General features: G+C 42.5%; 1 protein-coding gene across 1 annotated transcript; it reads left to right on the plus strand.

Annotated features, from left to right (window-relative positions):
• Nucleotides 1–8,191: 8,191 nt before the first annotated feature.
• On the plus strand, nt 8,192–37,048 carry ZBTB10 (zinc finger and BTB domain containing 10). Its single transcript, XM_074145447.1, has 5 exons — nt 8,192–9,136; nt 15,748–16,645; nt 30,777–30,950; nt 33,053–33,228; nt 34,936–37,048. Exons 1-5 carry the CDS (start codon nt 8,192–8,194, stop codon nt 35,239–35,241), a joined length of 2,499 nt encoding a protein of 832 aa, XP_074001548.1. The 3' UTR covers nt 35,242–37,048.
• Nucleotides 37,049–72,089: the final 35,041 nt, after the last annotated feature.

Genomic DNA, 72,089 nt, shown 5'->3' on the forward strand with positions numbered 1-72,089 from the left:
CTGCAGGATCGTGCCCAGCATTGGCAACAGCAGAAACTCCTATAATGAGGACATCACTAATAATGTTCGAGTGCGCTAACCCTGTTCCTTACTGACAAGGCATTAGCATCTTTGCCGACAGATTTCACTCAATTTAAGGAATTTTGGTTTTGTCCTGGTTTGAGGATTCATGCTTTCTATGAACTTTGGTAATTTAAGACAAAAAGAGTACTATCGTCCCACTGGCAGACTTGGAAATAAGAAAAATGGCACTGATCAAAGTCACGGGAAAGTTCAGTTGTTTAAATATCGACAAGGGGTGCTTCATTCCCTTCCTGATTAAAGCATATCTTTCACAGCTCGTTCACTCCCTGATAAAGCACATCTGTCCTAAAGACTGAAAAATACAGGACTGCTATGGAGAACCACCAAAAAACATGAAATAACAAGAACATACTATTTTTTCAGTCAGGTAAAAGTTGAAATCCAGCAGCTTTCAGAGGTGACGTCCGCTCAGAGAAGACATCTAACCCAAAGACAGACAAAAGGATCAGAAAGATGCAATTAAGACTACCAGATCTTGGATAGAAACAGGCTAAATTACTTTAAAAGAGGGCTGGAACAAAGAGGAAATGCCTCGCATTTGCTAAGGCTAAACCGGCCATATCTGTAGCTGTAGGAATACAGAAAAAAATCCCTCCATCACCCAAGCACTTAGCCCCAAGGAGTGAGCAGATTTCCACCTCCTGCAGCATGCTCCAGATCAGCTTTTCCAGTCCTACTTCAGAAAAAAAATATCTCTTTAGCAAAACCCTATGTTCTTTCTTCATGGAAGCACATGAAAACATACTTATCTAGAGGTAAACACGTGCTCAAGTGCTTTGCTGGACAAAAAAAAAAAAAAAAAAATTTTCATTTAGGCTGCAGGTGATTTACTAAACCGAACAGCAGTGCTGTCCATGTGGAGAATAAAAAAGGAAAAAAAGGAACAACAAGAAACAACTACATGAAGCTAGAAAATTAAGACTGGACTAATCAGAATGTTCCAAAATAAGGAATATAGTTAGTAGCCATAATAGCAACAACAGCAGTGGATAAAGCACAATCTCTTGGTAAGCATGTCTAGAAGCCTGCTGTGGTTGAACCCCAAGCCAGCAACTAGGACCACACAGCCTCTCACTCACCTCCTCTTTCCTCCCCAGGAAGGGCAGGGAGAAGCGGGAGAAAAGGAAGGGAAAGGGAAAAAACCCTTGTGGGTTGAGATGAAGACAGTTTAATAGAACAGTAACGTAAAAGGAAAATAACAATAATAAAAAAATAATAGTAATGGTAAAGGATTATAGAAGACACGAGTCACTCTCACCGCCCAGTGAACTGCTTGCCCAGCCCGACCCAAGGAGAGATCAGATTCCTCCCACCACCCCGGCCAACCCCCAGTTACATACTGAGCGTGATGTCTATGGTACAGAATATTTCACTGGCCATTCCATTGTTCTGTCTATGCTCCTTCTCAGCTTCTGTAGGAAGCTGAAAAAAGTCCTTGACTAGTATAAATGTCACTTAGCAACAACTAAAACAATGCATCATTGACATTCTTTTCATACCAAATCCAAAAACACAGCAGCCTCTAGAAAGAAAATTAACTCTATCTCAGCTGAAACCAGGACAAAGCCCCAACCTGAAAATACAAGAAAATACAAGCTAAAGAGATCAGGAAAATAATGAAAAGAAGAGAGAAAGCATAAGATAGTCTCTTTAATGAATCTGCCACAGCTCACCGACAACAGCAGGGGCATCTGTGAAAGGAGGGAAGCCACTATCTGTCCCAAGGACCTTTCAGGCAAGGTGATGGTGCAGCCAGAGGAGAAGGCTCTACAACAGGAAGGACACACCTGGAAAAAGGGTACAAAGACATCTGTTCACAGCCAGGCAGAAAAAACTCTTCTCAAACGTCTGCGTGCAGTTCGACCCCTCTAGGTTTAAGAGTAATGGGAGTCACGCGCATGGTGACCATGAGAAGATGTGCAAACTGAGAGTGAAGGCTCCGCGATGTGAACTTCCTCCAGAAGTGTGAAATCAGTGTGACACAGCCCCGAAATGGACCGTCCCTCGGATGAGGGACAGCAGTGCCACCCCGCATCCAGGGCTCCCCGTGCATCTGGCACACTTTAAAGGAATAGCTCAGGTTCTGGATAAGAAAAGTACGGATTTAATTCTGCTAGTCATTGCTATTCACCTGTTAGACCTTTTCACACTGCTTTGCCAAGTGAGAAGGCTTTAACACATCTGGATGCTTTCAAATTGTTTTGTATTGCCAGAGCCCTATAGAAGTACTTAGTATAAAAGAGAATTAAGCCAGGAATAGGTAACAAAAAAGGCATGGACATGTCTGGAAGAGCTGTAATACCCACAGCGCATGCAGGACGAAGTCACACGCTAGCACTCAGCTCGCAGCCAGGTGTGCCGGTTGGTGACATTATCGTTCTTCCAGCTGTTTCTTACCACTCCTCTGCTGAGAGCTTCTACCCCTGCAGCTCTGTTGGCAGAAGGAATTAAGTGAGCGCTCCTTCGTGTACTTCCAACAAGTCAGATGGATTAGTCAACAAAGAAGGTTTAAACCAACCTGCTTGCTTTGCCTGAAGCGAATGAAAGCGCTCTTAAACAAAACCTTTCACCAGCAGAGTTACGGCAGCATCAAAGGGGTAGCGTGTAGGTGCAAACTGGCAAAACCTTCAAATGGCACAGTTAGATCTGGAACACACTGTCTGCCCATAGGTTTACAAGTACGCACAAGCTATAGCATCTTACACATAGCATCACGCAACACCTGTCCATGCGTATATTTTATTCTGCAGCAAATACAAAGTTAATACAATCCCACTGAAAATTCCTCCGCTGTGGGCTAGGTTAAGGCACGTTATCTCATACTTGCTGTGTGCTAAGTGCGTGCAAGGAAACAGTTATCAGATGATAGATGGTAAGTTTTAACTCATAATACCTTCCTAGCCTGTGACTGTGCAAAATTAAGTAACTGACCTGAAAAAGTTTGTGATTTACCTTTCCAAATATCACTTACAAGGTAGTCCAAGAAGAACAACTGCACTAACTCAATTTGAAATCAGTTTACTACAGGAACAGCTACTGGCTATAGTACAAACATTCTGCTGCCACTTTACAAATGTGTGGGTTTCTACTATTGGGAATTACACTTTCAAAAGACTTCTCTAATTGTAATCTGGAAGCAAGGATTGCGATATGAACAGATGTGCCTGCGCCAGGCTGGACAGCAATGAAATCCCAGCGCACAAGCCTTCCCAAGGCATTCAGTGCTCCCCAGGCAGCTGAACCTGTGCCACCAAAATCTATTTCGGTATGCCTACTTCAGCAGCACCTCAGCATGTAGCATAACCATAACCTCAGACCAGGGATGGCATCGAGGTTCCTGAGTACTTCTTTGCGAGCTTCGATCATTGTATTCTCTTCCTAGTACTTGTTCTGCAGAACAGCACAGCTCATACTACGAAGTAACAGCTTATACTACTTATTTTCTGCTATGATCTATTTTACCACTTTTCACATATCAGGACAAATGCGCGCTTGTTCTTGCCCCGGTAATAATAGGGCTCCAATTCTGACACAGTCACTTTGCTGTGTGATCCCCACAGCAGATCAGCCTGTTCTGCAGACTAATGCTTTCGCTTGAGAGACAAAGGAGCCTCCTCTCCTACCAGTGCACTTCTAGCTTCCAAAATCCCCCAACATGCAGGAGTATTTGAACTGAAACTTTCATATGCCCAGGAATATAGATTTCCAATAACACAAAAACCATGTTATTGAAACTTGAACTCTCTTTCAAAAAAATCTTGAATCTTCCTTACTGTATGAACATCCGTTGCAGAGATGACAACAACCCATCAGTTTCAGAAGCTATCTTGGAAGAGTGAGCTTCATCACAAAAGTGTTTCTTAGGTCCCAGCAGGAATTTCAGGACACAAATCTTTCCAGATATAATGTGCTATTACTACCAGTAATGTTTTGCTGAAAATGCTATGATTGGTATACAGTGGAATTGCACGATGTCTCTCATGGCACGGTCTGTTTCTCACTCATTTCTGTAAGAGTTAGATCAGACTTTAAATACTCTCCTCAGCTGCAACAAAATGAGACACTGGATGTACGTAACAACCTCTTTACGTCTATGGATAACACACTGTCCCTAATCAACAGGGTACCCTACATCAGGCATCGTATGAGAATTTCATCCTCAGAATCTTGCACAAGGGATTTTATCATCTAAAAGCAAAAGATCCTATTCTTTGTGTAGGAGCTTGAGATTTGTTAATTGAAACCCTAATTCAGCAGAATATACAAGCACACATTTAAATGTTGGGTTTTAAGTAATATTAAATAGGGAATTGATTAGTGATGATATTCACCCACAAAGGAGTTTTATAAACCATTCTCCCCAGACGTAGATACAGCTGGAGCGGTAAGCAGGATTTTATGTGATGTTCACCCCCTTTCACAGCATTATGCCCATTTAATTATTTTTAAATATTGGACTTTCAGATCCTGGAAAACAAAAGTGACAACCAATGTCTTCCTAGGGTATGTTCCCTGCACATAGTACTTACCAGTGACTGGAAACCACATAGTTTAGATTTGGATTATTCTAGACTTAGAGCAAAAAGCCACAGGGCAGCAGTGTATATATCATGATGCATCAATTATTAATTCTGCTCTCTCACTTTTCTTTTGCAGAAAGCCAAATCAGTTTATGATCCTTTGCCAACGAACAGTGGGAGATTTTTATGTCTTTCTATAGCACAGGAGAAAGCAGCAGAAAGAACCAAAGGACTACCAGAGAAGTAAGGAAGTTGCATGTTGTATCATCAGTGAAGAAATCAGTGAAGATTTCTCTCCTATAGTGTCCCATCAAAGAGTGGAAAATGAAAGAGATTCTAGGTGACTGTCCAAATACATGAACTTTGGCAGTAAACACTACTGACTCTCAAGAGACTATGGGTGAAAAAGGTATGTTAAAGAATTACCATGATGTGCACCAGTGATTTTTTCCAACTATGAACCTCACTAGCATGTGGGTTTGCCAGGGGGAACGGAAAACCAGTTGGTGAGGAAACAGCAAATTAATGTTTCTACAAAATAAATGTATTTTTGCTACAGCATCTCAAGATGCTTTTTGAAATATTTATTCCCATCATGAATGTAATATAAAACCTCATTTACAACAAAGCAATCTGAAAACAAGAATTTCTGCAATGAAGATTAAGTGGTTTGAAAACTTTCGCAAATTACTCAGTGACATAAAAAGTGTTCTGCGAAAGTTAAGATTACCTGTGGAGACCTGTGCCTATTTACTGAGTGCCTATGAAGACACTCAGTAAAACGGAATTATCAAACAGACCAGTACAACCTCAATTCTGGTATGACAGAGCCACTACAGACTAATTAAATCAGCCACAATGATTCTGTTTAGTTCCCCTTGCCGAGTGCACTGCACAGTGGTGGAATCCCTTGTAGCAAGCTGGCAGAGCAAAAGCGTGATGGATTTGGGAGGAGCTATCACCAAAGGTCTTCTCAGCAAACAGTCCAGGAGAGGCTGAGATGTTGTCTCTGAGCTTAACTTTGAGGCTGGCCCGGCTTTGAACTGAGTGAACTCCTGAGGCTTCCTCCAAATCTAAATTATTTTATGGTTCTATATTGATTCGTTGGCACTCTAGATTACCTGCTGTAATCAAATGACACTTCTTTGTACTCCAAAACAGGGACGCTATAGCTCATTACCCTACCAACCCTCCTACGTATCTTATCCCAGCTCATTCCTGGGTGTCCACTGGGTAGGTTTTGAACATACCAGTCCTGGGAGCAGGCTACATTCCCCGAGATCACAAGCAGTCTGCTTCGTAAATGTGAGTGCCAGACAGGATTCTTAAGGTAAACTTCCTGCATACGCTCACTGCAATCTGCACTAGTTTAAACATTTAGTAAGAAATAATCTACAACACCAAATATTTAAAAACAATACAACTTTCAAACAGGTAAGAAATTCTAATGTAGGTAAGTGATGAGGCACTAGTCAACTGATGAATGCTGACCAGCAGGGATCAAGTGCCGCAGTAATCCAAAAATACTGATCCAGCACAAAGCCTAAAACTTCATGAAATACGGGTTGGTTTTGCATTTTATGGAGGCTGTTATCAGGGGAACACTTTGTTTTGATGGACCCATATCTGAACCGCTATCTCCACCCTGTGCCCCAGAGAGGCACAGCAAATTTCAAGATTCATTATCTCCCATTACTTCTCTGTCCCCTTGCCTGAATTTAGACCATCTTTGCTCCTCTCCTGGAGACCTGATACTGCGTTTTACAGTTTCTCTGTTTCTCCATGACCAACTCTCCCTCCCAGAAATTTAGAAAGATTTTCTTAATCTTGCCAGAAGCCGAAGTTCATTTTTCTGCCAAAGGTGTCCTTTTCCCAAGTAACTCTGGGGAAGGAGGAAAGCATTCTTGCTTACGGCATTATTAACAGCATTTATAATATCCTTGCAAACTCTTCTGAGAAGTTTAAGTCAAAGTCAACTCTCCCAGACCCCTTCAAATTTCCGGGCCAATTCACAGAGGAGTATCTTTTTTTATTACAGAATAAATGACATTACACGACTGCAACACCACCATACGTCTTCATCTGGAAGACTCCACAGCTCTCCCTCTCTGACATCTTTTATTACCTGCTGTACTGCGGCTGGGTGGGATGGAATTGATTTTTTTCTTAGCAGGCTGTATGGGGCTGAGGTTTAGATCTGTGATCCCTGAAGGGCGCTTGCACAGCACCGAGGCTGTCTGTGTTTCTTACTCTGCCCTCCCAGAGACTAGATTGGGGGTGCCAAAGAGGCTGGGGAGCTGACACAACCGGGCAGATGATCAACAGAAGAGATATTCATGGAATCACAGAATGGTTTGGGTTGGAAGGGACCTTAAAGATCATCGAGTTCCAACCCCCCTGCCATGGGCAGGGACACCTCCACCAGACCAGGTTGCTCAAAGCCCCATCCAGCCTGGCCTTGAACACCTCCAGGGATGGGGCATCCACAGCTTCTCTGGGCAACCTGTTCCAGGCTCTCACCACCCTCAGAGTGAAAAATTTCTTCCTGAGATCTCATCTAAATCTCCCCTCTTTCAGTGTGAAGCCATTACCCCTCGTCCTATCGCTACGTGCCCTTGGAAAAAGTCCCTCTCCAACTTTCTTCTGCGCCCCCGGAGGTGGGGATTAGGGAAGTTAACCATCTTTTTTTTTCCTCAGGAACCGGCGAGGCATCGCTGTACCCGTGGCAGCTGGAGATGCCCGAGCGCCGCCTGTCCCCTTTTCCTTCTTCTCCCCTCCCTCCCCCCCCGTTATTTTCACTTATTCAACCATTATGTACCTTGACCTGCGAGGTCCTCTTGCTTTCCCGCTTCTCTCTCTCCTCCCGCGCCCCGGGGGGGACAACTCACCCAGCGCCGCCGTGGCGGGAGGGCGTCCGTCACCCCCGCGCTGCCCCCACGCCTCGAGACCTTGGCCCCGCGGAGGGACCCGCCCCGCGCCCGCGCCGGGCACGTGCGGCGCCGCGCAGGCGCTGCGCGCGGCTATGCGACTTAACGGTACCGCCGCGCCTGGGCCCCTCACGGGCTGGCTCGGCCGCGCCGCTGGCCCCGCTCGCCCCTCGAGACCCGTGGCCCCCCCGCTCTCGCTCGCCGGAGGGGAAGAGGAGGGGGAGCGGGGTGCGGGGGGTGGGGGGGGTTGGCGGCGTGGAGGTGCCGCCCTCTCCCCCCCCCCCCCTCCCTCCGCCGCCCCCTCCCTGCCCCCCCCCCCCCGCCGCCTGCCCGCCCCCCGTTCGCGCTCCCCCTCCCCTGCGGTGGCTCTCCCGGTGCATTGTGGGAGCCGTCCGTTGTTCATTTGCCATTCGACCTGATCTGGGGCCTGTCGGGACGGAAGCGCCGCCGAGCCGGATCCATTGTGGGGGAGCCCCTGCGGCGGTGATCTAGGCCGGAGCCCCGGGGGGGGGGGGCGGGGGGGGGGGAAGAAAAGCGGCCGGACTTAATTTCTCTCGGCCGCTGTCCCCCGCCCTTCCCGCACGGCAGCCGGGCGCCTCCTTCCTTCCCGCGGGCAGAGCGGCGGGGACTTAGGGGCGTGAGGCGGGGGGCGCGCCCGCCATGTTCGCGGAGATGAACCGGCGGACGCTGGCGTTCCGGGGCGGCGGCCTGATCGCCGCGGCTGCGGCGGCGGCCGGCGGTGGGACTGGCGGCGCGGCCGAGGCCTGGGAGCGGCAGGACCCCGAGGCGCTGAACGGGCGCGGGGCGAACGAGGAAGTGGAGCTGGAGGGGCTGGAGGCCGAGGAGCTGGAGGCCGCCGCCGCCGAGGAGAAGGAGTTGCTGCTGCCGCAGGACGCGGTCTCGCCCCCCGCCGCCGGCCCCATGTTCGCCGAGAGAAACCGCCGGACACTGGCATTTCGGGGCGGCGGGGGGCTCCTGGCCGCCCCCTCCGCCGCTAACAATGGCTGCGAGGCCTCGGCTTGGCCGCGGAAGCACTTCAATGGGCGGGGGGCGGACGAGGAGATGGAGCTGGAGGGCGCGGAGGGCCTGGAGCCGGAGGGCCTGCTGGAGGGGAAGGAGCTGGTCCAGGACGGGGGCTCCCTGAGTGACAGCAGCGACGACGAGGAGGACGGCGAAGGGGGCAGCCTGGGCGACGGCAGCGGCGCCGAGGGCGGCAGCTGCAGTAGCAGCAGGCGGTCGGGGGGCGATGGAGGGGACGAGGCGGAGGGCAGCAGCGTGGGCGCGGGGGAGGGGGAGAGCATCAAGCATTTCCCGCTAGCCAGGCCCAAGTCGCTGCTGCAGAAGCTGCACATCTCCTTCCAGGGCTCCTGGCTCAAGGAGTTCCCATGGCTCTACTACTGCCAGGAGACCGGCCTTATGTCCTGCGCCTGGTGCACCGCCGCCGCGGCCGCCGCCGCCCCCCCCGAGCTCATCATGGCCGGCGGGGCCCTCCCCGGGGGGCACGACGAGCTCTGCAAGGGCACCCGCAACTACAAGCGGGCCCTGCTTCTGCGGCATCACCTCTCCGCCGAGCATCGCCTCAACGAGCCCGTCAGCGCCGAGCAGGTAGGGACCGGGACTGGTGGCGGGGAGGGAACAGCGGGGCGGGGGGGAGGCCGGCCGCCCCTTTCGCATCGGGGTGGTGGTTGTGCCCACGTGTGTGAGCTTCTTTAAATGGCTTCCCATGTGTGTTGCCCCCCGGCGGGCTGGGCGCGGGCCGTGCTGCTCTCGCACGCCGTCTCCGGAGCGGGAGAAGGGTCCCCCCGTTCCCCTTTGGGGTGACTTCCCCGCTGGATCTGGGCAGGCACAGCCCTGGCAGCGCTGCCGGGATGCAGCCCGGCAGGGTTTGCATCGGCTATGGCCGTACCTGCTTAACGTTACCCGTTCGGAGGTAGCCAGTGCCGTTTTCATTAGTTTATCTGTTTATCTGGCGAAGATAAGCCGGCAGTGTGGGAAGGAGTTGCGTACGAATACCAGTGTTGCAGCACTGATTTAAAAACACTTGTTACAACTTCCTCCTGCGGTACCGGGGAGGGGAGGGTAGTGTCCGGCTGACGACGGCGTGTGAAACTGATACTTGCCAGCGTGAAATTAGAATTACTCTGCTCTTGTTGATGGTATGGCCGCTGTGCATTAAAAGCACAACTGTGTAGTCAAGACCTCGCTTAAACCTTTTTCCCCGATTGCGTTGCTTTATATTGAGTTACTGAGCAAGAAATCTGCAATTGCTTGGTGTGTGCTTGAGATAAACGTGTGGTTTCCTGAAAGCCATGTTAATATGCCAGCTCTCCTCTGATGCTTTAGGACTAGTGAAACTCTTCAAGTTCCCCACTGAACTTAAAATCGTGGTGTTTCTTGGCTGCTCTTAGAAATAAGGCAGGGCTAACTCCTAGAACATATGTGGATGAAAAGCTCCTAAAGAGTACACGTGTTGAATCACCAGCCTTCTGCAGCCTGTCCTCCTAAGGATATCTGTGCTGCAAAAGTTCAGTCCCCTAGCTGGCGTTAAACTTGCCAGTGGGCACAAGCTGAGGTGCTTCAGGTTAGGCTAGTAGTTGAACTGTTAGGCTGAGCGTGAGCTGTTAGCCAGCATTAATCCCCCATCACTCTGTTTTTCCTTATTTAGAGCTCACTTTTAATTAAAACACCCACAGTTGTTGTATAGATGTATCTGGAGTCTGAATTGTAGTGCTGTAGTTAAATTGAGCTTATTACTTGAGCGCTTTAAGGAGCTCAGGGTACCTTGGACAAGAGCTGCCATTCTAATGTTTAGGTAGGATATCAGGATGACAGATAAAACGTTCGGTGTACGTAGGTTTTCTTAGAGCTAGTTGGAAAAGGTATGCAAGTTTTACTTGAAACGACTGCAGGACTGCAAGGAAAGCCTTAATGGTGCATAAATATCAGTTATCTAAAATACTTTTTGATTTACAAATACAGCATTCACCTTCAAGGTGAGGAATACTGCCTTTTCAGTAAGTGTATTTTTAAGGCAGGTGTTGTTACAGACGTTTCATGGCAGTAGATCGTCTTATTGGTTTCCTCCGATCTGGGATTTGTTATTCACTCTCCAGTATTATAGTTAAACTTGCTTTAAACAGCTTGTTTCTAATTTTGAAACTTTCATTCTTAATTTCTTTTAGCTCTTTATATCTTTGAAAATATTCTTTTTGTTTAATGCTACTGCAGTATATTCCTTATCATCTTGTTGCCTCATTTCTAATATTTTGAGTTGTGAAAGATTATCCTGTAAAGGTATGTCCTGTCATTTCGTAGCCTCCGGTGTCACTAGATGTTGCTAATTCATGCCGCGCTTGGAAGTTTCTCTTCCATTAAGCTATGCATAAATAAAATCCATTCCAAGCAGTTTTTCCTACTAAACTTACTAGTTTTTTCGTTCTGTCTTCCTATCCTCAGTCTGTCGTAAGACTATTAAATACTGGGAGGGGGGCAAGGGAGGAAAGCGGGAACAGAACATTGGCTTTTGTGTCACGGTAGCCTAAAAGTTAACGTAAGTATTTAACCTTTCATTGTAGTGGGAATCTTTATAAAAATGAGCCTCTGCTTTTACACCACTAGCAGTTTAAGAAAAAAAAAATATTTGTAGTAACTGTAATAACAAAGGAAACAGTAGGATAGATGATGTGCGTCAGTGGGTCTTCTGTACTGTATTAAAGATAAGGTTTGGACAAAGTAAGCTTCTATAAGGTAGCTGTTCAGAGATTGGTGTTTTCAAGTGGAGAACAGTGCTGGGTGCATCCCTGCGCAATTACATTTCAGTTAAAAACTTTTCACAAGGGAAGGAAATGCAGTTTTTCAAGAGTCAGTGTAATTTTCTTTGTGGTGCACTTTTGGGTTACAGTTGCTTTATTGAAAATCTGATTAAGAATCTCTGTTTTCTTTCTGCTTTTATGTTTAATTTCCATGTCCTTTCACACTTCTAATAGCATTTGAATTTCTCTTGATACGTATGTTTAAATTAATACCAAAACAATAGCCCCATTTTTCCCTTAATTTCATGATAGCAGATACTTCTTACAAAAGTAAGTAATTTGTACCCTAACCATATTTCCGACATACATAATGAAGCAGCAAAGCCATTTAGATTTAATGAAACTTGGTAGAGATCTTTCAGCCTTTATCTTACAGACAACACATATGTATTCTTGACTTGACATGCTTCAACTGCAGGGCATGTTTAACAGCTGCTAATAAACATATGGCATAGTGCCACTGTGCAAGTGTGAAAAGGAAACTGTAGGTGTTAAGACAGTAAAGCAGTGGAAATTTCTATAGGTCTGTTGGATATTACACTCATGAAGATGTGAGTGATGATTTCAGTTTATTTTTGGGATACGTTTAATTTGGAATGCCAGAATAAATCACAAGTGGTTGCAGCTGCTGTAATTCAAGGGTATTGAGCTGTCAGTCGGTGCTTTTTTCTAAGACAAAAATCTTTACTTTTTTTTTTTTTACCCTATTCTAGTTTTTAAAATAATCTGTCTTCATATTAAAGCTTAACTAAAGATATAATCATCTTGAAACTACCTTTGTTTTTTAGATAAATGGACTATTGTGTTGCAAAAATCTTAAGAAATAGATGCTTACTGGGAAATCACTGCAAAAGATTTTAATTCTGTGATGAATTTACTTCCATTGGATGCAGATTTATGGCTGCTGGGAGTTCCATCGAAGTAGCTTCTTAAAACGTTTTCTCTCTGGACATAATTTGAAGCTGAGCTTTGGCAATGCTGCCAGAAAAGCTTTCTCCAGCCTAACAGGCATGTTGGCTTAAAGCAGAAGCTCTCTAAAATGAGGAAGGCCTTTGATGTGTTATTTTTTCCATGTGAACTGTAATTGTTTGCTTTATGTGAGCAGTGATGAATAAAAGTTGTGCTTCAGATCTAAGAGCTACGTTATAGTGTTCTAAGGTAACTTCTTGAATTACTCTTAGCAGAGCAAAAAAGTTGAGGAGGAAGTCAGGCCTTCAGGGTAAGGAGTGTCATTTAATGTATTTTTATGTAGTGTTTTTGTCAGACCTTGAAACTACTTGATTGGATGTTAGGCACTTAATGGGCCAGTTTTAAATTGCTGAGTTTTGTGTAAGTAATGCTATGGCCTGTAAAATGGCAGCAGAGCATCACGTGTGCAGCTGATAGGACCATATTTTGAGATATTTTTCCTGTGTAGCTGCATGTGCTTAAGAAGTTCCTGATAGCTCGCTTCTGTTAGAGGATCCATTTTTCAGGATTAGAATTAATTTGAGGCCATGGGGAACTGCTGTAGAGAAAGGTGTGGTAGTGATTAGATTACAAAATTAACTGCTTTTCATATATGTACAGCTGAGATGGAATCTATGGTTAGATTGGTTTTGGTTCTTTTTGGTTTCTTTTTTTCTTTTTCCTTCTTCCTACCCTGCCCCCCCGTTCTTGCTCCCAGGAGACAGAGTATGCTGATGGCACAGGAGGAGAAAGAAAAACGAGTTTCTAGTAGCGGTTTTTGATCATCTGTTTCTGCTCCCGTTAGCTTTTAGGCAAACTTAATTAGTGAATTATACATATGGATAGTCATTTATCTTTGGGTGTATTCAGATGAGTCTAAGTACTTGAAACTGAGCACAATATTAGTTTCCTTGAGCAGTCTGCTCTGTTAGGCAGCTTCTTAATCTCACCTACAGAGACAAGCTTGTCAGACATACAAGGCTGTAGATTCCACAAATAAAACTGAAATAGTCCTGATTTTTATTCTAGATTTTATATCAATTTTTATTAAAGGATAAGGTGGTTTGGTGTTGAGCTGACTTAAGTGATGGGAATATTTGGTCTGTATTTTGAAGTAGTGTTAGTTTGTGGTTCTCATCAGAAAAACAGTACCCTTATGATGATGTGCCATGAGCACGATGTAAGTAATAGAAGCTTCCAACTTAACTGTATAGAATACATCCCATTGATCTGTACTGTATTTTCCTCTACAAAGGGGAGGTGTTTAGAACTCTCCAAGGACTATTAGATTTTTTTCATTTTTATCATAGTAAATGTTAATTCTGCTGTCACACTTGGTATATGTAGGCTTGATAACTGTTCAGATGTCAGGGTTCTTGTTTCATTTGAGGTGTCGCGTTAGGGTTAGCGGCTTCCATGCCAGCAGTTAAACGGTTTTTGCCAATATTAGAGTTTTAAGAATCTGCGTGCACCCATTTCTGTAAAGCTGTAATACTGATCTCTTTCCCCCAACACACACCCCTGTAGCTTGGACATTAGTTGCATAATGTCTCTTATTTTTGCTCAGCCTTCTGGTTTTCTTATAACGAAGACTGAAGTCTTATGTTTCTATAGCACATTTGTGATGTATTCCTTTTTACAGTGCTGGCTTCTGATTTTTCTTAGGAAAACAAAAAAACTAAATTGTAAATCTTCTAGTTCCTTTTTTTTTCTTTATCAGCTTGACTGGATACATACGCATGCTCAGTTAAAATGTACTCTATCTCCATTCTTTAATCAGACATTTGTAAAAAAGATAAGAACTTGTGCAGATTATTTTTAAATGGTGTTTAACATGTTCTCAGAGAATGAAACTGTTAGCTATCATAGCATCTGCCTAACGATTACTGTGTGAGATGCAAGTCACTGATGATTGACTTTGACTAGAGTGACAACACTTTAGGGTATGATAATTTTCATCTTAATCTGATCCAAAGTCAGTGTAATTGGTGTCTTGAAACTGCACAGTGCTCCGTTGCTGGAGTCACAGGAAGCTTGTCCAGATCCGAAATCTGCTGAGAACTTAAAGAATGATAAACTTAGCTGTCACACGTTTGGGACGTACTTTCTGTTTCAGAGCTCTGATCTGAGGGAGTACTTGGGGATGTCAGAGAGTATGCAGAAAAAATTAAGCCAAGATTGAACAAAGATCCGTTGCTTGTTTTCACATAAAAGCCCAATTGTTTTTATTTCTACCTCTTCTTTTCACTGAAATGTTTTTCTGAGAAGGGTAGAGATTTAGAAGCAACTTGAATGTGATTTCAAACTGAAATTTCTCTGCAGGAGATGCTGAAATGTTACAGTTTCTATTTTGATAATGCTGAACATTACTTCTTATAGATGTAAATACCATTTTAGAGGATGTACTTACAGCCTCAATTGTCATCCTTGTGATCCACACTGGGATTATAACTTGAAATGAGTACTGATTTAATGCACTAATTCCTGTGTGGTGGAAAGTAATGTTTGGTTTTTTTAATATAGCTGGTTTCTGTTCTAGTTTCAAATTAAGGGTAGTACTTTCCTGCAACATATATTTTAGCCCCAGTATAGACTATGGGCATTAACATTACTTTGTTAATGCTGATTTTGATGTGCAATGTTGAGGCAGTTGAACTTTAACAATACCTCTAGCCCTCAAATCTGTGAGTTGTTTTAGAAAATGATAAAATAATGATATAACTTGCAAAATCTAATCTGTTATCCTAAACCATATTGGAGCCAGCCAGTTTTGAATTGTCCTTATTTGCCAGGGAAGAACAGAGGGTCTTAGAGATCCGATGTAAAACAGACTGTCATCATTGCTGCTCTTGGTGGCAGCACGTGCCAATCAATTTAAGTATGCTCTCAAATATGCCAGTCTGTGTTGTCTGCTTTCTCCTAGCTGCTGCTATGTAGCAGCTCTGAATCATCATTGTCTAAACATCAGCTATTAGTTTTCTAAATGCTCTAAAATCCAGTTCACATCTCTTGTGATTTACCAGCCTCTTACTGTCTGTCTTAATCTTCAGTAACAACCGATTCCTTGGTGCTGGATTGTCTGGACTACTTTTAGCAGAATTTTCAAGCCACATCTGAGATCATGTCTTAAAAAGGTTTTAGAGAGACAAATAAGTCCATGTTGTCTGCATGTACCAGTTAAAGGTGTTGCTACTGGAAGGTTTCAGCGAAGCTTGATTCAATAAAATCATAGTTAAGTAATGTAATGAAAGCCTGAGTTTTGTTCTCCTGCAGTATTCTGTTCCCTTGTCATGTAATACGGCTATTTAATCCTAAGCCTGCCACAATTAGAAAATAAAGAATAAATGCCTAATTTGTAGAATTGTGTAAGAACTATATCTACTATATATATTGGAGGACTAAAGAGAGCATTCATTAAGAGCTAATTATGGTTGTGGGTTTTTTTTTTAATTGCAGGAGTCAGAGTTACCATCAGAACTGAATAATGAAGGATACTGTGATTTTAACAGCAGGCCAAATGAGAACTCTTACTGCTATCAGCTCCTGCAAGAGCTCAACGAGCAGAGGAAGAAAGGCATTCTTTGTGATGTTAATATTGTGGTGAGCGGGAGGGTCTTCAGAGCTCACAAGAACATCCTGGTTGCAGGCAGCCGCTTCTTTAAGACTCTGTATTGCTTTACAAACAAAGAAAGCCGTAACCAAACCACTGTTACCTATTTAGACGTTGTTGCTGTTCAAGGTTTTTCTGTCATCTTGGACTTCTTATATTCTGGTAACCTCGTACTTACGAGCCAAAATGCCATTGAAGTGATGTCGGTGGCCAGCTACCTTCAGATGACGGAGGTTGTCCAGTCCTGCCGCAACTTCATTAAAGATGCCTTAAACATAAGTATAAAATCAGAAGCTCCAGAGACCGTTGTCGTGGATTACAACAGAAGATCTGTTAGTAGGGATGGTTTGTCTCCAAGGGATCAGAAAGTTGCCAGCTTCTGGGCAACGCGAAACCTTACCAACTTGGCAAGTAGCATAAAAACTGAGAACGATGGTTACTCTATTGATGAGAGCCAAATGGAAAGCTACCAAATGAATGACTGCAGTTGGGTCCAGGACAGCTCACCTGAAATGGCTGAAAATGAATCTCAAGGTGAGGGAAAAGTTTTTGTATGGAATGACATGGGCGCACAGGGACAATCAGTTCAAGAACCTGGAAAAGCAAGAAGGAAAAACCAAACTGCAAAGAGATTTATTTATAATATACCACCTAATACTGAGGAGAACTCAGAGGATTGCTCAGTGTTGCAACCGTCAGTCCCATATCCAGAAGAAGATTTGTCATTTATTAAAGAAGAAGCAGGTAAATATTGCTTAATGTCAATCAAGTCATTTGGAAACTAAATTATTGAGTAATGTACACCACAATGTAACTTCTGTACAGGTATGCTGGTTGGGATCTTTTAGTAAAAAGTCAACACTCCAGCCAGGTTACTAAATCAGTAATCTGGTTCTCCACCTTGGGGCACAGCAGCGTATCTTCGGCTAGAGAAAGGAATGGCAGTGCTGTGCCATGCAGTTTGTAACATGCTGTTTGCCTTTGATGCTTTTGTTGGTGATCCTTACCAGCTGGTAGAAACTAAAATTCTTACATTTACATTTAATCTGTAGCCGCTATAATAGGCACAAAATCAAGGATTGATAACTGGCGACTAATGATGTTAGCTGATACACAGGAGAGAAAGGGCCTTTAGCATTTCCTTCCCTACGCTAGCAAAAAATTTTTTGCTAATCTCTTTCACCTGAGTGTCACCCAGAAACAGAAGTCAACTTTCTGCTGATGTTTATTGTAGGGGTATCTGGGAAACTACAAAATGGAGTAATCCTGGCTAGTACAATAGGAACTCTTAAAGCAGAAAGAGATGCCACAGTGACACATAGTAGAGGGAATATCTTTTTTTATCTATTTTTAACTATTTTTTAACTATTCTTTAAACAAATTCTGAGAGTGACTGAATTAATAGGATTTTTTTCCTTAAGGATCTATGGTTAATGTAAATAATAGAATAAGATAAATATGTTTGCTAAACAAATACAGTCACACAACGAATTGTAAGCAGACTGTTCCCAGTGTAATTGGGATTTGGGGCAACGTAATTAAGTTCAGGCTTTTATTTTTTAGGTTATTTTCATTATCCTGTATGAATCGTTGGAGTATATATTTGAAGTACTGCCATTTACTTGTATCACTTTTAGATGAATTAGCAGTTTTGAAAACTTATTCCAATTTAGAAGTCAAATTAAAGGTGGATTTGAGACATAGCTTGAACAAAGTTCTTTAGATGTGTCTGTTTCTAAAGCATTTTAAAATGTGTGCCCCCTTCAAACATCAAGGGAGTGTGGATATTCTCTGCTTCCCCGGTTCAAGGGGTAGAACTAAGAGGGAAATAAAATAAGAATTAAAAAATCAGCACTCACACCCACGGGTGTAGAATATTTCTGGATATTTTTGAATTCCAGTGACAAAACAGAAATTTGAAAGCAACCTGAGTTTCGGGAGGGTCTAGGAACCTATATTTCTTTTGGTGGAAGGAAGGATGGCTTTAGTGTCTTCCTCTACCCCCAGACTTGTTTGAAAACAAGGCTGGAAGGAATCATTTCAGTAGTGGCAGCAACAAGCCATCTCTCCTGGGACCCTGAAACTCTTCCACCCACAGTGTTGTGGATGCCAGCCCGTGTGTGCGCAGAGGCCACAGGTGGAGAGCAGTGTGGTACAGGGCGTGTGGTGACTGCGTTGTGCTGAACCCTGCCAGCCTGTGTGCGTGAGCACCACAGTGACATGAGACAGTATCGGGCGATGCAGGCTGGAGCTACGGATGTGTACATCTGGCACATGAGCAGGGGCGGCCGGTATGAGACACATCCGTATGGTTAGCAAGTATTGCGGCACAAGAGGAGCAGCTCTGGAGAAGCAGCTGTGCTGAGGAGCTAACATTCCGTAAGTGCTTCAGGGGGTTCGCTTGTCTCTAGTCTTCATCCCTTAACTCAGTGGATAGGTCCGCTTCAGCTTTGCAGTTCAGCTTGGGAACATGCACTTGTAAAGTGAATTTCCTGGACTTCTCTTACTGTCTAAGCTTTCTTAGACTGCATAGCGTTTCCTCTGGCTGAAATGAAAATAGAAGCTGTGCTGCTTGGGTCCACAGGCCTTGGGTCCACAGCACCAGGTTAGATCTAGCCTTAAGCAAAGCACCTTTGGGATGTGTGTAGTGGGGATGTTGAGTCCTCAGCACCCACACAACAGATCTACCTGTGCTACGCTACTTGCTAATACATAGTTGCAGTGGCATGAAAAAGAGCAACAGAGTCTGGAGCAGGAACTGAGGATGGGTATATATACTAATTGCACAAACATAAATTTCTGACAGAATTTAGCATTTGATTTCTATGGGGTAGATATTCAACCTTTTTTACTGTTGAAAGTACCACAGAGAATATATCTACTCAGTAATGACCCCGGCAACAGAAATAAATACTTGTTTGCTTTCTGCAGAATTTGAATATGTCCTGTGGAGTTTGGAGATTTCTTAAAGAAATAATGGAGCATATGGGCAGTGCAGTAATGATTAAACAAGTTTAATCTTTGTTCACTCTTTTTGGACAGAAGCACCAATCTTTCCAGTAACACGTTGTGCTAGAGAATTAAATTATAAAATACATCTATGCAACATCTTGATATAAAGAGCTGTTTTGGAGGCTAGGGGCGTGATGGCTTCGTGCTATGGTGGCTGGCCAAAACTGTTGAAAGTTCTGTGTTTGCAGAGGGGAGTTTATTTTATTGAACTATAAAATAGTGTCAGCTAATGATCTCCTTTGTACTTTCAGAGCACAACATAAGTGGTCCCAGGTAAATAATTACTTTTTCTGTCAGTGTTAGAACTATTTTGGAAGCCATATCTAATATTTTTATAATAAGACCTTTACTTTTTTGAAGTTCTTATTTGCATGCACATTGTTTGAAACGAGATATTGGAAATAGGGCTTGGCATAGCTTACTTTCACCCATAGTCTGTGCTCCAGCATTCAGTGTTCTTTCTCCTCCTGGCTAGCTTTTCCTTTGCTCTGCAGGTAGATTCCACTCTTAAACACTCTTCTTTTAATTATTCCCTCTAAGCCCAAGAAAAGGTGCAAGGGGGAGGAGTGGAGAATTGGAAGAATGACAAGAATGAGTTGAAGAGTAACTTGCGAGTTATACGGTAACTTTTTAGTTGTGGATTAAATTTCTTGTGGAGATGAAAATCTACCAAAAATAATAGGCACTGGGAGTTAAAAAGGCATGAGAAAATGTTTTCTGGCATAGATATAACACAGTGCTGTGAAAAGAAAAAGAAAATAATAAAATCTTATGATGAAAGCTAAGGAGTGTGCTGTCCCTTTAGTTGCTAAAAAGGAAAGAAAGTTTCTGCTATTATGCTTTGTCATGTGCTGATGAGGATAACCAACACCAGCTGTAGTTACGAGATGTCCAGTTACATGCTAAGTGAGTTGCTGTGTCCTTGGTCATGGTTTTTGGTTATTTGGTGTTTTTGTGAGGGCAACAAAATACCATAGATACCATGGAAGGGAAGCCTATTTAAGAACAGTCCTCTCACTACAAAAATTTATCCCAAAAGCCACTATCTTGAGTTCTATAGTAAATGGACTTTCCAGTTGGGTACCGCTAGGTAAGTATTAGATAATCAATAACAAAAGCTTTCTGAACTGTCTGCTACGTCTCTTGTCCCACTAAAGCAAACATGTTAAACTGCTCCTTGCCAAATACGAGTTTTCCTACAGGTATCCATAAGGATATGTCAGCTTCTCCTTCCTCTCACTCTGCTTTTCCAGTGAGTTTATATTTAACACCTTCCCTGTTTAAAAAAAAAAAAAAAAGTAGCACTTTGGTGAGCTTCAAAAAACTCCATGAAGTTGAGATGGATTTTTATATTGCGTGTCCCGTCTTACTTCATTTACTTACTCTTACTGAAGCTTTCAAGCCTTCTCCAGTTGTAGCTAACTTCAGATAGCTGTGTTTCTTCACGTGGACTGTTACTGCCTATCTTACTGTTTTCCCTTCTGGTTGATAATCTGCTAAAAAATGTCTTTAGTGCTTATAGCTGGGGTGCATCCTACAGTTAGCCATTTACCATGGTGAAAATAACAGTGCAGTCAGGTCAGCATGTCTTAGTTTTCCCAGTTCATAAAAGCTCAATAATTCTAATTCATCATATTCTTAATGTCTGTTCATAAGGGTTTTGGTTTTTTTATAAATGTTTATCACTGCTTGAAATTGTTTTCCGTTTGGGTCTGTTTGAGTACAACTTTCCTATTCTCAGGCTTCAGAACACAACTGTGAAATATTACAGAATCACATGGGGTTGGAAGGGACCTCTGGAGATCATCTAGTCCAACCCCCCTGCCAAAGCAGGTCCACCCAGAGCAGGTTGCACAGGAACGTGTCCAGGCGGGTTTGGAATGTCTCCAGAGAAGGAGACCCCACCACCTTCCTGGGCAGCCTCTTCCAGGGCTCTGCCACCCTCAAAGAAGTTCCTCCTCGTGTTTAGATGGAACTTCTTAAAGCATATTGCTTATGCTTTCCAGAGCTGACCATGTTGATTCTTAAGGAGACTTGTATGTAATATCCCAGTAGCTTTATGAAGTTACTACCAGGTTATTTGTTACCATGATTTTCCTGCTAGATAATGCTGTCTCATATATTGGGGCTGTGGGAAAGGATAACAAGGGCAGGATGAACACAGTCCTTTTTGTGGAACAAGACGGTTCCTGTATGATTTTGTAGGGTGTTCTTAAAGGAGTTTAATTCAGTTTACTTCTCAGAAGGATACAAGCGGCAGCTAAACCTGCCTACAAAAAATGTAGTGCTGATCAGTTTTCCTTATAACGTGAGGGAGCAGCACGTCACAACTTGATCAGGACTTTAGAATAAAGAAAGGTAACTTTGTATTTGAAGAAATCAAAACTGATGGACTTACCTGGACGTGTGTACGTTTCTTGTAGGGATAAACCCCACTTGACTATCTGAATTACAAATAAAATAATAAAAAAAAAGTAGTATAAGAAAATTAAACATTTTTTTCTACTTTTCCATGGTCTATGACTCTCAGTCAGATCTTCCTCAGATCTCTAGCTGGTGAAAAGCTTCTTGAAAGATTTAAATTGCTTTAAATTTGATGTAAATGAACCTTTGACCCCTTTTCTGCCCCATTCCCTATATAACTCATTATTGAAGGCCCCATAGGTTTTTTGAAGTCATCTGAAGAGATTACAGCATCGAAGAGTCAACCTTTGCCCTGTTCATTAAATTTATGTCTCCCAGGGATGATCCCAAAGACAAGTAGGTCCCCGCATTGTCATGGTATGGTCAACCACTGACCTTGCAACTTTAAGCACTGTTGTGTGTATTACTGTTGTGGGTTGTTTAGGGTGGGGGTTTTTGTTTGTTTTGTTGGTATGTTTTGTGTGTGTGTTTTTTGTGGGTTTGGTTAGTTTTTGGTGCTTTTTTTTTTTTTTTTAACGAAAAAGCAAGCAAGGTGGTTGGGGAAGAAGGTTATGTGGTGTCTACAGACCTGCAACTAGCTTTCTTCCTGCATCTCAAAGATGTAGCTTAGTAAGTAAAATCTAATTAATTTTATCACATGCTGAGCAGTGAAAGTGTTTTTACTCCAGATATTTCAGATCTTTTTGGATTTTGGGTGATTTTTCAGACCAGTGTGGAGCTTTTTTTAACTATCATGAAGATTAGAACACAACTTCCTTTAAAAAGCTTTTGTTCCAGATAGTAATTACCCTAGAAAGTAAAGTCTTGTTTTTATCCACAGCCTCCTTACTTCCTACACGCTTGTCTTCACATGCCTGTCCATTCCCAAATAATATTTATGAAGCTAAAAGACTGCTAAAGGACTTTAAAAAAAAAATAATAAAAAATATCCTTTATGCCTTCACTGAAATATGGTACAAGAAAAACAATGTTAGGTTTCTTATTTAACCTGTAGGTTTTCTGTGTTGGTAGCCCTATTCAGTTCAGCTACGTTGCCGTAACTCCCTATGAGATCACTCACGCCAGAGTCACTTTGTCATGTAATAGTTTATGGAAGTATAAATTGATCAGTTGCTGTTCAGTTACTCTGGACTTAACAAGTCTTAGTGTGTTGTGTGGTTTGGCTTTTTTTGTTTGTTTCGTGTTTCGTGTTTTGTTTTGTGTTTTTTGTTTTTTTGTTTTTTTTTTTTTAAATTTGAGGGAAGGGATAGGTCATTCTCAGTGTTGGCAGCTAAGTAGAATAGGTTTTAAGTGGCATGTAGTTCACCTAAAAGATGGTTCCTTCAGCTTCTCTTTTTCAGATTCACTATCCTTGCTGAGCTGTTTTGCCTCTGTGTACATTCTGGAATTCCTGTGTGCAGAACTTGGAGTTGTTTTTTGGGAGGAAAGAGAAGAGCAGGCAGCATTTCTTACTTATGCTAGTTTCTGGCAGGTATCAGTAAATATATCCAACCAGAAATATGTTCATAGTGTAGAAAGTTTATACTACATGTGGAATACTATAGCATAGCAAGCTTACACTGTATGTTTACCCTAAAGCTCCTTGTAGTCCTTGCATTAGACATGCGTTGGGTAGGAGTACAGCTTTAGGAAACAATTTCACTTTAACCACTAGCCTTCACTGGTGCAGCTTTGTTAGTTATAAGCTTCATCCTGTCATACCGGTAACAGTGGAGAGGGGAGCTAGCAAGATCACAATTGCCATTTTTACTGTAAAAATGCAGTCACAGTTGCAGAACTTCAGTCACTTCTGGTATTCACAGGGCTCCTGGGTTGTTGAGGGGACGTTTTTAAAAACAGGATCTTTAAAGCTGGAAAAAACCTCCTTTGTTAAGCAGGAGTTGTCTTTCGTGGCCTGGTCGTGCATGAATAGTATGAGCTGCGTAAAAGTTCCAGTCTTTCGCACATTTGCTTGCTTGTGATTTGAGTTGATCCCTTTTCTTTAGGGTGTAATATTGCATGTTAGTTTGTAAGGAGAGCATGACACCATGCGTAGTTCGTCACCTACTCCCAGATTTTACTATGTAGCACTCCCAAGGAAGTATCTGAGGTTTTGGTTGGGGGGGGGAGATTGGGTTTGTTTTGGTGTTTTGGTTTTGGTTTTTTTTTTTTTTTTTGGAAGGGTGCTTTTTTTTTTTTTTGCTTTTCTGTTTTGGTATTTTTACAGATTTGCACCTCTGTCTTGTACTTTGCTTTTCTTCAAAGCCTAGTGTAAAGACAAAATCCCTTGGTATTCTTGGACACAGGTAGGCTTTGGCAAAGTAAGTCTGGAACAAATAATACCGAGATGCCACTTCAACACAAGGGATTTGGTCAATTATGGTACTACTTCTAAGACTGCTTGCAATTAGAGAAGCTAACATTAAGATCTCCTTAGCATTTTCTTTCAACTGTTCTGCCATAAAAAGTTGTTTGGACCAAAACAGTCTCTACACAGCATTGTTATTTGTGCTTACGTCTTTACATAAGAATAAATGCAAATTAAGACCCATATCAGTTCTTGGTGTGTTTGTCTCGACTATAACCACCTCAGTGGTCTTTGATCGTGATACTTCTATTTCCTGTTCCTCAAGCTGACATTTAATTCTTCCTTTAAGAAAATATGTTTACAAGCTACAATGTGTAGCTGATAAAATGGTAGCAATAGCAGTTCTCTAAAGCTGATGCAGAAAGAAACTAATGATTTCACTGTGTAGAGATCCCTCGTATTAGGGCTAAGATGGGAATAAACTTAATTTTCCTTCATTTTTTTTTTTTTTCTTTCTTTCCCCTTGGGTGCTCTTTTACCCCTTCATTAGGGAGAAGCTGTCAGTTTTGAGGACAAATCCAACTTACTTTCTTGGATTTCTTTTACAGTCACTTTTTCAAACAGCAAGAAAACAGGGGCAGAACATAATGTCAAGAGATTTAATTCAGTTACCAGAGTACCTAGAATTGTTGGTGTTTTTTTACTGTATTGAAGGATCTTAATCCTGAATGCCAGTTTGTCTCTAGGAGTTTCATGCAGCCTTTCAGGTGTCTATCTCCTTGAAAGTCTTACTTTTATTTTTATTAACACTTTAAATATAAGACTTAATGGAAAGGGGATGTGAAGTGTTTATATCAGGAAGTCTTTGAGTTTTCTTGAATACTTTACTTGAGAAAGCTCTTGAGGTACGTCCCTAACTTGAATCATTTGCAGTATTCATGATCTGGCCCTTGAGCTCACAACATTGTCTGGAAGTTTATGGATAAAGGTATTGTTTTAACAGTGAAGTCAAGAGGGTCTATTTTCCTGAAAATAGCTTACTGTTTAACTCGGTGATCAGGATAGTAAGGGCAGAAGATGCTCTCAGCAAGTTTTCAGATGACATCAAACCGGTGGGAATGGTTGATATGCTAGAGGGCAAGGCTGCACTGTTCTTCAGATGGACCTCAACAATCGATAGGAATTGGCCAACAGAAACCCTCGAGGTGTTGTCAGTACAAGCAGAGCACTGAGTGGCTGTTCAGTAACTCTGGACCAGAGGGTCCTTGTGGACAGCAAGTTGAACGTAAGTCAGTAGTGCATCCTGGAAGCAGTGAAGGGTAGCTTCATGGTGGTGGTGTTAGCAAGAACATAACCAGTAGGCTGAGGGAAGTAATAATACTACCCCTGTGCTCAGTACTGGCAAGATCGCATTTCAGATCCTGTGCCCAGTTTAGGGCAGCCCAGTACAAGAAGGATGCTGGCAAGCTGAAGGGAGTCCAGTGAAGGGGCGCTAAGGTGGTTAGTGGGACGGAGAACATGTTGTTCAAGGAGAGGCTGAGAAACTGCATTTATTGAGTATGGAGAAGGCTGAGGGAACTACCTGCCATCTTCTACCACCTGAAGGGATTATAGAGAAAATGGACCTAGATGCTTTTCAGAGGTGCACAGTGAAATGGCAAGAGTCAGTTTGTCACAAGTTGCAGCTAAGGAAATTCCAGTTGTGTATGAAGAAAACTGCTGACCATAAGAGCGTCTGTGTTGGAACAGATTGCTTAGAGAGTTTATGAAATCTCCCATCTTTATAGATATTTAAAACTTGGCAAGGTCCAAAGCAACATACAGTCCGGCTTTGAAGTTAGCCCTGCTGTGAGCAGGAGATTGAACTAGGTGACCTTCAGAGGTCCCTTCAGAACTAAGTTTTTATTTGAGTCTGCGATAGTCCTTGAGAACAGTAAGTCCTCCACAAATAAATGGTCTGGACGAGGAATGCTTGTACTATCTTGTGTTTCACTTATGTAGCCTTTGTGGGGAGAGGTGAGCAAAATAGCTTTCTAATGTCCATGGCACCTGTTTCTCAGGGAGGAGTTTTTCAGGGAATGTATGATAAGCGAGCTGAAAAAGCAAGCGGCTAATATATTTGGCATCAGTCAGTGGTTATCTGGCAGGGTTAGTTGGTGATAGATCTGCCTCCATAGTCAAGGCACTAAACCTTTTTTTTTTTTTTTTTTTTTTTTTTTTTTTTTTCCCCATGAATGAGAAATTGTAAAAAATAAGAGCAGTTGTGAGTAGTACATAGAGCATGAGTAAGATTGCATTGGCATAATGTCTTAAGTTTGTCTGAGGCTTCTGTTGCAAGAGGCAGTTGAGATGTAACGTGCTTTGACCCCTTTTCAGAAGCAAGGTTAAAGATGTGAGTAATACTCTGGGAACAAATGGAGTACAATGTATTTTCTTTCCCGGTATGTCAGTCTTGGCAGTACTGTTTTTTCTGTCGTGTTACCTAATGCAAGCAACAAATCCAGCTCTCTATTAGCAATCCAGATTGTATCAGTAGATTACGACTGCTCTCTTTACAATCCTTGAAAGCTATGGCCTAATCGCTTATCCTGTCTGCTTTCTGTCTTTTTTAATTGATCTGAATGAGCAGCCAATGTTAGAAAACTTGGTGAAAAAATAGTAGTATTCCTTTTTCTCTTCTTTTGGCACTGTTTTTAGTGCTAATATGCATAAAGAAAATGGAAGTTAAGTTCATTACAGACAACTGTATCTAACGCAAGGTTTTGTATCTTCTCCTTCAGTGCACCTTATGTCCATATCCCTTTCTATAATGACCTGTTCAATTGCTTCTGTCGTTGGTCTTCTCATTAATCTCCTTGATCATCCCCTCCTCAGTCATGTCTCCTTTTCTTACCAAGAAGTCAGCATATTTCTGGCTACAGAAAAAACCCAAAACTTGGCAAACCAAGGATGTTTCCTCTCATATGTGTTCTCTCTTTCTGGTGATGCTCCCCTACCTCTTGCCTTCAAAACCGAAAATCAGTGTGTCTGACTCCTCGTGCTCCTTTTTTCTGAGAACACAGTAGAACATAAAATCCTTCCATAAAGCTTTTGTTAGTTGTGTAAAGCTTCCACGACCACTTTTGTTGTATTTTGGACTATGTTCTCAAATTGATATCTCGATAATTTTAGTGCTGGTAGCTAATCAGCTTATTGGGATTCAGTTGCGTTGCTGATAGAAACCTCTTCTTGTGAGGGTAGAAGAATAGGTAGATGTTGGAGGCTAATTGACGTTTGAATTGGTAACTTACATCTCTTTTAAGAATCAATTAAACTCTAAAAAGGCATCCTTAGATCAAAAGAAAGTTGTGATCAGATGAGCTGGTCTGGAGATAGAGAACATTATTGCTTCTAGTTACCTTCTCTCTTTTTTTATTAACAAAGATCTTTCTTGTTGCTGTCTGTATTTCCCCCTTTGCACCCCACCCCCAGTCTACCAATACGACTGCATATGTAGTTGCTTTCAGTCTCCTATCAAAATCATGTGGGTTTAAGTTGACAGGAACAGGTTAGATGATGACTTTATCTGCAGTTTTGCAAGGAGGCAGTCGCCTGGATGGGGAGGAAGAATGGGAGATGTTTTTACAAGCCACTGGATCCGTAACATCTTACAATTTGGTCGGCTACAGTCAGAAGCTTATCTGACTATAGGCTTTGTGTCCACCTGGGAAAACTAGTAGAAGCTAGGTATTGCACTTCCCAGTTCCCAGTCTATATGTAATTCATGTCTTTCCCCTGTGGATGAGCTGTTAGACATTAAAAGTGACTTTTTTGTTGCTTTGTTTTGAACTCGTTATACATACGCTTAGTCTAGAAAGCAGGTTTTCTAGGTCAACGAATTATTCTAAGAATAAGCATTAGGTTTAATTATGATCTACTTAGTCCTGTGTGCAGAGACTGAAGTGTCTGCAGCAACATCTTATCTCTTGCGGTATCTATGCCAGTGTTCTTTCATGTTATAGCAGGTCTTCTCTGTAAATTGGAGGTAGAAAGATGTAGTAGCTATTATCTACACGAAAGTCCAACTCTTAAGTCTGTTTGGGTCTATGCTGGGTCTTATGCTCAGATCTAGATCTACATAGGGATTTGAGCTGCTGACTTCCCTCAAACTTCAATACCAGCTGTGAGCATCAACATTCCTAATGAAATTCATGTTCTCTTAAATCCAGAGGAACTGTCAAAGTGACAGTGTTATAAGTCTGCTGAGCTTGGTACAGCTCTTACTTAGGGTCTGTCTCTGATGTGTGCTGATTTTGAAGGGAGCTATGCAGTATTGCCTATGCACAGCATATACATCCTATCTGTGAGCAGTAAAGGCTGGGTCTGTAGATCTCACAGCTGTTCCTCCCATAAGGGGGAGAAAAATGTGTTTAAAATATTATGATCACTGATCTTCTGCTGGTCAACTAGAAACAGGACAGTTCTGTTAGAGGGGAAAAACCTGTAAAGAAAAGGTCTAATATTTTAAATGGATTATAAAAGTTGTTGTGTGTGGGTTTTTTTTTTTTTTTTTCTCTGAAGCCTGCTTTAGTTTGGAGGCTTTTAGGCTTGAGGCCAAGTAATTTTTGCTCTTGCCCAGGATTGTACAACACTGCTTCCTCACTAATCCTTTCTTGTGTATTACAGAAGGAAGTTTTACTGCTCACCTCAAAGGAATGTGTCGTTGGAATGCCTATAGGGTATCTGTGTTCTATTCCTTGAGCAGTTGTGCGATGCCATTGCTGGAGTCCGTAGTCCCAAATTAGTGTAAGGACTTCTTGCCTCTTTTGGACATAACAACAGCTATTAGAGTCAGTAATTAAAAAAAAATAAAATGTACATCTTCCTCACTACTTTGTTCATTAAAGGAGAGGGAGATTTATTCTTTCTGTCTGTCTTTACCAAAGTAGCTAGGTGGATGAGCTAAAATACTGGGATTTCTCTTCCTTTGTCCACACAAGCTCTGCTTTTTAAAGGCTCCAATGGAATACCTAGTTTGGCAGTTGCGATCCAGCTTTGCTTATAATTTGCCATTGCCTAACAGATAGGATAGAATTATAAGCTATAATATATAGAATTAATATATTATAAATTAATATATTGATTTCTTTCCTTTTGAACTGTAGTCTTATGTTCCAGATGAAACCACTGCTGTCAACTGTAATACTGCCTGAGCAGTAAATGAAACTACTGTATATGTCTAATGCTGTGAGGTTTTGTGATCTTTACTTTTTTTCCAGTAAAACAGAAAGTTAGGAGTGTTTCAGCATGCAGCTTATCACTCGCTGCATGAAATTCTAGCTTACACTAAGAGAATTTCCTTTCCCAGAAAAGTCCTTAGAATGAGCAGTGTAGAGACAAAGGGAAAAGCCTCTGGACTGTTCAAATGTATAGTCTCAGACTTGAAAGTAAAAAAATGCATCTATTTGCTACCAAGCCCTTCTCAAGACTTTTCTCAACAGTGAGATTGGGAATCCAGTGTGAGGACCTGAGCACCATCCAGACAAATAGAAGGAAATCAGCCAGTTTCCACTGCGGTTTGTTTACTTAACAACTGTGTGCCTGTGAGGAGAGTAATGGATTTATGAGTTCATGTTTTCCAGCAAACTCCTGTCTTGGGGATTGGGGGGAAGATTGATTTGCACTCTTGCCAGAAGAGTCTTTGCCCTACAAATACAATGTTGTCAAATGCCTAGTGCAGCTTCTTTGTATACTATTTATAGTTCTTTGTGCTGTGACCTGGTGATTCCACATTCACTAATGCCGCTCTTACTTGTTACAGAAGTATAGAATTAAGCAAGCAAGGGTTTGTATGTTTTTTGTTTGTTTTTTTTTTTTTTTAGGCACCGTTCACTTCTGAACGATTTTGTTATTTTAAAGAAGGGGGAAAAAAGCTTCAAAGACATGCAAACTGCTCAAAGAGCTTCTCTAAAGACCAAATGTAAATATGTAAACTAGTCTTTTAAGCTGGTATATTCCAAGTAATTATGGTCTCTTGAATTGATTGTAGAGTAATGGAGATGATTATTCAAATAAGAATTTAGACATAGCTGTAGGGTACTTTATATAAATAAAGGTATTTAAAGCACTTTATATACCAGTGAGATATTTCAAGGCAATAAAGAAAATCTCACATCCAGTCGAAAATGTTTACTTTTGTACCACCTAGACTGCTTGTGGTAGACCAGATACAGTTACTTGTGAAGTAACTGCACAAAGCAGTTGTAAAGAGAATCTGGTGGAAAACTTCTTAGCCCTGTCATGATGAAGCATGGCCAGCAGGTCATGGGAGGTGATTCTACCCCTCTACTCTGTGCTCGTGAGACCCCACCTGGAGCACTGTGTCCAGCTCTGGAGTCCTCAACACAGGAAGGACATGGACCTGTTGGAACGGGTCCAGCAGAGGGCCACAAAGATGATCAGAGGGATGGAGCACCTCCCCTACGAAGACAGGCTGAGAGAGCTGGGGTTGATCAGCCTGGAGAAGAGAAGGCTCCGGGGAGACCTCATAGCAGCCTTCCAATATCTGAAGGGAGCCTACAGGAGAGCCGGAGAGGGACTCTTTGTCAGGGAGTGTAGTGACAGGACAAGGGGTAATGGTTTTAAATTGGAAGAGGGGAGATTTAGATTAGATATTAGGAGGAAATTCTTTCCTGTGAGGGTGGTGAGGCACTGGAACAGGTTGCCCAGAGAAGCTGTGGCTGCCCCATCCCTGGAGGTGTTCAAGGCCAGGCTGGATGGGGCTTTGAGCAACCTGCTCTGGTGGGAGGTGTCCCTGCCCATGGCAGGGGGGTTGGAACTGGATGATCTTTAAGGTCCCTTCCAACTCTAACCATTCTATGATGATAGTGAGGGAATAAATACCCTTACCATAAAAGTTTCCCTAGTATGAAAAAGGCTTTCCCTAGTATGAAATGGTGCCGTGAAGTGTAACTCAGAGGTCTAATTTCATTGAAATTGGGAATGCAGTTATTTCTTCATTTCAGCATTGAATATTATGTGAAAAAAAAAGATTGTAATTGCTATTTTGAAGCTTGAAATTTTTTTGTCACAGTTCAAAAAGGATATATATTTTATTAAACCACGTGACTGATTAGAACCCAGGAAGTTAAAGTGAGATTGTGTCTGTAATAGGTACTTCAAGTGACTTCAAGTATGGACTGCTGCCGGGTACTTCAAGTGACTTTAAGTATGGACTGCTGCCGGGTACTTCAAGTGACTTTAAGTATGGACTGCTGCCGGGTACTTCAAGTGACTTCAAGTACGGACTGCTGCCAGAATCTTGGCCGAAAGAAGCTTGGGAAAATGGCAAGTATACCTGATGGGGAGGAGTTGGTTTTTTGCCTCTGATAGGAGTTCTTTATCTTCTGTGTCACTGCTAGTAATATTTGATACATTTGTTTAGAGATTTAGTGTTCACATAATCTTCCATATAGTTTGCCTTTCTGGTTAATGTAAATAGGAGTATTTCCTTGGAGGGAGGAAAAAAGAATTCAAATGTATGGAAAAGTAAAAACAGAATGTGATTGATATCAGCTCTTGTATTGTGCCTGAATATGAAGGTACCTGAGGTCTTTAATTATCTAATGAGGGAGCGGAAAGCTTAGTAAGCTAACTACAGATAAATGGGCTTTGAAATTGAACACTTGAAGGATGAGGATATAAAGTTAAATGTAATTTTAAAAGTACATCTGAGAGCATACTTCTCACTATTAAAAATAAAAACTTTGTTGCAATACATGTTTTGAATTTAATGCAGCCATAACTAAAGTGCTCTTTGGTCAAACCTGTGTTTTATAACCTGCTCTCCACAGCTTACATGCCTTTCTTAATAGTTCAAGGAAGCAATTATCTGTAATTATTTTTCTGCCTGAAAACATACCAAAATCCCCACCACATCTAAAATAATTATTGCTAGATCCTTAAAATGCATAAAGTCTTCAATAAAAAGAGGATCTTAGGGACTGGCTAATAGTAATGCCTACCTCTTCTTTGTAACTTTGAGCTATTGCTGGGGTGTGTGGTATAGTTTAAATATTTTTGGGGTTCAGAAGAAATGGGGTCATCGGAAGGTGAGATTTAGTAGCAGGCAAGGGATTGGAACCTCTGGTCTTGGGAGGTCTACCTGTTCTTAAACCATTAAATTCCCATATGTCTTACAGCCCAGATGTCTGCCTGTCTGTCATACCCCTGTTGATGTGTGTAAGACTGCAGTTTAAAACCTTTTTTGAACTTATTTTTCTTCATGTAAGCCATTGTGTGACATGTTGACGTGCAGCTTGCATGAGTGCTCCAATATAACAAGGCAAACTTTTGAATGTTAGCAAAATTTAACTTCCATATTATGATGGCTTTTGAAATTAGGAGGAGGCATCTTTAGGTACAGGCATGCAGGCCCATACACAAAACACAATTATTTTTGCTTTCATCCCGCTAGCATGAACATTAAAAGCTCTTACGTGTATAATCATGTAGCTTTTAACCAGTGCTTTTTGGATGCTTCTAGATGGTCATAATCGTCTTCATAAACTCTCACCTGTAGTAAGTTGAGTCGGTATCTTGTTCTCAAAATAACCCTTGTGTTCTGTGTGCCCTTCTTCATAGCTGTCACAGCATCCTGTGCTTTTCTGTTGCACGCAGTAATAGGCAGCTGTAATAAACCTGTTTTGCATATATCCCTTGACCAAGCGAAGTTATCCTTGGCCCAAGGATATGTAAATAGTTCTTCCATCATAAGGAAGAAGTCGGATATTGCTACTTCCAGGAGTTTTTTCTGCTCTTTTTTATTTTTTTCTACTGTTAGACCGAAATAGACTTTGGGTAGAGAATAGCTAAGATCTGAACCAATAACTTCCCTTTTTAGCTATTTCAGAATTATGCTAACTCTTACTGTCTTGCTCCTTTTGTCAATATTTATTCTCGCTTAGTTATATTTTCTTTTTCTATTTACTTGTAGAGCCAGATCTTGGTGGCAGTTCCTGCATGTAATTCTAAGTAGAGGACTGGGAGCGAAGATTGTAACTGTGTAAATGCCGCAGAGCTAGAGGGTTTCTAATCCAGAGTAAACTGTTTTCTGCTATAGGTGACCTCTAGGAAATTGAATGCTTCTAGCTTGTAGCTAATTTACTTTGATTTATGAAATAAGACTTCTTTTCAAAGAATCGATCCGTACTTTTGTGGTAAAAGTTCCTTGGTTACAAGCAGGTGTTTTTCTAGCAAGATTATACACGCAGAACCTACCAGTGTGTGTGGTTTCTGCAGGCAGGCATTGTCCTGAGCTGGCTGATGGAAAGTCATGTGGGTGCTTTATTGTGTTGGCACCTGTTTATTTTTGTGCACCAGGCAGAACATATTGAAATAGGTTTTTTGTGTTTCATCATCTTTTCTCCTGACGGCTTATTTTCTTGTAGGCGATTCCTCTGCATTAATCATGAACAAGTTGAAGTGTCCCCACTGTAATTATGTAGCCAAATACAGAAGAACACTAAAGAGACACTTGCTCATTCACACAGGCGTGAGATCTTTCAGTTGTGACATCTGTGGGAAGCTGTTTACTCGAAGAGAGCACGTAAAGAGACATTCCTTGGTAGGTAACCTCAAGTGCATGTGTGTGTACGGATGCACATGTATGAGTGGGTTTTGGGGATTCTTTCAGAAAAAGTGGTTGTGAGTTCCCAAGTTTTAATGTGGATGCAAAAAAGAGCTTTTGGTGTAAGTCTGTCTAACTTTCTTTTCTAGCTTGCGCTATCATGAAACAGACTTTCTGTTAGCCAGTAATATTATTAAAAATAAATAATAACCTGAGTCATACCAGGATATAATTATAGAAGATATTTATAATACCACTGTAGTAATTTTAAGTATTCCTTAAAATGCTTTACAGGTAGGAAAGGCATATGCTAATAGCTCCTATGTAAATTTTAGAACCAGCATCTTTGTTATGTTCCACTGGACTTATCTCATCTTAGATACACGTCCTTCCCGCCTGCCCCCACTGCCTTTCTTCCTCCCGTACCACCTGGTGAAGGGTTTTGTATTCTGTGTGTATTCTATATTTAGCCTGAAGGGACAGGAGCACCTATGATGTTACTGAGTCTGAAGGACGTTTTGTTCTGTAGTGTATGTAGGTGACTGCAGGGATGGAGGAGGCGATGGTATGGGGCAGCTCTGTGGCTGGGCAGAGGAGGTTAGACCATTATCACCTTACTGGTGGTGATACCGTGTAACACGTCCCAGCAGCTACTCTACTTCTTCCTTTGTGGCTCACCAGAGAAGATAGCAACAGTGGGTGGTAGCTGATCTACCAGGAAGAGTAGAGTGGGACTTCAGGCTTCTCTCCTGCGGTATCTGACCGCATCGTGTAGCTGAAAACTCTGGTTTTTTGTTTTCCTCCAGGAAAGGAGATGAAGTCAGACAGAGTGAAAATAGCTATAGAGTGAGCCCAGCCCAGCCCTGTGCTTTAACTGAAGTGTGCTCTCCCTGGTGAAATCAGAACCCTTTATTTTTTTCCCTTCCTTCCCCCCCTCCATTCAACAAACGCCTCACATTCTGCTTTGTGTGAAACGTTATCATAACAAGTCTAGAGGCTGAGGAAAAACCATGTAGTATCAGCTGTAGAGATTATACAGTGGGACTGAAGTAATTCTTTCTATCTTGACCGTGTATTTTTTTTCCCTCATCTGTGTGGCAATTTCTGTTTTATCTAAAATGGCAACTTTTTCAATGGGACCTTAAATGAGATATTTAAGCACATAGTTGTAACCTGTTGTGGGGACACCAGATAGAAGAAAGAAGTCTTCAATGTAATTTCTTCCAAGGTGATAACCGTTACACGTGGTTGTTGAATTCAGTTACTTGTACAACTAACATACTCTCAAAACTAAAATTCACATTTAGTCAAGTTACTCAACAGCAGCCTTGTAATTTCACACACAAGCTCGCTCTGCATATAGGACAAAAATTCACCAACGGAAAGACGGTGTTGGGTATGGTTGTGTCAGGAGGGAGGTGTTGGGGCAGAAGGATCTTGCTCTTTGAATTCACATAGAGTTTTCAGCTACCTGCTGAACAGAAAGCAGGTCGTTTGGTTGTGGGCAATAGCTCGTGTGGTCAAAACGTATCTCTAGTAGTACTTCTCTTTCTCTGTAGTGTTGAGGTATCTTTTGGAGGAGTTAAAAATATGAGGTTTTGTATTAGTAATTATTATTATTATTCTTATCAATAGTTTTCTAGTACTATATGCAAATGCAACCTGATATGCATATTTTCAGCTGTTAATATTTCTCTTCCATAGGTGCATAAAAAGGATAAAAAGTATAAATGTATGGTGTGTAAGAAGATTTTCATGCTAGCGGCCAGTGTTGGAATAAGACATGGATCACGACGTTACGGAGTTTGTGTAGACTGTGCAGATAAATCTCAACCTGGAGGGCAAGAGGGAGCAGACCAGGTGCAGGACACGGATTTCCCTAGGGATGAAGAATACGAGGAAAATGAAGTGGGAGAAGGTGATGAGGAGCTTGGTGACGATGTAGAAGAACAAAATGACCAGTCTCGATGGGATGAATCCGGGGAAGTTTGTATGCCTTTAGATGACTGACAGAGCATATGACTTCAGGGTGCTGCAAATGGACGCTGTATGGATTGACTATTTGAATTTTTGGACTGAAGGCTTGTGAAATATGGTACAGGCTGGATGGTAGTTATGTTGCTGTGAAAAAAGTAGGGTCAAAGCCTTATAGCAAAAAAGGATTATTAATTTTTTTATGATATTTGCACAGGACTGTACAGCATACAACCATTTGGTTGAATTATACAGAGCCCTCACATCTACAGTCAGTTATCAAAAGAAAAATGTATTTTTTATTATTTATAGGATATAGCTACTTGGGTCCTATTCAGACATAGTAGTAACTGTACTTAACATTAAACATTCATGTATCTGTTAACATGAATGAAGAAAATTGGTATGGAAATACAAAGACAGCTTTCCCAAATCCACTCGTACTTTGTCAGTGAACCAGTGAAGCTAATTTGGGCTAGTGACTCTGTTTTCCACAAGCATGTCTTTGCCATGCGAACCTTACCTCTCCCTTACCCTGATAGGTGAAAGCCAATCATTTAAATATGCATCACAGATAATGCCAACACTGTATTGAAATTTGGGTTTAAAACTTTTGGCTCTATGCTCGCAGGTGGTATAGGTGGTAAGCACTGGAGAAGTTAATAATGGCATTAATTTAGTGTCTGTTTCTTCACAGTTTTGAATTTTCAAGAAGGTTGTTACTGATTCATCAATTCCATAATGACCTTGCAGAAGAAATGACCAATAATGAAAATAATAGACTGATCAGAGCGTGGGTAACTCTTCTGCCACGTAGTCAAAAGAGATAGTCATGCGAAGAACTGTCTGATGTAATAATGTTTCCTCCCTCCTCTAAGGCCCCCCCTTCTCAAACTTTCTGACTTCCCTGGTGTATACCTCAGTCCCACAGAATAAAAATACAAGGAATGGAGAAAGTGTCATACTAAACGACTTTTTGGTTGGTAAATTTCTTACTTGTCCGGGTTTTGGCTAGTTTATGTGATGTGAATTGGACACTAGGCTGTTGTGCCCATCGTTCGTCATTAAAATGAACACCAACTATTTTTTATTCTTTTGTACTTAATGGGTTGTTGCTAGTTTTTAATATAAACCAATTACATTTAACTTGTTGACTTAATTTGCTGGATTTTTTTTTTTTTTAAAGAAAAACAGAAAGTCCAAAGCAAAATAATGCTGAGTTTTCTACTTTTCAGGATGATATGCTCCCTACACTCTTTATTTCAAATTTTCTAGGAGGCATTGAAACTTGAATTTTTGTAGCCACGTGGATTTATTCCTAAGTTTGTAATATTGTACCAATGATTTCAGGCCTTTTTCATAGGGAGGGGAGGGCATTACACCTTCATCTTAAACTCCTCTGTGTTATCTAGCCTGAGGTTAATGAATTCGGGCAATCATTGGAACAACACATCTGATATACTATTATGTCACAACGAGTAAATATGCAGAGCATTTATCATGACACATAGCTAGGCCAGAGTGACAGTACTGTATAAAAAGCAATTGAGGGTCACCATATTTTTCATCTTTGTTTAATTTTAAAATGAGTATATTTTTTTCCTATTTTATATCAGGTAACTAAATTATGCTAATTGTGTGGATAACTTTGAACTATGCTTTGACGGACAGAATCTTAATGGTGCTCCATCTGATCAAAGTTGGTATGTATTTAAAGAGACAAGCTTTACTGTTGTCCTTTACATTAGTAGAACAGTAACATAATGTTAAGACATTGTTTTTGCTGATTGAAGCTGAGATAAGTTTGAACTACAGTTATATGGGAATTAAAATGCTTTTTTTTTTAATCATCCACTCGTTTCATTGGTAGTTTCCACATCATTGTAAACCTAACAGATGATTAGTTTTTTGGGGGAGGGTGGGGCGGGTGGGGTGCCTTTTTTTTTTACACTGAAGAATACATCTTATTGTTCTAGACTGAAATGAGTAATGTGTAATTCTGGTGGGGTCCAAAGTAGAAATTAGTTGGGCAAAGATCATATGAATGAAAAAGTATTTTAAACGTTAAAGTAATGTTCTGCTTTGTGAATATGTAAGTATAGCATAAAGGTTTTTCCATCCCATCTATCCCCTTTAAAACCATAGTTTACAATTGGTAGATCTGTCTATATATATAAATATATATATATCTGAAATTCACCTAAATCTGCTTTATTAGAATACTGCTCACTTAATGCTTAGAAACTGGACCTGGCTCTACATTCTTAATGTATTTTCCTCTTTTTTTTTTTTTTGTTTGTTTTTTGTTTTGTTTTGTTTTTTTCCTCAAGGTATGAACTTATTCTCTTGGAACTGAATCTTCTTTTACTACTTAAATCATTTATGTATATCTGGTAAATTATGACCAAATTTGTTGTTAGACTGCATACAGTAAATTGAAATATACACTTCGTACACTACAGAATTGTTGTGCTTTTGTTCTGATAATATTTGAAAAAGCAGGCTTTAATAGAAATTAGTGTTATTTATAAATATTCCATTATTATTCACTGGCCTTAATATTCTGTTGCATTGTGACAATCACTGTTTCCTTGCTAATACTTAACTGCTTGCTTTTAGAAGTTGCATGTAATTATCCTTGGTAGGATTGGAGGGAGAGGGATGACTATTGAAATGTGATACAAGCTCTTCAGCAAATGGTGTGAAATAGTTTGATGGAGATCCACTGCCCTTGTGTTGGAGAACCGAAAGAGTTTGTTTGGATGCCATCTGCAGTCTGGATTTTCTGAGCTGTTCATTCAGAAGTTATTTTAAATACATTACTTTTGATTGGGGAGCTCTAAATTAATAAAAGTAAATTTCCTAAGGATTACCGTAAAAAAAGGGACAGCTCAAGATTCTTTACTTAAAAGGAAGAGATTTCTGTTTGCACTAGAAATTGTCTTCCACGTAAGAAATGCTGGAGCGATGCTGCAGTAACATGGCAGTGAATTTTACTGTCTGTTTGGGGTGGGTTTGATTTTTTTTTTTTTTTTCTTTCTTTCTTAAATGAAGAAGGACTAGTGCCCTTAAACTGTCTCCCACATCAAATGAAAAGATACCTAGTCTTTTCTCTTGTCTTCTGATTAAAGGCTTCTCAAACCACATGTCTGAGATCTGCTTACATGGGGCAATGCCACACACAAGTAGTTTTATCAAAAGAACCTTACGTGTTTTAAAAACAGACAAACACAGAGCTCTGATGTTGAGACTGCCCCTTTCTGTGGGGTTTTGTTTGCTCTTCAAGCAGTGGCAGTTACCTTTTAGAAACAAACATACAGAGCACTTTCTGGCAGGGAACTGTGGTACAGGACAAAATCAAATCAATAAGCAAATTCAATTTCATTTTAAGTCCCTGTCAAAGTAGGTGTGATGTAAAGAAGACAGACAATGTAGAAAGCATTTGATGCCGGTGCTACTACAATGCAGTAGCAAGCATTTTTCAATTGTAACGACAGATGCATCTTGCAGGAAAAATGGCCTTTTTCTTTTTTTTTTTTCAGTTGTGTAAAAATTTTTTTCATAGTTCAGTTTGCAAACAGATCTTCTAGTGAAATAATTTCCTGAAGTGAAACCTGTTTTGAAATCCAGAAATGATACTTGGTTGTTAACACAAGGATGCACCCTAAGAAGTACGAGTGGACGTTACTGGTCCCCATAGTATACACTTACTTTTTGACACGCATATCCTGCTGCAAATGCGCCTCTTCCTTCTTTTCTGAAAAGAGCAAGTGTTATCAGGTGAAGAAAAGTTTGGGGCCAGGGCACTGGCATGTGGTAGGTGTCTCCTTGTGGGTCACAGCATAATACTGTTAGCAGGAGATGTTTTCTTTGCCTAGCTTTAAGTTGGTAAGGCTTTTAATAGGATTTTCTTTAATGAGGCCAATCGCTGTGGTTTGCTTGCTTTGTTTCACTTGACTTTTCCTGTTCTTTCCGCTCAGTAATGCGAGTCTCCCACCTATTCTAAAATAGCCTGCTGACTCCACACAGATGCAGAATTCACTTTGCAAGGAATGTACCTTATTGATTGTTCCTTTATATTTTTGTTGTATTTAAATGGCTTTGGAAACTAGTAAGAGAAATGAAAGTGAGATAATAGACACCACCACTAGCCTGAAAAACTTGTTGTGCCAAAAGAAAGTGAAAAAGGAGAAAAATGTTGAATGCAATGTCATAAGAAAAAGGCTTTTGGATTTGAGTTGTTACACTTCCTCTGCTTTGCTACTTGAATGTAGACAATTTGCTGTATTTCTCTCTAGCAGCACAATTTGGTGACAACCTTCTGATGAAGCTATGCAAGACACCCAGTTTTGAATTTATTCGGTGTCTCCAGAATGTGGTTCAGGCTCTGCAGAAGTAGTACCACAAAGTAGTTTTCTCTAGGTATTTTACCATATACCCTTCTGTTAGCATCCCTCTTCACTATGTAATGTTACCCATTTTTTATTTGATAAATGTTTGCTCCTTAGAACTGAGATTCGTCTTTTGTATGTTTTAATAGCACGCTACTGTGTTTCACTAAACAGTGTGGTAAAGGTTAAATATTGAGACAATGGATTAAAAAAAAAGTTGGTTTTCATATAGTATCCTTTAACAAAGCTGTAATAAAATAAGTCTTTTGTAATAAAGAAAATACAGGTTTGAAATCCAGGGGCAGGGGCATTGCTGAGCTGAACCCTTTGAGATGTTGAAGATCCCACATACGCTTCATGATGGGTTTTTAAAAATACTTTTATGGGGAGAAAGGTAAAAACATACTAGAAGGGTCCTATGACTTAAACTGGAAAATAAAATTGGCTTAAGTACTTTGTATTTAACATTATTGCAATTTTGAAGCGAATGTTTAAAAGAAGCTATCCATAATGTTTTGCCTACCTGAATTGTAGCGGATTAGCCACTACAGAATACAGACATAAGTAATTTCTGACATCCCGGTATGTAAACATGACTTCAAGACTTCTAATACTATGTGCACCAGTCTTTAAGTTACCATACTGCAAATAAATTTAAAAAATAACTATTTCCTTCTATCTATTTTTCTGTGCCCTGCCTCCTCGCCCTCCACAAGCAGATGCAGAGAGATTTCTTTGGATGGATAAGTGTTAACGTACAATCATTTGCTGCAAATGACTTAATTTCTGCTTCTGACATAGAATACAATTTATGGAGAACAGAATTTATTTTAAGGTTGTATTTTAAACTTCGCTCATAGTAACATGCATCACTCTGAGATAACTGGTATCCAAAAACCAGCATCCCAGAGAAGATATGTATTCCTAAAAGTGGATTTTAGACAAACTCTGAGCAGAGTGCTTATGGGATGCTTCAGACACAGCCCAGTGCACGCCAGAAGGATTGGATCCCCTCAGCGATGCAGTTGGACTGTGTGCGCCCGGAACATCTGCTGTGTTTTGTTCCCTCTCTCCAGCCCTGCCAACCCGAGATGTTCAGAACAAGTGCTTTCGCCTGGGTTTCTCAGAAGCTTCCTGTCTGAGTGATGCTGGCTGGGCGTTTCAACTGGTCTTTGGCTTCCGTTTTCTTCCAAAACGAGTGGTGTTTTTGGTAGGTTGCGCACAAGTGGGTTCCTTCAGTTAAAAAATGATCGGTTCTTTCAAGGATTTGAAAACATCAAATTTTTCTGGTGGCCCTGTAGAGAAAACTTTAGGTTCTGTATCCTGGATAGGCAAGTCTGCTTGTACGTCTTGGATACTAGTGGTTTGTGAAGATGGAGGCCTCTGCCTGCTTAGCTTTTCCTGTCGGCAGCTCTGCGCAGCTTCCCGGCCCGCGGGCCGGCAAAGCGCCGAAGAAAATTGTCTCGGTGGGGGGGACAATTGCTCTGCTTTCGGGAGAGCGTGGAAAATAACTTGTAGGCCATTGAACAAACTCCTGCGTTACTTTTTAAAATTACCCTAACTGTTTCAAGATTTGAATGCATTTTCAGCTTGTTAATTAAGTGCTGTACAGTCATGTGATGTTTTCTTGTTAAATTTATGTAAACTATTATATTTTGTTGGGGAAAGAGCTTCAGATTCCACAGAAAAGTCTTAACTTTGTAGCTAGAAAGGAGCAGCAGGAAAAGTATGTTTGTTAAAATTCAGCAATCTAATTAGACAAGAATTACCGTTGGGAGAGCAATCAGTTGTAGAAGATGAACTGAAAGTTGGTAGGGGGGGTCGTGAAAAAAGGCACCTGATGGACCTGAGGTCAAGCTGCATTCATCAAGGACAGGAAAAGATGCTTATCTCTGCATCCTGGTTGAGTTGATGCTGCTGGAAAACCCTTTAACTCTTGAAATGCTGACCTTTTAAAGGGTGGACCTAAGGTCCAACTTTTAAGTAGTGAGCCTCTTTCTAGCCCTTTAACTTGAAAATGCCTACAGGATTAACTGTTAAGAGATACCAAACTTCAGCTGAGAAACAGCCCAAATTACTTTCAGATCCAACGAAGAGGGTTTTTGGAGCATATAAGCGGTTCTACCACCTCAATGCATCTATTTCCCAAATTCATACAGTAGAGGCACGGTACTAGTTCAGTTCATTCAAAAATACACTATTAATATGTCTGTGCATCTGTGTCATTTTCAGCAATCGAGGTAATTGGAAAAGAAGGGGGAGTGGGAAGGTTTATCTTGAACCTCTGAGTAATTGGAATTTAGGAAGATGCTTGCTTTTAAAGCTTACTGAGGCTTGATGTGCCAAGACGTTTATAAATTGCATGGAATACATAACATTGCTCTGGCTAAGTTTGCAAAAATTACCATTGCCCTGTTTAATTCTATTTTTTCCAATCTAGTGGAGTTGTAATCTCAAAGTGAGCTTTACTGTAATACCTCTAACACAATTCACAACTTCAGAGGATCTGCTCGCTTTCTAGAAACATGTATGAGTGTATGATGTTCACAGAGAATTTGTCAATAGCCCCTTCTGTTGAAAGGTGGTGTTCTGCCCTGGATTCCTCCTTGAATGATGTTTTTTACTGTCTAGAAGATGTGGAAGGGGGGCATAGTGCCCACTGTACATTCATGGGGGGGGAAAAACTGTTAATCTGCAACAAATACCTTACCGTTACCTGGACTTTTGAAAAGCATTCGATACTGTCCCCCATGCAATTCTTGTGGAAAAACTGGCTTCACACGGCCTGGATGAGCGTACGATCTGCTGGATCAAGCAATGGCTGACTGGAAGGTCCCAAAGAGTGGTGCTCAATGGATTTAAGTCCAGCTGGCGGCCGGTCACGAGTGGTGTGCCTCAGGGCTCAGCGTTAGGACCATTTCTGTTTAACGTCTTTATTGATGATCTCGACAAGGACATAGGGTGTATCATCAGCAAGTTCGCAGATGACACCAAGCTAAGCAGGAGTGTTGATTCCCAGGAGGATAGGGAAGCTGTACAGAGAGACTTAGATAGATTGGATCATTGGGCCAACATCAATGGTATGAGTTTCAACAAGGGCAAGTGCCAGGTTCTGCACTTGGGCCACAATAACCCCAAGCAGCGCTACGGGCTTGGGGAAGTGTGGCTGGAAAGCTGCCTGGAAGAAAGAGACCTGGGGGTTATAATTGACAAGCGGCTGAATATGAGCCGGCAGTGTGCCCAGGTGGCCAAGAAAGCCAATGGCATCCTGGCTTGTATTAGAAATAGCGTGACCAGCAGAAGTCGGGAGGTGATTGTCCCCCTGTGCTCAGCACTGGTGAGGCCACACCTGGAGTATTGTGTCCAGTTTTGGGCACCTCAATCCAAGAGAGATATCGAGGTGCTGGAGCGGGTGCAGAGGAGGGCAACGAAGCTGGTGAAGGGCTTGGAGAATAAATCATTTGAAGAGCAGTTGAAGGAGCTGGGACTGTTTAGTTTGAGGCAGAGGAGGCTGAGGGGAGACCTCATCACTCTCTACAACTACTTGAAAGAGCACTGTAGAGAGGTTGGTGCTGGTCTCTTCTCACAAGCAAATAGTGATAGAACGAGAGGGAATGGCTTCAAGCTCCAGCAGGGTAGGTTTAGACTGGACATTAGGAAGAAATTTTTCACAGAAAGAGCGGTCGGGCATTGGAACAGGCTGCCCAGGGAGGTGGTTGAGTCACCATCCCTGGATGTGTTTAAGAGACATTTAGATGTGGTGTTGGGGGATATGGTGTAGGGGAGAACTTTGTAGAGTAGGGTAGATGGTTGGACTCGATGATCCCAAGGGTCTCTTCCAACCTGGACGATTCTATGATTCTATGATTCAAAGGCACATATATATATTCATACATATATTCATACAGGAAGCAGACTTTTCCTTTGGAATTCCTTATACCTTCCTCTGAAGCATTTTAGCTTTGAAACCTGAATAGCAGTAAAAAGAGACTGCTAGTCTGCCTGAACTGGTATGATAATTTTTGGTGCTTATACATCATTTAATATAATAAAAATATGATCTCATTAGGGTGCTGCACAGCTCTTAACTGCAGTTATTACTGTTTGCACTGATTTAACAGCGGTAGCTCTCAAAGTGGTGTAGTCAGATTACAGTGTTTGACAGGGCTTTTTTAAAGCCCTTTGTTGTCCGTTTGTGCCGTGGCCTGTGGGTTAATCTCAGGGAGGTTATTTTGCCCCATAGAAGTCTTTCCCCGGTTACATCGTTTTCTTTTTTTCTTTTTTTTTTGCCGAGATACTTCAGAAAGCTCTCCTGAAGTGCTGAGAGAAATGCTATTCAAGAGCCTAAGCACTGCAGTACCTATGTAAGGAACCTATGTAAATCTGTTGTGCTTAATGAGAATTATTGGAAGTTCCTCCTCTTTGATGTAGATTTAGAAAAGAATCTAGAACTGAATGCGGTTTTAAGTTACCACATCAAATGATTTAACTCAGAGTATATTCATTGTGATGGGTGATGACTCGTTTCTTTATCATCGCAAGCTAAAATCTCAACTGTTCTCCGAGAAACACTTCTACCTGTTTATCTGGCCCCGGATAACTCTTTCTCTTCACAGGCTGGAGTGCTGCAAGTTGAGCTCCTAATTATCTTTTCTCTACTCCTGTTAGATGGCTCTGAAGTGATTGTCCCTCTAGATGTGTGCACTTCCTTTCTGGCTGGAGAGAGAAAAACTCTGGAAAGGAGTTTTGTAGGAAGAACCCCAGTGGAGTTAGTGAGAACTGGGTCTGCAAAAGGTCAGCCGAGAATTGCAAAACACTTGATTTTTTTTTTTTTTTCTCAATGCAATCGTAATAATTAAAAACCAGAAAAAGAATAATGAAGTTATTTAATGTAACTTCTGGGCTATAATACAATATACTGAACTGGGGGGGGGGGGGAGGAGGAGGGTGATGCTGCCTTGCTTTTACTGATGTTAATGAAGATGATTGGTTTTCCCCACACCTACTAAAGGTAGAACAGTTACAGCAAAAATGTAAAGTGAATCCATCGTGGGCATCAGCCGAACAACTGACTGTAGATTGCAAATTTGGTGCATCCTAAAGATTGCTAGGATACAGAATAGATTATTTGTAAGCAATAGATTATTTGTAAGCTTTTAATTCTGGATTTGATGCCACTCTTTTAAAACATTATAGGTGAAGTATCTTAAAACGTAGTTCAGGGTTTTTTATGTAACCAGCATTTGGAACTATATGATACTAACTGGAAATTACTGCAAGTCACATGTGGTTCTGTAACTTGATATTGGGCTCTCAAAGCAATAGATTTAATAGCAACAAGTAACCACCTGATTGCTGGACCCGACACAGAGCCTGCCAGGCACTTCTCTAATGAAGAATGGCCGGAAACTACAGAAAATATCACAGGAGAGGGAACCCTCGGCTTCGGCACGGCAGGGAGGAGGACCCCTGCTTTTAAGAATTCCTTTCACAGTAAAGCTGCCTGGAATTAGATTTATGTACTTTGGAAGGCAGAAGGACTGAGTCAGCCCTGCTGGAATTTGAACTTTTGTGCTAGGGCTCTTAGATATTTCAAGTCTGAGCTTAGACTGCATCCCTTTTAACGGTATGTAAGAGCTTTGTTAGTAGGTTGTGGCATTAAGTCTGCAACCTGTGGTGCCATGTGAAGGTCAGATTTTTTTTTTTTTTTTAAACTGACTTAAATTCCCAACTATTTTTTTTTTTTAAAAAAACCTGCTTCCAGGTGGACATTTGAGAATCCAGTATTTGACACCCTGTGTGTAGTCAGTATTTAACGCAGTTGATATATATGTAAAAGATAAAATATGCAGCACCTTTTCGCATGCGACAAGGGCTTTTTCTTTCATCTCGAAGTTGTTGCTTCAGCTCAGCAAGCTCCAGCTGCGGGTGCTGCCTTTGCTCCCGGGGGGAGGCTAGCTAAGGGTCTCGCTTTGAAATGCGGCTGCTCTCCACCTCTCTCAGAGGTTTTTCCTTGTACTGAATCAAACATCAGACTCCTCGTATCATATTTAGCTTATTTAGTAAGCACGCAGGTTGAAATGCGGTATTTTTTACAGGCTACATCCCTTAGGTAAAAAAAAAAAAAACCCAACCAAAAACCAAACCAACCAAAACAACTGCTCGGTGTTTTTCAGGTGCTAAAATAAAGGTTGTTCCTGAACATTTGACCTCTCTATGTTCAGGATGGCCAAAGCAATATCCTATTAATGCATTTAATATTAATGTAATATCAGCTTTGCCCTGAAGCGATCTCTTGTGTTCCCGTGCAGAAACGCCTGCCTTCAGGCACACCCGTAACGCTGAACGCGGTGTGGTACGGGCTGCGGTTGCGCTACAGGAGCACAGCACATCTTCTGGGCACGTGAAGCGGAAGGAATCAAGGTCTGGGTAGAGCTGGAGCTGCTGAGGCACAGAGCGTTACCAGCCAGCCTTGTGACGTGGAAAGCTTTTCAAAAAAAGCTTTGGTCGTGTCCGTGTTTGCTCTCTGCCAAGAAGTGATGTGCCTGGGAAGATCATGGCGCAGATCCTTCTGGATGCCATGCTTGGGCACATGGAGGACAGGGGGATGATTCAGGACAGCCAACATGGCTTTACTAGGGGCAAGTCCTGCCTGACTAACCTGGTGGCCTTCTATGATAGAGTGACTAGGTCAGTAGACAAGGGGCGACATATGGATGTGATCTATCTGGACTTCTGTAAGGCCTTTGACACAGTTCCTCACAACATCCTGCTTGCCAAATTGGAGGGATACGGATTTGATGGGTGGACGGTTCAATGGATAAGGAATTGGCTGGATGGTCGCACGCAGAGGGTGGTACTCAATGGCTTGAAGTCCAGATGGAGAGCAGTGACAAGTGGTGTCCCTCAAGGGTCCGTGCTGGGACCAGTACTGTTTAACATTTTTATCAAAGACATAGACAGAGGGATTGAGAGCACCATCAGCAAGTTTGCAGATGACACCAAGCTGTGTGGTGTTGTCGATACACCAGAGGGATGGGATGTCATTCAGAGGGACCTGGACAGGCTGGAGAGGTGGGCCCAGATGAACCTCATGAGGTTCAACAAAAGCAAGTGCAGGGCACCTGGGAAGAAACAATCCTCAGTATAAATCCAGACTGGGGGATGAGGTATTAGAAAGCAGACCTGAGGAAAGGGACTTGGGGGTGCTGATGGACGAGAAGCTGGACATGAGCAGGCAATGTGTTCTCGCAGCCCAGAAGGCCAATCACATCCTGGGCTGCATCAAAAGAAGTGTTGCCAGCAGATCCAGAGAGGGGATTCTGCCACTTTACTCTGCTCTGGTGAGACCTCACCTGGAGTACTGTGTGCAGGTCTGGAGCCCTCAATATAGAAAGGACATGGACCTGATGGAGCGGGTCCAGAGGAGGGCCACCAAAATGATCAGGGGGCTGGAGCACCTCTGCTATGAGGACAGACTGAGGGAGCTGGGGTTGTTCAGCCTGGAGAAAAGGAGGCTCCGGGGAGACCTCATAGCGGCCTTCCAGTACCTCAGGGGGGGCTACAGGAAGGCTGGGGAGGGTCTGTTTACAAAGACCTGCAGCGACAGGACGAGGGGCAATGGTTTTAAGCTGGAGAAGGGGAGATTTAGATTGGATATTAGGAAAAAGTTCTTTACCATGAGGGTGGTGGAACACTGGAACAGGTTGCCCCGGGAGGTGGTTGAGGCCCCTTCCCTTGAGATATTCAAGGTGAAGCTCGACGAGGCCCTGGGCAACCTGGTCTAGTTGGGGGTGTCCCTGCTGACTGCGGGGAGGTCGGACTAGATGACCTTTGGAGGTCCCTTCCGGCCTGGGCCAATCTATGAATCTATGAATCTATAAGTGATGATGCTCGTCCTCTCTGCTGTGTGGTTTTCTCTGTAGCATCATCTCTGAGGGACAAAATGCCAGTCCCTCAGGTGTCCCGCTTTCTCTTCGGGGAGAGGGGTATCCTTTTTGAGCTTGCTGTTACTTAATTTGCACCCTTCTTTACATATGTAGGGAAGAGCGTGGCAGTTGTTGGGGCTTCAGATACTTGGTAAACTGTTGTGAGAGGTGGTGGATGTTCAGCTGTTTGAGTTTGATCCCGAGCTCTCTGTTACCTCTTAACAGCGATCACACGATGTGTAGGTGATGGGGCTGACACGCTCAATATTGACAGATTTTATGTCAAACCTGTACTGTTGCTTCTTGTCAGCTTCAGCGGAGTCGGTGACCGATGCGATGGATTCATCGGTATCTTGTACCTTCTGCTCTTACCAGCTAAAAGGCACGGGGCAGGGATTCAATTTCTGATTTAAATACTTTTTATGATGTTTGCTGGCTAAGCTGCTGGTGCTAATAAGCTTCTTTACTCTTAAGCTTTATCAGTTTGCTATTACTGTTGTTAAATCTAAGTACAAATCAGCCTTGTCGGATCATCATGATTTAAAAGAAATAATGAGGGAATCGGCACAGATGCTACGCGGGGGGGGGACAAGTCTGCTTTTACTCAGGTCTCGCCTCTTTCGAAATTACTGTGCCCAGGCGTCCATTTTCAGAATAATAAAAATTATATTCTGAAAATGGATCCATGCCTGTTTTCTCACATACTTGTGATCAATTTTCCAGCAAGCTATAAAACGATTCAAACTATTTCTCTCTAGTGCACCCTGCCCCTCCCCGGGCTGAGTGACCTTGCTTTAGGAGAGGACTCTGTTGAGTTGCCTTCTGGCTGCCAGGGCCTCAGACTGTAAAAGATCAATTTCTTTTGTCAGGGACCTGCCATCTTTTGCCATTTTGTTGCACAGAAATTTTTCACCAGTGGAAATTTCTTTGAGCTGTTTTCTGAGGTTTTTCATCTTCCTTGTTACGTATGTAAAGCTAATTATAAACCCGAATGAGGTATCGGTCTGAAATATTGCACGAATCACACTTACTAAAAACTCTTTCACATTTGCATCCATTTTTTTCACTTTGTGGCGACAGGGAAGTGCAATTTATTACTTTGCTCGTTTTTTAAAAAACAAAACAACAACCCCTTAGGGTTGGGGCATTTTTTCTAGTATTCTTGAACATCTTGGGCCCTATATTCATGTTAATAGCACTCAGACCCAAGGGGCTGATGAAGCAAAGGCGATTCACTGTCTTCTGGTGTCTTCTGTCACTGAAAAAAAAAAAAGTGTCCCCCTGAGACTGGCACTGGGAGAAACACTGAAGATCCTCCATCCAGCTCCTATTAGAAGTTCACACCACGCACAACACCCATCTTTGTGTTACCACGTGCTGTTTCTGGGCTGACAAGAGACCAGAAGACTTGAACTGTCCTGTATCTCCTGTGGAGTCAAGGTGCAGACGTTTCAACTTGTTACCTCTTACGTTCGGATAAAGAAAAGGCATCGCTTTCCGGTACAAGCAATCAAAAATGAAGTAAAGGTGTTAGTTTGGATCAGAAGGTGACTTTTGAAGCAGTACTCTCCATCATCCCCACTCACCCTCCTTTAGTTTATATTGCAGAGCTCTCTGAACACTTCAGTGGATTCCTTTTGGATGAAACTAAACTTGAAGGCATACTTCAGGAGCGCTCCCGAGATGCTTCAACCACGAATGCCTTGCTGTCCATGGGACCAAATTAGAGCTAATTCAAAGGAAAGCTTCCTTGAAACGTGTATAGTCTGGACAACTGTTTACAGATCTCCTTTTCTGGGGTCACAGAACTTTAAAGACATGGCCAAAATGGCCCCAAATCAATGTTACCCTGGAGCTGTGCTGCGTTTGCTTGTATCAACTGTACCAAAGTCCAAAAGGAAGATACACAGGATTTCTTAAATTCCAAAGTAATTACTGATGAAAGTGATTTGCAAACCATGATAATTACTGGCAGGTTTTTCTACCCAAGGTCTTTAGCAGTGGGATGTTGCCCAGCCTGGGAGCTGGAGGAGTATTTCTCTTCCTGCTGGAGAAGCAGTACCTCCAGTCTCGCGTGTTCTCATCTATTACAAAACTGCCAACGACTGTCCTAGAGCTTTCCGGGTGCATTCCCACTCATGAGGTGCTGTGATGCTTCTGCTCTCAAAGGGACTCCTAATATTCCTCTGAAAAACATTAGGCATAACGCTGCATCTGCTGAGGAACGCTCTTTTTGTTGAGCATCTTGCTGAGGAAGTGTCTCCACCATGGAAATACTTGCTTAGCCATTCTCCATTGCTGGAGGTTAAATCCTTCTTGAAATTGTGCTGATGGGACCGGATGGTGGTACTTCCTTTTGCCCTGCTATCACAATTTTGGTAGAGAGCACACCTTTGATTTTTTTCTCTTCTGCCAGCAGCGTGGGGGGGTCCGGGTGAGCCCTGCTCTCACAAGGCACTGGCTGCTGCGACTGGAGTGCCTGCTGGGCTGTCTGGCACAGGCTGGTTTCGGGGAGGCAGACAGAAATAATTGCAAAATAAATCAAAGACGCAGAACTAAAGCTGACTAAACTCAGCGGCTTTTTTGACCCCTACATTTCATTAAACCTGCCTGGAATACAACTTTTATTTTTTTAAATCTCTTGAAGAAAAGGCAAGTAACCGCTGGCTTGTATATCCTTGCCCTGGGAAAAAGTACCATTTGTCAGGCCAAGCCATTTTCCTTCCTATTCTGGGAGTTGCAAGGTGGTGTCCTAGAAAGGATAACGAGCTACTTACGGTATTTTGATAAATCATCACCTAACACAAGGGAGTACGTTTACATACTGCAAAACCTGTTCAGAAACCTCCTCCTGTCCATCCTCCAATCACACTAAGTGTCATGATAGCACCGATTGTCATCTTTCTTCAGTCTGATTAAATCTTCATCCCATTTGTAAACGTTGCATTTTGACGGGCGTTCATTAATGTTTATGAAGCACATTGAGAGTGGAAAATAAAGGTGAGTGGCAGCGTGAGAAACTAAGCTGCGCTTGATTTTTCTTGCGGTATCCAGTTGCTGAGAATGCAATCGTGTGTCTCATAACAAGGGTGAGCTTGGAAATCAGCCTTTCCAGCAGTCACAAAAATCCACTAATCAAACTTCGAGCATGCAAAGTGGGAAATTGGATGACCCAGGTTTTAGAAACGTATTTTAAACGTGTGGCAACAAATTAGGCACCTTCTAGAGATGGCGATGATTGCACGGTGATGATGCCAAGTGGGTGGCCATTGTACCTGCCTTCTGGAGGGGGGGACACCCACAGCCAGGTATTCCTGCCAGGAGCCTGAGTGGGAGGAAAAAGGGCGAGCGGGAAAGGGACAACTTCTGGGGTACAAAGTCTGAGTTTGTTCCCACCTGTACACTATCGGTGGATGTAAAGATAGTGGTCTCCCTGATAGTGGTCTTTTTTTCTCTTTAATAGCCGTTTTCTATCAGGGTACCGATGAACTCTCTTCCCTCCCTCCCCCCCGAGCTGTTAGGTTTGACTGAAAAGGCAAACTGATGTTGAATTAATTGTGGAAGTGTGACCGGCACAGCTGGCGACGGTCCTGCTGCCGTTCAGTTCTCAGGTCAGGGAAGAGCGGTCTAGAGTTGGTCGGTATTTTGGTTTTTTGGGGTTTTTTTTTTAGGAACCCAGAACTGGTGTCACAGCCCCTGCCCCCAGCCTGCTCCATCAAGGCATACCCAGGTAAGCCTCAGGGGCTTAGTTTAGTTACGCACCTCAGGATGTGACAGAGGTGTTTGTTGGTTTTTTTTAATGCCTGCATGGAGAAGCACTAGCTACCGTCATCTTTTTGAACCCATAGAACTTAGTCTGTGATTCCCACACAAAGCAGGGGAAGGTGTCTGTCCCTGTAAAGCAGCTGCACGAACAAAGAGACGGTCTGAAAACAACCGCCTTGATCTTGAGCTGTTTCACTTCATAATGGAATTGTAACACTTCAACCCAAGTGATTTCAATATTCCCATGAGATTCTGTGACAACTGAATCCAAATTTTATTAATTAGATATGCCTTGGCCACTCATCCCTTTATTATACGCCGCTTTTAGCTTGTGTGGTCAAGTATGATCTTACACAGATTTACTACTCTTACCAGTTACTCCTGACAATTGGCAAATCCAAAGCAAAAAATCCAAAGCAAATATTTCATTTCAACTTCTTAAAATGCTAGTTCTTTGATTTGAAGAAACTTAATCAAATGTTTTCTGAAGTTTTACTTCGGTTTATAGGCCCTGATTCTTCAAAGCATTTTTATCTTAAGTGTCTTCAAAAATCCAGGTCTTAATTTATGTTGAAATCTGGGGGCCTGATCCAGTGACACTGATCACTGAGCGTGTGAAGATATTGGCCAGTTCAAAAGAAATCTAGTGCAGAGACTTGAACTGAACTCCTATTGAAATATTTGCTATCTCAAGTCATCCATTGCTCGACAGTCTTAAGAGTCTGCAAAGCCTTTAATATGATACCACAAAAATTTCTAGTCGAAAAGATAGTTACAGGAATGAGTCATGGGATGCAGTGAAGGAGGGTATGAGACAACACTGAATAAAGGGCCATGACCAAAGGTGCCCTTGTGGCCAAGAGGGCCAATGGAATCCTGGGCTGCCTAGGGAAGAGTGTGGCCAGTAGGTCGAGGGAGGTCATTCTCCCCCTCTCCTCTACACTGGTGAGGCCACAACCAGTTCAAGAGAGACAGGGAACTACTGGAGAGAGTCCAGCGTAGGGCAACTAAGACGATTGAGGGATCAGAGCATCTCCCTGATGAAGAAAGGCTGAGAGAGCTGGGGCTCTTTAGCCTGGAGAAGAGAAGGCTGAGGGGAGACCTTATTAGTGCTTACAAGTACCTAAAGGGTGGGTTGAAGGAGGAGGGAGCCGGACTCTTTTCAGTGGTTCCCAGCCATAGGACGAGGGGCAACAGGCACAAGCTGGAACATGGGAAGTTCCATTCAAATAGGAGGAAGAACTTCTTTCCGATGAGGGTGCCAGAGCCCTGGAACAGGCTGCCCAGGGAGGGTGTGGAGTCCCCTTCTCTGGAGATCTTCAAGCCCCGCCTGGATGCAGTCCTGAGTGATGTGCTCTGGGCAACCCTGCTTTGGCAGGGGAGTTGGACTGGATGGTCTCTAGAGGTCCCTTCCAACTCTGACAATTCCCTGATTCCGTGACAGTGTGATTCAACAGCTTTAAAATCAATAGTAGCATTTCATGGAAAAGTAAGCTCAAGATAAATGGACTTCTTTGTAATTTCACCAAGGGAAATTCATAAAAAAAGGTGAAGGACAAAGAACTGGGTCTTGCTGCTACTTCATGTAGACACGTATAATGGCATCCATGCAGATTTCTGCAAATCAAATCTAATGCGCCTACGTCACTTCTTGACAAGGATCTGAAACAAATGGATTCTGAGGAGATGCTTGAAAGGGAATAGAGTGGGATTTCAGGAAGATATTTATCTCTGAAAAAGAACTAATCGTTCAATTAAAATTCACTTTTAAAAGTGACTTAACAAGAAGGCGCTCTAACATTCTTAGAGACACGTCCTAATTTATCTGCAAACACTGTGTGTGTTTCTTCCCTCTCATTTTCCAAAGTGCTACTCAATATTGCAATTTCATAAAAAATTAAATTTGAGAATTCTTTGTGGAAATCTAAAGAACAGGTTAAAATCTAGGCAACAGCTCCTTGTATGACTGATTACCTTACACAAAGGCAAATGATGCATCTCACCTTGGCTGGCTATGTTCACCTCCTCTGTTTCACACACCTGTTTTAAAACAAGATGAACTTATCCCAAGAGGTGCTTGCGCTTTTTTAGTAATTATAAAAGAAACCCCTTTCACACGAAGGGAGCTAGGGCTCAGTTCAACTGCTCCAACACGGCTATTTCACAAAATTTCACACATTTTAGGGAATCTCACTTGGCCTTCAGCTGCTGGTCGGAAAGCGTGGGGGTGACTTCTAGATCCTGCGTGGTATCTGCCCGTCCCATATGGATGTTTTGAGAAACTGAAGTACTGCATTGATTCTGTAGGATGGTGTTGGGTTTGATGCCAGGAAAGCAGCGCAGGCAGCGGTATCCGAGTGATGTGTCCATCAGCGGCAGCGGGGAGCGAAGTCACTCCACCGACCGCATTGGAAGCTCAGCCCAAATGTAGACTGAAAAGCCATTTAGTGGACAAGTTATTGAGAGTCTCTCTTAGAGTAAACAGAACCTCTCCCCAGACTTCACTGAGCCTATTTAGACAGGCAGACACCTGGGCTTAGGTGTCTTGGTCTGGAGCTAAAGTTCGCCCTTGTATTTGCTCAGGTAACGGTTTCGTTTGATGCATCTACTGCTTTCTGAAAGTTTGTGAGGCAAAAGAGCCGAGGAGCTGAAAGCTGAAAGAGAGCCCTGGTGAAGACTCGGCAACGCTGGGTATATGACCTCGAGAGAGGCCCAGGAAAGGTTTGTTGCCAGCTAAATGCTGGTGTGTGGAGTGACGCTCCCCCCGCTGCGGAAAACAGGGCTTGTGAAGTATACGGGGATGTATGGAAAAGCCAGTTGGCAGTTGTCTTCAGCAATCTGGGGGACTCCAGGATTTTGTTAGCTGCGTGGGCCAAAGAGTAAGACTTATCTGTCCTTTATTCTTCATTTCACAAAGCAATGGGGTGCAGCAACTTCCCCGTGTGTGTGAGTCGGCTGTGGCAAACGGCACCACGGAAAGCCAGGCAGCGCTGCGTCTGCCAAGGAAATCCTCAGATTGGCATCCAATTCTTTAGATCAGAATTTCTTTAGAAGTGGCTGCTGCTTATGATTAGACTCTTAACACTGTAACATGTGGAAAATATCTCAGATTATCTATTGTGGGAGAAGCTGTACCATTCACCTTTGATATATTCATGGAGTATAATAATTAAAGGGAGTAATGACTTAAGCAAAAGCTCAGCAAAACAAACTAGTGCTGACATACACAGATAATGCCAACTGATAGCTGGTTGGCATTATGAATTGTTTTGTAATTAGGTAATTAAAGCAAGTCTGTACAAACTAACTTTCAGGAAACTATAAAAATACATGTAACTGTGAAATTATATTTGGCCATTAATTTCCTATCGTCTGTCATGCCTGCTCATAAAATGCTTAATAAAGAACCTTCTACATGCGCAGTCTCATGCATTTCTTCTAGAGACTGCAGTATGTACCAGGGCAGTCCTAGAATACCAAATTACAACTGTAAAAAAAATATATCTTTTTGCTCTTCGTTCCTTTTTAAAGTTGAATTTGTTATTACAGCTTCCATCTTTTAAAGGCAGGAGGCCCCTTAAGGCCCACCCAAAGGTAGTCCCACTGACTTGGCTGAGACTGTGCAAAAAGGTCAAGTTTTGTACGCAGGATCTCTAGACTGGGAACTAAACCTATTGGTTACTGGAATTTGGATTTCTTCCTGAGCTTCATTTCTGTCCTACTGCCAGGAGCCAAACCCTACGACTTCACAGGGAAAACAGCTGTGGTAGGTAGGTATTGAGCCCTGAACTATCACGTAGTCTTTCTTCTGGATCTTGTAGGTCCAAAGTAGATCTAAGTAGGTATCGTACACAATACGTAGATATCTCATGACAGACATGGAGGAGCTGCCGATGAATGAAGGCACACCAGCAGATTCACAGTAAGAAAAAAAAAATAATCATAATACAAGCCTACAGAACAGACTTAGATCTAGGATGTTTCGTTTAACTCTCAGCTGCACCTGGAAGTCAATGAAATTTTGTTATCTGGAGCCTGGGAATGGATTTTGGTTCTGTATATCTGAATTTCCAATTATCTGTCCAGAGGATCCAGCGTCTTAAAAAATATGCAAACTAACTTGTTGAAAACACTTTGTGGTTTTTTTCAGGGTCTGATGATGGAGCCTTCTCTGCACACTACTTCTAGTTTCAGTTAACTGGTATTTCTGCAGAATCAGGCTCTACAAGCCGTATACACCAGATAGGCTATTACACACATCTTTTTGCCTTGGGTGTCTCCTCCTATGTTGTATAAATTAAACAGAGAAATTGATGTAAAACTAAAATGGACTAAAACCAATAGGCATATCACAGATTCAGAAATTGCTGACTTGGCTGTTATGAAAACTTCCTCAGTTTTGAGTTGGGCTGTTGTTGGGGGAGCGCTGTTGCTGAACAGTTCGTACTGCAACACCAAGCCCCTTGCACAAAAATGCAACTTCGAACTCATTTTATCTTATGCAACATCTGGGTTTTTTATTGTTAGAAGCGCTTAGCTATCTAATGCATTTTTGATCATAATGCCTTTGACTCCCCACAACAGTAAAAATTGTAGAATTTCTAAGGACGTGTTCATTACTAACCAAATCTGAACTTACCCAGTATGCAGCTGCTGACATTACAGAAATCTGTAACACAGCAGAATAAATCAAAATGGATAAGATACATAGGCAAGCTGAATGCTGCCAACATCAACTGCCTTGCATCTTACTTTATACAAGCAATTTTCTTTCACTGGGAAAATCCTTCTGGCAATTAAATGAACTTTCAGGTGCTTTGGGGGCTGGCACAATTTCACTTCCTTTGTTTTTCTCATGCTTTATTTATGAGCTGCCAAGTGCTTGTGAAAGAAAAGCCAGCGCACGCTCTGGGCATTTCACAACGCTTTAGTTGTTGGAGCAAAGCTTGAAACTTGCTAGCGCGCTTTTCTAAGTTTTAGCTACAGTACCGTAAAAAGCAATATAAACTGAAAGATTGGTATTTGAAATGCTGGTGTTTTCCTAATCGTGGTGTTATAAAGATATATCAACGGTGACAAAAGACCGTGACTGTCTCCAAATCTGGATGAAGGTCTCGGTTTTCCTAGTGCACATTAACCGTGCATATAAAAGTATGCATATTTATTGGAGTTTCCTATATATGATTTTTTAAAAAGGACTGATCATATTAGTTCCACCACAGACTCCATCAGAGCTTCAGTTTCAATTTTATAATTTTCACTTTCAAAATTAGACAATACAACAGTGAGTTTAAAATAGTTTGCTGCTTGTGTGCATTGCTGTTGTCTGCTGATGATCTTGTCCCCATCTCAAAGGACAGTACGTATTCTGCTGATGAGTTAAAAATTTGCTTTTGAAGAAGGCTTAAACTTTATAAAAGATAATTGTGTTCTGTCAAAATGAGATGTGAACAGGTTTAGAAAGCAGTGGCATTATAGGTAAGAGAAGTCAGAAATTAGCCTGACCACTTACACCTTGGCACTTCATCTTTTAGGTGGCCAGAACTGGAACCACCGGCCTCCCCGTTTCCATTTTCCAAGTGTAGAGTAGAATGTTGTAAGTGCTGGAAGGAAAAAACTCGATATTTATATTGTCTGTTGAATCATCGTATCATTGAATCACAGATATTGGTACTCGTAGTATGTTATGCAGAACAAGTACCAACCTCTTACAGCAAGGGTTTAAAAAGTGCTTTTGGAGTTCCAAGTCCTTGCCTGTGTTGCAGCAAAATTACTTTGGTCATCTTTTGAACTTCCCCAATCTATAGCCACAATGCATTTTACACAATAGACCCAGTCCAAGCATGAGCAAGACCAGGCTAGCAATCAGGAACCTCCCAGCTCTCATCCTAGCTCTGGTACAATTTGTCCAGCCTATGCTAAGGGTCTTTGAGATGGCAGATGAGTTCTCTTGGATCACACCAAGGCGGTGGTGGACATAGCTAAGGTCAGTATAGAGCTGGTATTGCCCAGGCAAGCAGAGAGAACATCAGGCTACAACACATCCATGGCTGTGCTGCAGCCATCTCCTCCTGAGGAGCATCAGGGAATTTCACGGAATTGTCAGAGTTGGAAGGGACCTCTAGAGCTCATCCAGTCCAACTCCCCTGCCAAAGCAGGGTTGCCCAGAGCACATCACTCAGGACTGCATCCAGGCGGGGCTTGAAGATCTCCAGAGAAGGGGACTCCACACCCTCCCTGGGCAGCCTGTTCCAGGGCTCTGGCACCCTCACCGGAAAGAAGTTCTTCCTCCTATTTGAATGGAACTTCCCATGTTCCAGCTTGTGCCCGTTGCCCCTCGTCCTGTCACTGGGAACCACTGAAAAGAGTCCGGCTCCATCATCCTTCAACCCACCCTTTGGGTACTTGTACCTAAATTACAACTCGCCCTTCTCAATAGGTTGAGCTCACGTAAAGAGCCGGGAATGGAAGCAGCTCAGACAGGAACACATTATTCATTCTGCTCTGCTTGTTCTGGGGTGAGGTGGCCAGTCACCTCTGCAGACATGAGGGTAGAGCAACCCCTTCTACTGTATCGTCTTAAGATACTACAGAACCAGTTTACTGGTGCCTTAGGTCTCCCCTGGAGCATATGCTTAACTCTGCAGCATCAGGTGCATGCCTGTGTTAACTAAAATGGCGCAGCACGTACAGACCTCAGTAACCGTCCTCCATCTTCTGGCTCCTTTGGTGAACATGCACGTGTAGAAGCTGTTGCTTCCAATATTTACTGCTGCCATTACCCATGCCATAGGCAAAATGCTTTGCAACGAGACTTGCTCAGTCCAACCATCAGGCAGAGGTTAATACAATTTATTCACAAATATTGTAGGAATTTTAAGAAGATTATTCAGGGGATGATAAACTACATTCAATGAAGCTCTAGTCTCGATTTTACTGCAGTGGCTTAGAGGCAGACACAGGTATCACGATTCAGCTGATAAGATGGGTAACTTAAACATGCAGTCACTGTAAACAGATTTGCATGCAGCAGCTTTTTCTGATTTCCCCCTTGAATTATCACAGAGCTCTTCTGTTTCCAAAGACATAAAAACCCTATTATTTTTGTATCTAGTCCTTATTACATTTATAAGGATTTAAGTTACTCAATGTGCTGTGTTGCTGTGTTTTAGAATATTAATAATTTCTCTTCACTCATTTTTCACTCTTCTGCAAAGTCCTTCACTTGCATTATTTATTCAGATGTGTTAAACGTTTTCAGTACTTCAGCATTGCAATGTGCTAAAGGTTTTGTTTTTAACCTCTAAACTATTTAACCAACTGATATTTTCCAGGAGGATATGTGAATCTCCATGGACTTTCTAAATACTCTGTCTCAAAACGCTCACAAATATGATATACGATGTTAAAACTGGCAGCTCCTCTTTAACGAAATGGCTCTACCTGAGCAGCTGGGGTTCATGTTCTTTAGGAAAGATATGGACAAACAAGAAGCTGAAGCTTTACTCTGAAAAGGAAAAAAGCTAAGAGAGAAAAATGTCTTTGGTAACACTTTATCGCTTTTAACACATTCAACCCAGAGGTAGCTGAAACATTTCCTGCGTAGCCAATACGTGCCATCGCCAATGCAGCATCAGGGCTGCTCGACAAGCAGCCCGTGGGGAGGAGTGAATCAGCCACCGTTAGGTCGGGTCGGGCTCTCACAGCCGTGCTGCTTTTAGCTAACACCGCAGAATCCCACCCAGACCCAGCTCCACCGCCAGCCTGGCTCCTCCAGCAGGGAAGTTACGGGACTCCTGAGCACCATCGCTTCTGCCCTCAGAGCCATTTCTAGCACGTTCTCTGTCCTGATTGCAAAATTAAACACGGTATGTTGCTTGTGCCTATCGATTTGTCTGCTGATTTTAGTGTTGTGGCTGGGAGGCTCAAGATGGTTGATCAAACCTGGGCTGGTTGTAAGTATTTTTCTAGTCAACGGCCAGTATTTTATTTCTGGTTTTTATGTTTCTGCATGCTGACACAGACACAATTCGCTTTCCTCAAGCACGGGGAATGACAGTCCTGCTTTAAATGCAGAGAAGCGTATGGGCTCCTATGCCTAATACCATGGCTCTATGGAATGACCATGTTAAGTGCAGATGAGGCCATACAGGTTTCATTTTTAATGTGGCTTTATACTGGGGGAGGACAAACAACATCACTCCAGTCTTCAAAAAGGGCAAGAAGGAGGACCTGGGAAGCCACAGGCCGGTCAGCCTCACCTCCATCCCTGGAGAGATGATGGAACGGCTCATTCTGGGCGTCATCTCAAAGCATCTGGAGGAAAAGAAAGCTACCAGAAGTAGTCAACACAGATTCACCAAGGGGAAATCATGTCTGACTAACCTGATAGCCTTCTATGATGGCACGACTGAATGGATAGATGAGGGGAGGGCGGTGGATGTTGTCTACCTTGACTTCAGCAAGGCTTTCGACAGTCTCCCACAGCACCCTCATAGGGAAGCTTAGGAAGTGTGGATTAGAAGAATGGGCAGTGAGGTGGATTGAAAACTGGCTGAAAGACAGAGCTCAGAGGATCATGATGAGGGGCACAGAATCTAGTTGGAGGTCCTTAACAAGTGGTGTTTCTCAGGGGTCAGCACTGGGTCCAGTCTTCTTCAATATATTCATCAATGACCAGGATGAAGGGATGGAATGTACCCTCAGCAAGTTCACTGATGATACAAAACTGGGAGGGGTGGCTGACACACCAGAAGGCTGTGCTGCCATGGAGAGTTGGGCAGAGAGGAACCTGATGTACTTCAACAAAGGCAAGTGTCGGGTGCTGCACCTGGGGAGGAATAACCCCCTGCACCAGTACAGGATGGGGGCTGACCTGCTGGAGAGCACCTCTGAGGAAAAACACCTGGTGGACAATAGGATGACCACGAGCCAGCAATGTGCCCTTGTGGCCAAGAAGGCCAATGGCATCCTGGGGTGCATCAGGAAGAGTGTGACCAGCAGGTCGAGGGGGGTCATCCTCCCCCTCTACTCTGCCCTGGGGAGGCCCCATCTGGAGCACTGGGACCAGTTCTGGGCTCCCCAGTTCAAGGAGGACAGGGAACTGCTGGAGAGGGTACAGCAGAGGGCTACAAAGATGATGAGGGGCCTGGAGCATCTCTCTTACGAGGAGAGGCTGAGGGACTTGGGTCTTTTTAGTCTGGAGAAGAGAAGACTGAGGGGGGATCTGATCAACACCTATAGATACTTAAAGGGCGGGTGTCAGGAGGACAGGGCTGGTCTTTTTTCAGTGGTGCCCAGGGATAGGACAAGAGAAAATGGGCACAAACTTGAATATAAGAAGTTCCATCTAAACATGAGGAGGAACTTCTTTCCTTTGAGGGTGGCAGAGCCCTGGAAGAGGCTGCCCAGGGAGGTGGTGGAGTCTCCTGACCAGCCTGCTGTAGGTGGAACTGCTTTGGCAGGGGGTTGGACTAGATGATCTCCAGAGGACCCTTCCAACCCCATATCATTCTGTGATTCTGTAATACCTGAAATTATATGGAATTAGACCAATGCAGCAAATTGAAAACAATAACTGATTTAGCAACATCAATTACATCTCCAAACTTTCTCTCTTCTTTGAGCTCCACCTTCTTGTTAGGCTTTCAGTGTCTGACACCAAATAAAAATTGGGCCAATATATCATACTGTCAGTGTCACAAAATGGAGTTGGGAGATACAAAGCTCTATTCGGGACCATGGCAGACCGTGCTAAGCATTGAAACTGCTATGAGCACACTAGGTCATATTTAAAATAGAAAATAAGTGTAATTGGGATCAGGCTAAGGAAAACTCTCTACCTCCTCCAGCAATTTTCCTGAATGCGATAGATTGCAATATATTTTTCCCATTTGCACCTCAAGAAAAGGCAAGGAATGAATTCTACTAGGCTATTTCATCTGAGGGAGTGGAAATTCACTGTGTACACTTGGATGAAAGTTTTTACTCTTAAATTCTTTATAGAATAATAGCTTCATGGCCAAAACTGTAAGAACAGTAACTGTAAGAGTGCCTGAACAAATGAGACCGGTCGGGCTGAAGGGACTGGAGGTGATTGTACCGCCTTGTCAAGCTGGTTGGGGAGGAGGGTGCAGCCTCGCAGAGGGCAACCAGCGGACAACAGACATCTTGAGGGGGAAAAGGCCACGTAGCAGTGAGCTGTGGAGTCACACTTCAGAGATTTAGTACAAGTGGGAGCTGTAAGTATTTAGAAGTAGAAAAGTACCTTCATCTTCTGCAAGACTTGTTCTGCATGAGTGGTGGGTTTTGGTTGGATGCTGGTAGCCTTTTTGGCCTGCTCTCATTATGAATTACTGTTCAGGAGCTGTTGGCTCGGTCACAGAGCAGCACGGGCTTGTTTTTTTCCAAAGATCATGTGAGAATCGGGCGTTCTGACTGCAATTTTCTTACTTCTGTCTGGAACATAATATTTTGATACAACAATGAATATGGATCCCAACTGTTCTCATCTTGCAACCAACAGACCGGTGCGTACCACTTCTGAACTCTCCATCTTAAGTAATGCACAACAGGGAGGTGCCAGCTTCTGTGGGGTTTGTTGCAGCTCATTTTATAATAGGTTTTCCTTCTCAGTGTTTGAGTTGCAGGAATAGAGGGATTGCAATAGAACAGAACTGTTCTAAAGAAAAAATAAAATAAGCCCTACAGCTTGCACAGTGCTTGGAAAATGTGAGTCAGGTCCACCCTCAAGCTCAGAAACCAGAAAGCAAATAAAAGAACCTAACAATGTTGCGCAAAATAAATAACCAGTGTGGGGGCACCTGACTGGGGGAGGCGTGGGGGGAAGTTCTTTTTTTTTTTAATCCTCAAACTTGGCAGATCTGCCAGAAACTAAATAAACAAATCTTTATTGGAGTCAGGAAAGGACAAGCTAATGTAAAACAGGCTGGGACATAAATTAGTAGTCACAGTGGTCTGTCACAGGTGAGTGCTTCTAGAGAAGTGACTTGAAATGCCAAACCAACCTTCTACTGAAATCCTGGGAATGTGTTATTTTAACCTAAGAATTAGCGACAGCTACTATGAAAAAAAGTGTATGGAGAACTATAAACACTGCAAATTGTTGTAAAATTTACTAGTAAACTTCCTTCCGTGGCTTCTCTGCCATCATAGTGGCATGTAGCTGCGTGCAGTACTGCGCAGTCACAGTAAGTCCAGCCTCTCTACATCAGATGCTATGAAAATTTCAAGCGTTGCTGTTTCTTTTTAAAATCCAGTGTTCTATGGGATGCAATTTCTTCTTTTTCTTTGCAACCATTACAATTGTCAACGTCAAAGAAAATAAAAGCTGGAATTCCTGCATAATCTTAACTCCAACAATGGAGTTTATGGGGAAAAAAAACATGCGTAGTGCAAGACTAAGGATAAAACAGTGACAGCTGGTAACAAGTAAATGTGCTCATCTCTTAAATGCTTTCATACAGCAACTGTTAAAGCCAACTTTGCCAAAACTTGTCAGGAAATGTCATATTATTTCCTTATATTTGTTCCTTGGGTTAGCGCTGGCTTGTAACATTTCAATCTCAAGATAGTACATTAGGCTAAAGATGATGATCATGTGAATACTGAGGAAACTATGAAGCAGTTGTCAGAATTACTGGCCCAAATCGACAAATAATTAACACTCCTAACTTTGAGCAAATGAGTAGACCTAATACTGCAGAGGCACAAACACGTGCTCTGAAAATAACGGAATGAGGGCTATTTCTGGAGTGCTTGAGGAGCATTATGACAGTCTGTCTGTTCTCTCAGTTCAGCCACTCTTAATCGTCATCTCATGTTTCTCGCTTCAGATTACAACTCTCTAAAAAAATTACTTCTGTCTGTTTCGAAAATGAATATTCAGCCCTACTTCATGAGAAGTACTGTCTGCTCAGGCTCACGTTGATTTGATTAGAACTGGCTGAATAGCGGAACTTCAGATTCTTTTTTATGTGCAAAGCTGAAACAATGGTCCTAGAAGCTTCACTGAATCTTTGCGATATGGGCTGTTTGGGTATAACAACAAAGCAGGTTTATTTGATGGCTGAACAGTCTTAACAGAGCTAAATAGCTTAGACAGCAAGTCTTTATTTAGATTTAATTGCAGCAGAATCTAATTAACAGTTGTATATTAAAGACTTGAGAGTCTCTGATCTCTTCAAAAATCACCAATACTGCCAAAACTACAAACTCATAAAAATGATGAGGCTGATTTACATTGTGAGATTTTTGCACTGAAGTCATATATGCAATTCCTTTGGAAGGAAAAGAATAGCTGTAATTATAAAACCAACAAAAACACAAAAGGGATTTAAAGGGCCAAATCAGGCAGAAAGAGTGAAATATTGGAAGAATTAGCAATAAAGAGACTTGCCCTCGTGCAGGAAGCAGACTACTTAAGTATCAGTTAGATACTGCAAAGTTTCAGAGATTTTCATGCTATCATAAGGAGGAATCTAGGAAATACATTTATATTTTAACTACAGAGTTACAATGGCAAAACTGTGCCCCTGGCATGGGTGGTTCCGGCACGACTCTGCCTGGCTGCCAAATGATGGGGTGGGCCTGTAGCACAGAGCGCCAGGTAATGTTTAGCTGTAGCTTATTTCTCACATTTCTCTGCGGCAGTATAGGCACTCTTTGGTTTACTTGATCTGATGTGCACACACAAAAAAAAAAAAAAAAAAAAGAAGGTGCAATACTGCACTGAAAAGGAGGGAAGCAAGAGCTAAGGTCACCTACAATAATGATTTTATATCTCTCCTTCCTTCGAAATCCTTGGCTGCCGCATGACTTCCATCAGGAGAAAGTTCAGGTTTAGAAGTAAAGACAAAAAACAATGCATGTGACTTTTTTTTCTTTTGTTTATAATCTTTTCCTTCCCACTCCTCCACTGCAGATGACTAATTTCCCCTTCAGTCCTGGGGGGGACTGACAGTACAGCACAGCCCCCAACTGTTTCAGGAATGGCTTGCTATTTTGCTCGGAGAAACTCAGCCGGATGCAGAATGTGCAGCCCACGTGCAGCTTCCATACTCTCTCTCTCTTAGACGCAGCTATTGCCCACGTGGAGAAAATGGAAATAAGGCCTACAGCTTCCTTTTTGCAGGTAGAGTGGTATCACAACAGGATGAAGACCTGTAACTTCTGTCCCATAAGCTCTTGGGTTCTGGGGAGAACATCTGCCCGTGACTGTTGTAATAGCAAGAGAAATACTGCACTAGTCCACTTACCTCCGTGAATTCCCTCTGCTCTTGCAAACAACAGCACTTGCCCAGGTTCCACCACCTGGCTCTTGGGTATGTAGATCCCCTCCAACAAATGCCACAGCCACACACGGAGAAATATCATGCTCAAAACAATAACACAGGAATATTCAATGCGATTCACGCAAAGTCAAACAGTTGTTTCGTATTTGTCCCCAGCAACTTTTTGGTGAGCAGTGAGATGGAGTGGCACTCTGATACTGCAGAAATGGAGAAGTCAGAAGTACATAAAAGTTAATGAGACCATGAAAAATGCAAAATTAGTTTTTTTTTCCTTCTGCATGTAGTTTTCTATAGCTTTTCTCTGAATTTCTTACTTTTTTGGCCCAGAGCAGCTCGGAATATTAGCCCTTCAGAAACAAGTTTTGCGGGAAAATCTAATTACATACACTATATTTCAACCCAGAGCACATTTTACAGCCTACTTTGAAAACAAAGCTACTAGTTATGGTGCTATGATGTTATTACCGATGTTATAATAGGGATTTTGTGTCTGACCTGACTCCTATCTCACCACTTTATCAGATTGGTTGGCTTTTGCAAAGTCTGATTAAGCATTAACTCAAAACATAAATCCTAAGGAATTTTCCCAGTCACTTTGACATTTTCTAGTTTGCTGCCACGCATAAAACCCCCATTCTACAAAATCCTATGCTGTCACTTTTCTGAATGAATAAAAACTCTTGGAGCCCCGGTAAATACAGACTTTTACATGGAGACAATTTATTTCAGCTGCATAATTCCTCATCTATTGCTATGTCCTTTATGTTCCTAATCAAACCATCTGTTGTTTCAGATAAATGGCTAAAACTAGTATCTGCGTAAGTTTAGCATCCAGAGAGAATGTACTAGCAAGACGGTCAATCAATCTGTATTCTCTAAACAGATGATAACTAAATTCAGTATCCAAATGAAAGCCAAATGTTCAGTTGGGCAGAGAAACAGCTGAAGCAGCTTAGTAGACTGCCGAGTGGGAAGAAAGTCCTCTGCCTTTAAAATCTCAGCCGTTCTCACAGTTACAAACACACCCTTAGGAAACAGCAAACAGATTCTCCCAAATATGGGGAACTGCACACAGTCTCCAAATAAGGAATTCTCCATGGAGTCTTAAACAAAGGAAATCATCTTCTTTTCCTACTCTAAGTCAAAGGAATAATTTTTCCCCTAGAAGAGACTTAAGTATACTTTCCTAAATCAACACATTCACTTCAGCATTTTGAAGTTCCTATGCTTTCAGTTTTGATTTTGCAAAGGGATAGAGAAATGATGTCTCAAGTTCCAGTAGGCAGATTTGTTTCTCTAGCTGCTTTATATTCTCTGCTCCAATTGATTTGCAAGAGCCTGTTGGCAGAGACAAAATAAAAAGCTTTTTTTTTTTAAAATACAAACTATTTTTCTGAAGTCTGTAAGAGAATATGTTCACATGACAAATATTTGTTACTGCTCCCAGAACAAAGTGGCCTCTCGTTTAGGAAAGAAAAAAAAAAAAAAAAAAAAAGCCTTAACAACTGTCTAATCTGCTTTTGCTCTATTAGCCTTTTGCTGAGTAACAGGCTTTGGGAACCTCTTACAATCAAGGTTGAAGATTGCTACACTCGCATGGATTCAAAAAAACCGCCTTTAAGCCTGTAGGTGATGTGCCCTTGTCTTCCAGTTCCAGCAGAGCTACCTCTGTCTCTGTGTTACTTGCAACACCGTCAGAAATGACGATGTAATTTATACACAAGTCTACAGTTCCTGTCTGGAATTTGAATTTTTCTCTCATACTAGTGCTTTGTGTCAAGTTCTTACTCGCAACTTTCTAAGAGCTGTTCTAGCCCACAGGCAGACCTCTCAATTAACGTTGCAAGATCTCCCAATAAAATCAGGACCTAATTATTAGTGATTTTTTTTTCCCTCTGAGAAGTTGGTAAGCAATCAGATTTAGTGAGGGCATGGCCTCTGACCAGCCTACACCCAAAATATCTTCCCTATACCCTTGTGGGCAGCAGTGGCTGCAAGCTTCTCCAGCAAGCATGGACTCTGGAAGGCTTCCTAGTGATGCTTCCCCCAGAGCTGGCTTCAAGAACAAATACAGCATTAGACCCTATAAAGAGGGCAACACAGCTGGAATTTCCATGCATATCATCTGACACTTACTTTCCATCTCTAAGCTGAGGGCTAGGTGTCAGTTCTGAACGTTTTTCTGCTCCAGCAGAGACTGGAGCTCTTCAGACTTTTTTTTTATTTTTTTGCTGATAACAACAGCACAATTAACAAACACCCGAAAGGAATGCTGGGAGGAGTGACAAGGTTGTTTTGTCTAAGGAAAGAATGCCCTCTTTCCTCTTCTACTTGGAGAGAGGGGAAAGGTGGGGAGGAGTAAGAGAGGATATTCACACATCTCCCTCTCACTTCTCTGCAACACAATGCAGGGAGTTGCGTTCCACATCTGGCCTTAAATTAAGCGCTGGACAGCCCGCACCCCAGGCACTGCTGCTCAGTTACACTCTCTCTGTCACTCTCTCCCTCTCACCCCCGGGAAGGCTCTCTCTCTTGCCAGGCATGTTCTTGCTTCCTCCTCCCACCCACCCACCCACCCGAATTTCCCTGGCAGCTGTGTCTCAGCCTTGCTCCAGGCCTTAGGATGTCTCCATCTACCACTTCCTGCTATGAAAACCCTTTAGATTTATACCACATCTGCTAACTTGGATGATGAGACACCAAATGCTGAGCTGTATCATCTCTCAAAGGCACAGATGGGGGAAGGGACGCAGAAGTGACTTAATGTACCTTGGCAGCTCTTTTTCTGCTCGGATTCTAGGGGATCCGCACACATCAAGAGCAGAATCTGTCTTAGCAGCCCTTGAATTCCTTTAATCCATTCCAGCAGCTCCTATAGCACATAAGAGTCACCGCAGTGAACACTCCCTGTACAGCAACTATTGTGTGGCGGTATTTATGACTATCCCACACAGCTCTCAAAATACGACAATTCTCCTACTACGGTTGTGATCCTTCATGATTCTTCAGCCGCAGTAACCTGGCCTTGACGTGGTCCTCAGCCATTATGCCGTTCCCTTGTGCATAACAAGTACAAATAGGCAGCTCTAGCCTAGCCAGGTGTGGAAGGACGCAAAGACTTTTAAGACAGAGAAGTTGGGAGAAGGGGCATGAAGATAGGAGCTGTATAGCTCTCTGGAGACCAGGAGAGGAGCTGCAGAGGGCCTCCTAGTCCTTGGGGAGGAGACATTCCACAGGAAGCTCAGTAAGAAAGAGGAGTGTGCTTCAGGCTCCCCCTTGACATCTTTTTTTTTGTGGAAAAGGGAGTGAATTAGTTCCAATGCATCACTATTTAGGAGGTGGCTTGTTCTGTTTGCTTCATTCCAAGTTATTAAAAATGGAAACGCAAAAAATGATAGCAATTTTCCAGAATCTCATTCCATCAGCGACTGAAAAGAAATATTTTTACATTTTATTTCTAGCAGGTACGTCATTCAATGTTGCAAAACTGTAACGTTTGGGCTGTAAATGCTTCAGGGAACTTGAAAGAAAATGATTTCCACTGGATCTTAAATCAGAGAAACATGTCTATTATTATGAATTTCTCACACTGTACAAAAATGAGCTTTGATGCTTTTAAATTTAGCTCTTCTTTATTTACCTCATAACATTACAGCAGGAAAGGGTTCTTAAATTTTGAGTGTAATACCCCAAATAATGTCAAAACAATGAATGTCAAGATTCCTAAAGAGAAAAACCGCAGTTTTTTGACAGTAGTCAGCAGGGACAGAAGAGAGAGAGACAAAGAGAAGTCATTTGTTAAAAGCTGAACATTATACAGCAGCAAATATATGTCTACATTTCTGATAATGTAACTCTCAGAAAATGTACGCTATGAATCCTTTTGAACCCCTTAAGACTCACGTGTGCAATGCAATATGTGCCACAGGCCCAAAACAAAGAACACGTACAAATATTTCAAGGAATTAATTTAAACTACTATAGGATTCCTGCATGTAATATAAACTATTCTGACTGCAATTTCAAGGCTTTTTGTGCCTGAGATGAATAAAAGCAAGTTTCCTATATCCCCAGAATATAGGAATATAGCTGTGGAACGAGTGACATCCATCAAAATAAAGGGTATGTGAGAATTCTGAGATTCTGCTTGACTGCATGATAAATTGGGTCTTTCTCTCCTTAATTTTACTGGCTTTCTTATACTAGGAAAACCTCAGTGCTGACCAAAAGCAAGTTTGGTGGTGGGGTTTTTTTTTATTTTTTGTTTGTTGTGGGTTTGTTTTTTTTTTTTTCTTCACAAGAGACCAATGATTGTAACATTTCCTATCCAACCCACATTTCTATCTCTTGTTTCCTGGAGACTGTTAGAGTCCCCACCATGTCTAATTTGTTATGATAATAAAACTATGTCCTGTTCAGTTTCTGAAAGACAAAACAGGATCCAAATCCAGGAAAGGGTTCATGGCTATGAACCACTTAAGGAGACTTCCTCCAGTCCAGAGTTAGTTAAGTAAGATCCTGAGCCTCAAAGATTTAGATGTCTAACTTGTATTTAAGGGTACCTAATTACCTTTAAGAATATGAGCCTAAGTCCCTTGGGGTTAACTTGTGGCTCTTTCCTTAGCATTTCCTACAGCTATTTCAGAGAGATCCCTGTTCAGTTTGCTGATGCTAGACATTTCAGGAAGGAGCAGGTCTCTTATTTCAAACCTGTGGATTCTACTAGGTATCAGAGCAGTCAAAAGGTAAGGCGCTTCAAAGGAACTGCTGGCACCTTTTAAAGCCCCATTGTTCCACTTTTAAATTCCCTTCTTGTTCCCACTGACTTCACTTTGCACATACCTGAAACCCACCTACTGTCCTTGCTTCTTATACTTTCCACCTTCTATATGCCTAAATACAACAGCTTCTTCCACAAGCCCTACATAATATGCTGCCTTCCTCTAAGAGGCAGCAGGCTTTTTCTTTCCTCTCCTGCTTTGCAACATCCTTGCTTTGGAATCCATCCAGTAAGCTCCTTAAGCTCATGGAGTCACAAGTGCTTAGCACAGAACGGTATTACATAAATAATAATAATAATATAATTAATAGCCCATATATGGAACCTTAAGGGACTTCTAATCTTAGCATGTGCTTGGAAAGCAACTTTCTGAAACTATTTAATTTGGGTGAGAGTTCTTAGCAGCAACATAATAAGCAAAATATCAAACAAGTTCATACAATGACATAGCCAAGCGGGCTCCAGCACAAGGCAACCTGTGTATATAGTTTGGCTGTGGCGGAGCGTTGCCCATCCCCAGATTCCTGAAGTTGACTTTTAAACAAAGTTTGCAGGGAGCGCGTAGGATGTGTTACTCTTCTGCTCTACTCACTTGAAACTGGGTGCCAGGTTGGAGTGAATCATTTTGGAGGCAGTGGATTTCTGTAGGTTTCCTGAAATAAGAAATGACATAATGTATGCAGTTACGCACATACTAGCAATACACTGTTGATGCCTATATTTAATGGTCTTGATTTTTTAAAGTTAAATGATGTCATATGTAATTTCAACAACCCTGGTGTTTTTAAGAACATTTTGTTCTCCATTTTCATGCAAGATTTCAGTACCAAAATTGCGAGCAAAGTGAGCAGAGTCAAGTTAACACTGCTGCTGGAGTTTGTGGTTTACCTGTGACTGAAATGTTGCTTATGTATAAAAAAAATAAGAGATATCCTTGAATAATGATTTTTGCTTCAGGTCAATTTAAACTACCATGTCATGCTCCCACTGCTCAGCAGTGAGACATCTGAAGAGGTACTAATCACTGAGTTTTCCATGAAATACACATATTTTAGTAAAAATTTGAATGGTTTGGACTGCAGCATTGGTCTGCACGTGGAGAGGAGCTGTCCTGGAAACCATCATTCCCAAAAATGGCTGAGACATGCTCTCCCATCAGGGACAGCACACGTTTATGTGTTGGCTGATACTTTACATTTCTGGTGCCCAACTCCACAGCAGGTCCTGGGAAGCCACCGGCATTTTTTCCACATGGACATGGAAAGCTCCTGGGAAAAACCATCCTCCTCTTGGAAAAAGCAAGCCTATCCGGGGATGGGGAAAACTGCTGGCTTGGAAACTGGGGCACCGCGGTGGCCCTCAGGCCTGCACCCTCCCAAAGCTTTCGTGTGGGGTAATGGCGGATCCTCTGGACTTAAAAACAAAGATTTTCCCTTATCATCTCTCTTTTTCCCTCCTGGCTCCCCGGAGAGGCCTCCAGGAAAGAAGGTGGGGGCGGGGGGAGGGCGAATGACAAGGCCGGGCCGCCGCCGTTCCCGCCCTCTCCCGCCCGGAGCGGGAGCCGCCTGAACGGCCGCTGCCACCATGGAAACGCGACTCCCCTCAGCGGGACGGGATGGGGGGGGGCGCCCCCTCCTCCCCCCCGCCCCCCGGGCCCGTCCCGCTGAGGGGCAGAGAAACCCGGGAGAAGCCCGCCCAAAACGCGGCGTTATGGGGCTGCCTTCGCGCCGTGCAGGGCTGTTTTGGGAAAAAGAATTTAAAAAAAAAAAAAATCATCCAAATTTAGTAAGCGCAGCGCTTGTTATATTTATTTGTTTTTCATAACCTAGGAAAGCGGCAGCGGGCCGAGCCGGTGGGGAGTTTTTCCTGGCTTGAAAGGGGGAGGGTGGCGGGGGGTGGAGGAGGTGCAGAGGGGAGGGTGGCGGGGCGGGAATGGCGGTCGGGAGAGAAAGCAGAGGTCGGGCGGGATCTGTTTGCGGGAAGGCGGTGCTGCAGTTCTCCTCCTTCAACAGCTGGAGGGACCGGAGCGTGGGGTGTGCAGCCTGCGGGGAGGGAGCGGGCGTGGGTGAGGAGGCAGGCAGAGAAGCCAGAGGTTTCCTGACAGGGTTCCTGAGGAAGGCACAGAGAAGAACACCGGGCTGGAGGGGGGAAATCTAAGGTTTGCCTGGGAGGAGCAAAGGCAGAAAAGCTACTCTCCGTCAGCTGCCATTCCCTTCCCAAAGGTTGCGGAGGGCCCATTACCCCTCAGGGTGCTGACTGACCAGCCGAGGTGGCCGCAGGGCCGGCTGCTGTTGGAGGGCTGCCTTGGTCGGTCTTTCCTCAGCCCTGGCGCTGCCCTCTGCTAGTCCTGCCCAAAACCAGGGCAAGGAAGCAGAATGGTGGAGGGGCTGGTCACTGCTGCAGAGCCGAGGGGAATGGGATAGACCAGCTTGGCTGGAAACGTGGAGCTGCCCCCGCGGTTTGCTATTTGTCTGCTGTCGACAAATTGCAGCGAGAAACCATCACGTCCCTGCGCTGCTCATCTGTCTAAAAGCTGACAGTTCGCCACTGATAAGAGTTTAATCCTCCAGCTCAAATGGTAGAAAGATACGTTGTGGAGGGACAGCGTTCATCAATCCTGCTAGTGATCGTGCAGTAACACACATAATTTCAGATGACGGGATGCGTGTCCTTTCTTTGCCTTAAATACAACCTGCAAAATTATGCT

The sequence above is a fragment of the Numenius arquata genome, chromosome 3 (assembly GCF_964106895.1).
Source record: "Numenius arquata chromosome 3, bNumArq3.hap1.1, whole genome shotgun sequence".
NCBI lineage: Eukaryota > Metazoa > Chordata > Aves > Charadriiformes > Scolopacidae > Numenius > Numenius arquata.

Bases quoted from the DNA above. Each gene is read 5' to 3' on its own strand.
- ZBTB10 (XM_074145447.1), top strand. From the start codon at position 8,192: ATGTTCGCGGAGATGAACCGGCGGACGCTGGCGTTCCGGGGCGGCGGC. The intron at 16,646-30,776 runs GTAAATATTGCT...TGTCTGTAATAG, and splicing joins ATTTATTAAAGAAGAAGCAG to GTACTTCAAGTGACTTCAAG. The intron at 33,229-34,935 runs GTAGGTAACCTC...TCTCTTCCATAG, and splicing joins ACGTAAAGAGACATTCCTTG to GTGCATAAAAAGGATAAAAA.